Source organism: Periplaneta americana, unplaced genomic scaffold, assembly GCF_040183065.1.
Source record: "Periplaneta americana isolate PAMFEO1 unplaced genomic scaffold, P.americana_PAMFEO1_priV1 scaffold_23, whole genome shotgun sequence".
NCBI lineage: Eukaryota > Metazoa > Arthropoda > Insecta > Blattodea > Blattidae > Periplaneta > Periplaneta americana.
The window spans coordinates 1,255,243-1,327,331 of NW_027185504.1; the positions used below are offsets into that span (position 1 = coordinate 1,255,243).

The 72,089-nt window shown below is 35.7% G+C and overlaps 1 protein-coding gene across 1 annotated transcript; it reads right to left on the minus strand.

The window, feature by feature from the left end:
* Nucleotides 1-3,275: 3,275 nt before the first annotated feature.
* LOC138693844 (kinesin-like protein KIF23) lies at nucleotides 3,276-36,022 on the minus strand. The gene is made up of 8 exons (XM_069817667.1): nucleotides 35,773-36,022; nucleotides 35,009-35,207; nucleotides 31,561-31,699; nucleotides 29,400-29,599; nucleotides 20,927-21,034; nucleotides 7,550-7,617; nucleotides 6,415-6,545; nucleotides 3,276-3,355 (listed from the first exon to the last, which is right to left on the minus strand). Exons 1-8 carry the CDS (start codon nucleotides 36,000-36,002, stop codon nucleotides 3,276-3,278), a joined length of 1,155 nt encoding a protein of 384 aa, XP_069673768.1. The 5' UTR covers nucleotides 36,003-36,022.
* Between the last annotated feature and the right edge of the window lie 36,067 nt (nucleotides 36,023-72,089).

Consider the following 72,089-nt stretch of genomic DNA (forward strand, 5'->3'; position numbering starts at 1 on the left):
TGAACCTGTGACTGATGATGCGAAATATCTGTGACAAAATATCGCTACCGAAATCTGCTCCGTATTCAGTAGTCTGTGACTAAAATATCACTAGTGATCGATTCAGTACTCTTATCTCTTAGGAACAGTGAGTCTGTGACGTTCTCACAACTTTCTCCTCTCCGTCGTGGGTTTGCGCATGCGCATGATACAGTAACAGCAATCGGGCGGTGACATTTGATTATTTTTTCGTGATATTTTCTTCAATATTATTTTTTGCAAAATGATGATTTGTTGCAAAGTTATTAGCGGCATTATAATAATATAATTATCAGTCTGAAATTTTTGTTTTCATAGTTAGTCTGTAGCCTATATATGTTTTATAAATATTTTATGCATTCTCCGATATCTTTACATTTTCATATAACTGTGAATTTATATTAACTTACATGTATTTTCCACTCAATTTTTACGCAGTAGCAATATTTTTTCAGTTATATTTTTAATTACAAACAGAATAGTTAAAGGAGCCTACAACATTATCTTAATAATGTCACTGAACGTTATGCTCTTCCGAACTTTCGAAGCATTTCTCAGAAGCCGACAACAGTACCTATAGTATTAAAACCGAACGAGACAAAACTGGCTAATATGGTGGGCAACTTATTTGACTAAACTAACCTTGAGGTAGTTTTCTTCGTATTCCCCTTATACACTTCGCATATACGAATCTGTGACAGGTCAGGTTTGGTTAGTTTAAGCTTTTATTATGCCTTGACATATACGATCAACAACTAAACTAGCGTTGAGGTAGTTCTCTTCGTACTCCGTGCATACACCTTACATATACGAATCTGTGACAGATTAGGTTTGGTTAGTTTAGGCTTTGCTATGCCTTGCATATACGATCACCTGCATCTCCACAAAAAATCAAATTCAACGATTTTCATTTCCGATATCACCGAAACTACCTCAGCGCTAGTTTAACCCGATCAACTGCATCTCCACAAAAAATTCCTTATAAATGCAACGATTTTCACGTCCGAAATCGCAAAAACTACTTCAGCGCTAGTTTTACCGTCTTATTATAAATGATGTAGTGATTACACGATTTAAATAATACCATTGATTACCAGTACCACTTTATCTTTTGTAAAATCCTATCTGAACAACTGTTTTGTTTCGTAATTATTTTCCAATGTTTTTCCGAATACTTATGTTTCGTTAATTTTTATTCTATGACTGAATATTATAATGTTAATGCACGACTTCCATTATATTATATACAATAAAAATGATCAATTTTTAAAACGATTAGGATAATCACATAACCTCAATTTCTCCATATCCAACTACATTTAAAAATGATCAATTGATTCAATATTTATAATATAACCTCTTGGTACAAGAGGTTAACTTTTGACATTTATTTATTTATTAATGGTACATGTACATAATTTATTTGTTGGATTTTCTCATATAAATCACTGATGTGTGGCGCGTATAGAGAAATCGCATTCACATTTCATTGCTCTTCAATATTTCCTGCTAGTTTTTATCGGTGTGACAAAATATCGGTGTAATTCATGCATATTGTGCTTACTTATCGATATAAAATATCGGTGTGACAAAATCACAGATAAAAGTCACAGATATTTAATTGTCACAGTCACAGTTGTCACAGATACTTGAAAATATCGTTTAAGCTCATCTCTACCTCCAAACCAAGAAATCAAAGCAAGTATGCTCTTCCCGCCTAAAATACACGTGGTACTCCTGCTCACAGCCATCTACACTCAAACATACAGCCTTTCCAAGCGTTTGCATGTACAAAAAGAGAGAAAATGAAGGATGACTGGAGTATTTGGTAAAAAAGTGGGCGTGGCACAGAGCGGCCATGGCTCTTTAAATTTTTAAAGCCCATTTATAATTGGAATTCGGCCGTAAAATTTTGTGGACACATTCTCAAGACTATAAAGTTTATTTTAAATCACTTTTTAAAAAATGTGATTTTTGGTCATATCCGCCCTACATCCCCCCTTAATAATAGATTTTTACTTTTCTTGAACAGAATATTTAATGATGAGAATCCTCCACCAGAAAGTTGGCAAAGAGCAATAGTAATTCTGGCACACAAAAAAGGTGTTATAAGCAAATGTGATAACTTTAGAGGAATAAGCCTTCTCATTTCTAGCTACAAAATTTACACCAAATTACTAAAAATTAAATTGAACCAATTTTATGACACTACACTGGATGAAGCACAAAATGGATTCCGAAAAGGTAGATCATGAGAAGCTTTTGATCGAAAAACAGAGAATTTAATATTGAAACCCACCTGGCATTTATTGATATGAAGAAAGACTTCGACAGAGTAGATAGAAACAAATTATTGAATATTTTAGCACTTGATGGTACTCCAAATCAATTAATAACAGCTATTTACAATATTTATAACAATAATCATATACAGGTTAGGATTGAAAACAAATATTCAGAATGGAAACGAATAAATCAAGGAGTGAGACAAGGTTGTAATTTATCTCCTCTATTATTTATAACAGGCCTATACATGAATCACATTATTAAGGAATGGAGATTGAAGCCACATGGAAGTATACCGATAAGTCGTTTGTCCCAAATAGATACTTTATTATTTGCTGATGATATTGTGTTTATGGCAACTTCAGAAGATAATTTACAACGTTTGGTTTACAACTTTAATCAAATGGCAGAAAGTTTCAATTTGGAAATTTCAACTGACAAATCTAAAGTGATGGCTTTTTTAGGAAAGGAACCAGTCCGTAGCAAAATATGCATCAATAATAAGATCATCGAACAAGTCAAAAATTTTAGTTATCTCAGTTACCAAATTTCATATGAAGAAGAAAAGGATTTGAATGAGAAAATTATTAAATTCAACAGAGCAATGGGGATAATTAATCAGATATTCAAACCAACCTTAGTACAAAAACACACGCGCACCAGAATTTATAAAACATTGGGCAGACCTATACTCTGTTTTGGTAGTGAAGCTTGGACGATTCGTAATATTGATTCACAAAGATTAATGACGGCAGAAATGAGATATATGCGTCGTCCAGCAGGATACACGAGAATGGATCACATTAAAAATTTTGACATTATGAAAGAACTGCAGATTGAACTGATTACGGAATACCTACAGAAATACAGACAAAACTGGAAGTCACATGTCATCTGAATGCCTCGTTCTAGAATTCCACGCCAAATTTTAAATTACCATCCTGTGGGCAAGAGATCCTTGGGCAGACCATTCAAGCATTGGCAAGAGACTGAACTGGGCCACTAGGCCCAATACATGCAAGGATGATGATGATGATGATGGTGCTGATGACTAAGAAATGAATATAGTTCTAATGTAATCAAAATTAGATGTAGTTCTAATATGAATTATAATTAGCTTCAGTTCTCCAATATTAATTGTAATTAATCTAATTTGCTATGACATTAATTATAATTATTGATTTAGTTCTTTTTAATTTTTGAGGACAATGACAAAATCAATGTACACATTACTGTATCAGAAAGTGAATAATGAAGTAAGCAAACAAGTGTAGAAATAAAATTAAAGATTCCTGAAAGTAATAAACATATATATGCTGGTAGACATGCAATATAGCTACATTAGAATGGATATGAGGAATAATGTACCGGTATACCCTATACTTGGAAAGGGGTACCGGTAATCGAAATTTTCCAAATATCACGAGTCAACAATTTTAAGTATTCTCAGACAAAGTAAGACGCAAAACCTGCACTACACAAAATTAAAATCACAACTAAATATCAGCGTTGCCAACCTAGCAGCTGTTATAATCAGAAGACATTTGCTTCATAATGGTGGAGATTAAAGTAGACTTTCAAATTTTAAATTATTGATTATTTGGACATAAATTGAATGATCAAAAAATAACTAAAATTATTGAATCTTATCTTTATGATTGCATATGAATCAGTGAGTAAATACCAAATAGTAAATTTCTCGCGTCCATTGTCAGCAAATACTAATGCGTGCTTTTGTAGGGAAGTAAGGTCCCACTGACTGGATCTAAAATAAAAGATATAGTGCATTTTAGCAGCATCTTTTTGATAGTATTAAACATGTGAAAGAACATTGTAGTAAGATGTACGAGTTTGAAGATTCTTAAACAAAAACATTTCTGCTGCGAAGTGAAAATGTTTGCCTGCAACATCTGTTAATAACATTTTTGTTTTGGTTTGAACACAAAAATATGAATATCACCACTCTCCTAGCAATCTCAAAAGCCCCACTATCTGCAAGTTTGAAATGATCTACCAATCACCTGTCATAAACCTACGTAGACAAAAGTTTCCTTTACTTTATTTTGTTGGCAATTGAACGTGCTTTCTCAATAGGGATTTTTCTTAGTTAAGTGATTTGCGATTGTGAATATACTCAAATCCTCATACTCACTTACAAATGGCTTTTAAGGAACCCGGATGTTCATTGTCCCCTCACATAAGCCCATCATCGGTGCCTATCCTGAGCAAGATTAATCCAGTCCCTAACTAACATCATATTCCACCTCCCTCAAATCCATTTTAATTAGAGTTGTGGGATTTAATTGATTATCCACGAAGATTATATATTACAGTATTAGCGAACATATATTAAACAAATATTAGAACACGAGTTCAGAAGAGGTTGTTCTTGTTATGGTTGTACAGTATATTCATTATTCAACAGTCGATGGTGTCACTTGTGACCTTAACTTGTAACTATAAGGTTACAACCAGTCTTCGGACTCTCGACTAAACATACATATTTTCATGTTATTTGTGGATTCCGAAAAGGCATTTGATGAAGTATTACGTAATAAGTTGTGATCAATAATGATAAATATTGGATTTCCTAGCTACATGATAAAGCAAGCCAAAGCCTTTACCAAAATATGCTAGAATAAGTATAGACAATTTACTAACGAGGGGCAATGTGGTAGTAAACAAACCAGGAGTAAAACAAGAATGTCTCCGCTGAGTCCTGCTTCCAGAGGAACCTGTCCTAAATGACATATTATTAAAAAACTGTTCTTGTTACTGTGTTACTTACTTACAAATGGCTTTTGAAGAACCCACAGGTTCATTGCCACCCTCACATAAGCCCACCATCGGTCCCTATCCTGTGCAAGATTAATCCAGTCTCTACCATCATATCCCACCTCCCTCAAATCCATTTTAATATTATCCTCCCATCTACGTCTCGGCCTCCCCAAAGGTCTTTTTCCCTCCGGCCTCCCAACTAACACTCTATATGCATTACTGGATTCGCCTATACGTTCTACATGCCCTGCCCATCTCAAACGTCTGGATTTAATGTTCCTAATTATGTCAGGTGAAGAATACAATGCTTACAGTTCTGCATTGTGCAACTTTCTCCATTCTCCTGCAACTTCATCCCTCTTAGCCCCAAATATTTTCCTAAGATCCTTATTCTCAAACACCCTTAATCTCTGTTCCTCTGTCAAAGTGAGAGTCCAAGTTTCACAACCATACAGAACAACCGGTAATATAACTGTTTTATAAATTCTGTGTTTCTTTATAATTAAAATATGTCTTTATATTTTTTATAGGGCCTACATAAAAATATTACACTACCAGTACATTATTTTTACTACGATGTAGTTAAAAATAAAATATTTTAAAGCCTTTTATACAGCTTTTTAAAAAAAGTTTAGGGTACCAGGTATGTCATTTTATCAGTATTACTTGGGTAAAATTAAAAGTGAGATATCGAATGTTTTCACTTGCATATATTAACCAGAGACTCATTTTCATAAGCTTCAACAGCTAACACAGTACGGTATGTAAGCCTTAGAAGTTGGTAGTTTAAAGAATTTTAATGTTTCATCATATTTAATATACTGTATACAAAAATGTAAATTGATAGTTGTATTTTATAATTTTATATAAGTTAATATATTTTTCTGCTTGTTGAATGAATTCATAATAGTGTGTATTCTCAGTTTTTTAAGAAATTTAGCATAAAAATTGGCACCTTCAAGATATTTATGACATATTCCTCTAAGAATTATCGTAGTAGAGGGTCAATATGAAATAGAAGCAAGGAAAGTGACCGTTCGAAACTTTCGAACTATTAGTTACAGGAGTAATTTTAATCCCATTTATTATCCAATATGGACTTCAAGTAATGCTATAAAGAATAATTATCCAATATGGAACTCAAGTATTTCTATAAGCAAATGTAAGATACCGTACTCCATTGCAATCATCAGTTAATTTTAAGATGAACATATAATTAAGTATAAAAAACTTTAAGTTTAAAAAATGGTCACATTCAATGCAGCATTGCTTAAAATATTTTATGAAGTCAGAATTAGATAAAACGTCACAAAATAATTCAATAACCTTTACCTTTGGATTCAGAGTTGTTCTTCACCGATTGATACTGGGTTCTTCTTAATTCCAGAAAATTTAACAAATCAGGAATCAAATTATTATTTGCTGGATCTTTAATTTCTAAAGATGGGAAGACTGCATCCACACTGAAATGTACAAAAAATTAAATTACAGGACTTAATGAAACAACACATTAAGTTGTGATGATTTGAAGTGATCATAGCGGTTTTATTGTAGTCATTGCTATATACTGGGTGTTCATTTCAAAGTGTGTCATGACGTCACTGTTGTGAGTCAGCGATTTGAAGCGAGTTTCAGCTTTTATGTCAGAGAAGTTGCCTATTAATCAAGGCGTTCAATCTGAACTTGAGAACGTGTATGGTATAACTTGAACGTCGTAGCAACAGATGGCGGTCTGTAAAGTCTGTGTGCTACCATAACCTCTTTCGAACTGTGTTTTGCGCGGGCAAGTCGTATGCAAGGTATTTGTTATCATCGATTGCGTACGGCAACATTCCACAACACAAATCAAAATGCTCCATGTCCATGTTGACTGTCCAAGTTAATGTCAACAAATACGTAAGTAATCGTCTTAACCCTCTCCCCATATCCCGACAGTAAGAAAAAAAACTCACTTCAGTACGTGTTTCCAAACAGTTCACATTCCTGCCACTACCGGCATTACCGTACGTACTCTTCAGAATGAACGCCATACTCGCTAGGCAACTTCTCTCGCATTTAGGTAATACGCCTCTGCGGAAGTGTAGGAAGATTGAATTCTCTAGGCTCATCGGCTAGTCACATGACGACATACAGCGAGCCATGACACATTTTGAACTGAACACCCAGTAGTTAATTTTTGAAGTTATTGATTCCTCCTTAAGCAGATATTAATATAAGAATCGAGTCAGTTAACAATATCGTCAATAACATGTTTAAAGAAAAAGCAACTCTTTTAAGTCCTCCTTTTAGAGAAGAACAAAAATTACAGGTACAATTTGTACCCTTAAAACATTTTCTTTGCAACACCTGTAATATTCGTATCTTCTGATATGTGCTTAATACTGTACTAAGCTAGTCTTCATTAATTTTATAATCATTTATGTTAAATTTATTCCTCTATTGTAATAAACAGTATTTGACAATGTACCTGCATTCTTCATCAGTGCTCCTTTCTTGTATGTGTTGATTTGCCTTTCGCAATTCCTCCACATGCATCTGAAATATTACAAACTATTGGTATCAATCTTCTCAATGTATCCAGCTGTTTGCTGACAACATAAAGTCCACTATAGTCCACTGTAGTCTAATTCAGTTATTTTTCACGAGAAATGTGGAGTATTTTGATAGGTGTTCATTATAGATGCCTGTTGCTAGTAGCCAGAATTGGGTGTACCGGTAGTCAATATATATGCAGTGCTATCTCTTCTGCAAATGGTACCGGTACTGATGATTTTAATTTACTTCTTTTGTGGTATGGTTATAGCATAGTATAGCATAGTATAGTATAGTATAGTATTTATTAGCTGTCGTTATAGCAAAAGCTAATGACATTGTCAAATTACACGTGTGAAATTAGGCCTATATTGCAAAAATGAAAATTATTCTATTACAACACTAAACATAAAACAAAATGATCACAAATACTCCTTAGAGTTTACAATTGAGAGTCAAGATTATCAAAAATAGGCTAATATCTAGATGAAAATTGTAACACACTGATCACAAATATTATTTGATTTGCTCCGTTTATATACAATAAAACAAGAATTAACTTAACAATTTATGAGAATTTCCTAATATATTACAAAATAATAATACAATTCAGAAAAAGAAACTTAAAAAATATCTACAGCTTGATATTCTGATTCAAAATATTCTTGCACAAAATAGAATGGGTTTCTAAAAGCCACGTTTTCACTTTGACTTTGAATATGTCAAGAGACACTTCCTGTGCTTCCTGTGGTAACATGTTGAACATTCTACAGCCCAACATGTTAGGACTACTTTTAACTTTGGATAATTTGCAAAATGGTATGTCCATGGTATGTATGATTTATGTATGGACAGTATAGAAGAATGTGTTCCAGATCTTCATCATGATTATTGCATCACAGTTAAGTAGGATTATCAGAAAAGTGAAATCGGTGTAGGTACCATTGTGTGACAATGTGACCTGTTCTCGCTCTTGTTAAAAATGTTTGAACATGTCTGGGCAAGTTTTTGTACATTTCCAGGTCATTTGGTTTCTTTTGTACAGACTGTAAAATTTTTCCTTTGTCAAAAGAGAGCCAATTGTTGATCCATAGGTTTGTAAAAGAGACTTTACTGAAGCAAACGCACGGGATAGAGATATCACTTGAAGAGGTCTTGGTTGCAAATATGTTGCCTGTTTTGCAATATTATCGACTTTCTCGTTTCCAGGTATACCACAATGACTAGGTATCCATTGAAACGTTATTTCAAACTATTTGTATCAATTGCAACATTAGCAAATTTATCTGAATTTAAATAATTGATTAAATGGCAATCTTACTCGTGTTAATTATGTAAGCATGTGTAGCTTACAGCTGTTTCGGTGCTACTTGACACCATCCTCAGATCCTACTAGATCTCGGCGCCTCAAATTCGCTGCCTGTTGTGTGGGTGCGTTTGTGTGATGAAGAGTTGTGTCAAATAGTGTGTGTGTTCTGAAATTGATCTGTGTGTTGAGCTGAGATCTAGTAGGCTCTGAGGATGGTGTCAACTAGCACCGAAACAGCTGTAAGCCACACAGCGCCGAGATCTAGTAGAATCTGAGGATGGTGTCAAGTAGCACCGAAACAGCTGTAAGCCACACATGCTTACATAATTAACACGAGTAAGATTGCCATTTAATCAATTATTTATATTCAAGTATTAAAAGTAGTGTACGAAAGATTCAACATGGATTGTCTGAATTGACTCGCAAGGACGTCATCAGAGAGAAGGGACCAGCAGGGGGCAGCTGTCCTCCTAGACAACTTAATTATGAAAAGAAATGAAAGGAAAAACAAAAATGGAGAACGATTTACTGCTTTGGGATAAACATAATGACGAGAGGGTGCTGAAAGATGTATGCCGTTCACAAATAGACCAATCACTGAAAAATGCTACTTCACATTCAGAATCAAATCGTTTCTTTATATGGTACTACTATAAAGGAGAGAGCATCGTCATTAAAGTGAAAGAAACGTGTATGTACAGCTTATTAGCAGATGAAACCGCAGATATTTCGGGAAAGAAGCAGTTATCCATAGGGTTGCGATATTTTGACAAGAGGCCGATGAAATCAAAGAAGAATTTGTTGTATTTCTTGAACTGGAAGTGCTTGACGCAAAAAAAAATTTGTCACAAGCTAGGAACTGGATCCCGAGAAATGCGTGGGCTCGGGTTTTGATGGCTGTTCTACGATGTCTGGCAAAGAATATGGGGGTCCAAGCAATATGGCGGGAAAAGTATTAAAACGCACTGTTCTTTCATTGCTCTTCACACAAACTAAATCTGATCGTAAATGATCTGAACACAATACCGGAAATCTGCAATACTGTAGGAACCATAAAGGACATTATTACGTTTTCCGCGAGTCGGTATTGAGAATAAAATTGATACCAAACATCCCACACCTATGCGAGACCAGAGTGTTTGAAAAACAAGACAGTAGCAACTGGTGACCGAAATCCTCGGTGAGGCCTGTAGTAAGTAGTTTAAGCAGGCTACCTTCCGTATAAAATGTTTATTATTGATAATACTTTATTATTATTATTATTATTATTATTATTATTATTATTATTATTATTATTATTATTATTATTAAAGATTTTGATTTCGAATTTTTTTCTATGCCTTCCTTAGACATTGAGCTATTGATAAAAAAAAATTACAGCACGAATGACTATCATAGGAGCTACGTCATGATAAATGTTTAATGGAGCGAGGAATTTCATCCTCGTCTGCTGGCTGAAACTGGCAACAAAACAACCAAATGGAAATGGAAATGGAAATATAAAAATTGGAAATTTATCTTTTGAAGAGGTGGAGAAGTTCAAATATCTAGGAGCAACAGTAACAAATATAAATGATACTCGGGAGGAAATTAAACACAGAATAAATATGGGAAATGCCTGTAATTATTCGGTTGAGAAGCTTTTATCATCCAGTCTGCTGTCAAAAAATCTGAAAGTTAGAATTTATAAAACAGTTATATTACCGGTTGTTCTTTATGGTTGTGAAACTTGGACTCTCACTTTGAGGATCGTAGGTTAAGGGTGTTTGGGAATAAGCTGCTTAGGAAAATATTTGGGGCTAAGAGGGTTGAAGTTACAGGAGAATGGAGAAAGTTACACAACACAAAACTGCACGCATTGTATTCTTCACCTGATATAATTAGGAACATTAAATCCAGACGTTTGAGATGGGCAGGGCATGTAGCACGTATGGGCGAATATAGAAATGCATATAGTGTGTTAGTTGGGAGGACGGAGAGAAAAAGACTTTTAGGGAGGCCGAGACATAGATGGAAAGATAATATTAAAATGGATTTGAGGGAGGTGGGATATGATTATAGAGAATGGATTAATCTTGCTCAGGATAGGGACCAATGGCGGGCTTATGTGAGGGTGGCAATGAACCTCCGGGTTCCTTAAAAACCAAGTATCATCATCATCATCATCATCATCATCATCATCATCATCATCATCATCGAAAAATAATATGTCAATCTTCAAATAAGTGGCTATGCTGTGAGTTGATTTCAGTAGGCTTAACTATTTAATTCTTATAAAGCAACGAATATTATGCTCAACTAAAGAAGTTTGTGTTGAAATTTCCCTGGAAATATTTTTCAGATTCCTGAAGTTTCAGTACACACACTGTTCTCTCTTTTTTGTTTGCTTTTGTTTTGTTTTTTGACAGCAACAAGCACGACCAACAGAAAAGTTTATTTCCCACCACATTACTAAAGATCCATTTATGTTACTCACACCAGGCTGCAATGAAAGCTTGCGTTTTACGATTATCTTTCTGAAAAATTATCAGTGATGGCGTAGGTCTGTCTTAATTTAAAACTTTCCTTTTTTCAATATTATTTCCTATTGATAACAATACTCTAACAATGAATTTATTACAATTATCATCATTATTTCTTGTATTTCTTTCGACTTCTATTTTCCCGAAACACATAACCACAGTGAACCACACGACGATTCACCACTGTTATTCTCATCCCAATCGACACTGGAGACTGGCATTGACAAAAGACCGGGTTCTGAATGGGAGAAGTGAAGACTGATGGGTAGAGGAATACCTGCTAGGACATGAGGCCACAAGAAATGTGCCTCAGTTTCAGCTTTCCGAGTGCAACCTTAAAACCTGTGGAAACATATGAAATACAGAAGTCAGACCTGGCAGAGCGATTCTGGTCTCAGGAACAAATTTTACTGAAAGACAATTTATATACATCACAAAGTTTTCTACTTCTACAACTCTATACGCTTCATTGAAATAACTAATATAATATGTTATATATGACTAAACACCACTACAATTTTGAGTTTAAGGAAACAAAGTGACTGAGGCCCGGCCTCACTTGCCTCAGCCAATCAGCCGCCACTGGCATCAGAGTGTTTAAAAAGCACTTGGTAAAAATAATGCAGGCATTAGAAACCCTTTCCATCGAATAAAATGCCGCCATAAGAAAAAGTGCCTTTCGGTTGCATTCAGTGGCTTGTAAGTCGTTATTCATCATGGCTGTCATTTTGATCGCGAAGTACTCTGCAGTGTTAGAACCAGTAGTGAATGCTTTCCAATCCAAGACCTTGGATATCGTCAAAGCCTGCAGCACATTTGACGCATTGTAGAAATTGTTAGGCACCATAGCGAGGATCAAGAAGAAAATCGCCGATGAAGAGTTAAAAGAATGCAATCAAATCGTCGAGCAACTGGAACTTGATTCGAATATACCACGAATTGTTGGTAGGCAGTAGCACCGCAGCAACATGAATTCTATGCCCAGACATGTTCAAACATTTTTAACAAGAGCCAGAACAGGTCACATTGTCACTCAATTGTACCTACACCGATTTCACATTTCTGATAATCCTACTTGTCTGTGGTGTAATAATCATGATGAAGATCTGGAACACATTCTTCTATACTGTCCATCCATAAACCACAAAAGAAGTAAATTAAAATCATCAGTATCAGTTGCAGAAGAGATAGCCCTGCAATATATATTGACTACACCCCAACTCTGGCTACTAGCAACAGGCATCTGTAATGAACACCGATCAAAATACCCCTCATTTCTCGTGAAAAACAACTGAATATACTACAGTGGACTATAGTGGACTTTATGTTGTCAGCAAACTGCTGGATACATTAAGAAGATTGATTGATTCTTTAGAATTACGGTTTTCTACTGACAATACACCTGCCTTGTACCGACATATCTACATCCTTCATACATGTTACTCATTAAAAGACAGCTTCATTCTATAGCTTTTACCATTTGGAGGGCCTAGAAGCAGAATTGGAACTTTTGTATAAAATATGAAAGGACAAGAAATTGAGAAGTGAAGAATTAAAAGACCTTGTCATTTCCCAAGTCTTAAAAGAGACTGAACCTTTATTTCCTGCGACGAAAAAAGGTTCTGCTGATATTCTTGTTCAGCCATGCACCACCAGTACAGTGAGCGTTCTTTTAGCAGTCCGCGAAGGATCAAGACATGACTACGAAGCACTATGGGAGAGGACCAGTTAAACGGACCTAAAAATTTGTATTTGACAACTATGATTACTTTATTCAAATAGTACAGTAGTTGAAAAATTTGCCATGAACCCAAGAAAATTACTTCCTCTATAATAATAAATTATTTGCAACTCTTCCATATTGTGAATTTTTCATCATTTAATATTGTATTTGCTATTCTATTCTATTAATAAAATAAAAATTAATGAAATATTAATTATTTCCTTATCAATACAAATGATTATAGTTTATTTTGTCTGCATCTTTTCTTGTACGTACTTACTTACTTACTGGCTTTTAAGGAACCCAGAGGTTCATTGCCGCCCTCACATAAGCCCGCCATTGGTCCCTATCCTGAGCAAGATTAATCCAGTCTCTATCATCATATCCCACCTCCCTCAAATCCATTTTAATATTATCTTCCTATCTACATCTCGGCCTCCCTAAACGTCTTTTTCCCTCCGGCCTCCGAACTAACACTCTATATGCATTTCTGGATTCGCCCATAAGTGCTACATGCCCTGCCCATCTCAAACGTCTGGATTTAATGTTCCTAATTATGTCAGGTGAAGAATACAATGCGTGCAGTTCTGTGTTGTGTAACTTTCTCCATTCTCCTGTAACTTCATCCCTCTTAGCCCCAAATATTTTCCTAAGCAGCTTATTCTCAAACACCCTTAACCTACGATCCTCAAAGTGAGAGTCCAAGTTTCACAACCATAAAGAACAACCGGTAATATAACTGTTTTATAAATTCTAACTTTCAGATTTTTTGACAGCAGACTGGATGATAAAAGCTTCTGAACCGAATAATTACAGCCATTTCCCATATTTATTCTGTGTTTAATTTCCTCCCGAGTATCATTTATATTTGTTACTGTTGCTCCAAAGATATTTGAACTTCTCCACCTCTTCAAAAGATAAATTTCCAATTTTTATATTCATCTTTTCTTGTAAGCTCTTTAAAATCTTAATCTGCCCCACCCCCACCCCCACCTTGGAAGCTGGGGACATTCCTGCTGACTCGTATATTACGATGGACATCGACACACATCGTGAATGGAGATTTTCAAATTTCGGGTATCGGTAATCTTATTGATATTCCACAGAACAAAATCTCTGTGGTAATTACATATTTTTAATATCCGTATTAATGTAGAGACTTCAATAATTCTGAGAAATCACTAGTGAAAAATAGTAACGTTTCTTTTACTAAAAGAGGGGCATTATTTCCAATGCAGGGTAAGAAACCTGACATTGTTACAGCTCAAACACAAGTACATAATACTGGTACTTCAATTCTGAAGAGAAAATAATTTGAAAATAAATATTCACTTGTTCTGTTTTGTTCGCACAATGATTTACTCTTAAGAATTAAGCAGAAGAGTGGTCACTGTGTTATGTTAATTGCAAACAGAACAGTTTGTATAGGTAAAAAAATTTAAATACAATGGAAACAGGAGACAAGACAATCATGACTAGAGGGCGGATCTGTGTGCGTTGTCCCTGAAGTTGAGTATGCATGGACTGTGTTGCTACTGCTCGCATCGCGTCTAACCTGTTTCGTTTTTATATTTATTTTATTTTTGTGAAATTTGGTATAAAATTATGTTAATTATAATTGTGATAATTAATGGTAACAGTAGAAATAATAACAATAATTGTTGTTTTATTATTTTATTATTAGTAGTATTCTTTTGTTTTCTTTGAAAATACAAACTGTGCATAGTTACAGCCAGGGGCGGCTTTCGAAGAGGGGCTGCGGAGCTGCAGCACCCCCAGACATTTGTGGCTCTTGTCTCGTTTTATGTTGTGAAATACATTTATTATACAGTCTCTATTTAGCGGCTCGAATTTTTAAAAATTTCGCTCTCATTAACATGCACGCAATTGTTAGTGAAGTCACTTTCTCCCCTGGTGCTGCCAGAGCGAAGTCAGAGACAAGGACTATGGGTGAAGCCACTTCCTCCCCTGGAGCTGCCAGTCTCGTCTCGGATGCTTTGCGCGTTAGTTTTACCCCTCCCCCTGCTATCCCTGGCCGTGAATCCAGAGTTTCCAGGAGCTGCAAAATTTGCAGCAACTTGCCAGTAGCGCGCAGTTTTAAATACATTTTCTTTAATGTTGTGAGTGTAACAAGTGCAACAATGTTTAATTCTGTACAATATTTACAGTCTATTCAGTTCAGTACCTTAACAAAATTAGGAGAAATGTGAAATTAAGTGCCCATCAGTTGAATCTCATAATGGAAAGAGCCGCTAAACAAAATAGCCTACAAAGCTCGCATATTTTTTGCTAATTTATCCAGTACCCCTGTTTTCTTCTCTCAATCTCCAAACAGTCTGTATTAGATTAATGTGTTTCAAAGATAATTCCACCATCTGGGGCAACAAGATGGAGTTTTAAAATAAGAACAGTAAATGTTGTTCATGAGAAGAAGGAGCCATTGCTAGAATGTTTAAAACTATAATGGAATCTGAAACATCTAACCAGGGCCGCCGACAGGTTTTATGGGCCCCTGTGCAATATTGTGCTCGGGCTCCTTTGAAAAAAAAGTTAAAAATGACAAGTTACCAATTATTCTGACCATAACAATTATTTGCAAAATAAATAAAAGATAACTCCATACACAGATACGAATCTAAAAATATACGTACACTTTTGTTACATTGGAGACTTTTAGCAAAACTTCACATTAGCAGAATATATTATATTCATCATGCTTCTTTTTCAGTAGGGCCTACATAGTAGAAACTTTCATCTTTTCGTTGTCGTTTGTTTCGTTTCGTTTTCATAAGACACTATTCTTAAAATCTGTAATTTCTGACCGACATCAACAAACTCCTCTCCTTGACTTCACTGATGCAAAATCACCAATTATATAACATGATCGCTCTCCAGACTAAGGAGGCCAAGGTTACTCAGTCTTTCTTGACACATTGTTAATCTGAATACATTTTTATTTCCTTCATTTTGTTTGAAGTTGGTGTGAAATTGAGCATTGCTAGTGAAGGTGCAGAAAATAAACCAATCTCAAGCCCGTCTGTTCAGGTTGTCAAAAATGAAGACAGTCATATGTCTTAGAAGTGACTACTGATGGTTGTGGCTGTCTAGAAAAAAATTCTAATAACAGTAGTATTGAACCGGAACAAGCAAACAATAGTAAAAATGATGTGTTAATATGTGCAAATGAAACAAATTTACCCACACCAGTTCCTAACTCTGAGTAATGGCAAGTAACATGCGACCTTAGAAAACTAAAAAGTGGTAGACAAATTGTGTCATTGAATGTATTGTTCGAAAAACTACCGCCCAACCTGCCTAATAACCTTCCAAGTGACAAAACAAGAATCTTTCCAGTATTATTTTCAAAACTCAAGAATGGAGAATGTGCTTCCAGAGATTGGCTAGTGTGGAGTGAAACAAATCAGTCACTGTACTATTTTCCCTTATTTGTTTCACTCCACACTAGCCAGTCTCTGGGAACACATTCTCCATTCTTGAGTTTTGAAAATACTGTAATACTGCTTTTGGAAAGGCTCTTGTTTTCGGACACATTCAATGACACAATTTGTCTGCTACTTTAGTTTTCCAAAGTCGCTCAATTTCACACCGACTTCTAACAAAGTTCTACTCTCTTTCTTAATATCTTCCAATTTTTCTGTTTCTCCTTGCGATTCTCAGCTCCCGACTTATGCTTCTACTTGTCCATTGTCCATTGGTAACACTAATGAACAGAATTTACTAGAAAAAAACAACGAAAAGACGAAAGTTACGTCACAAAACATACTGTATTATGTAGGCCCTACTGAAAAGGAAACTTAATCCTTCGTCTTGGATTTTGGAGAGTCCACTAGCATATTGCGATGGGCTGGCAGGGGTTGGTAGTTAAGAGGACAAGCCAATTGAACGTGTTCGGTACAAGCTACGGAAACATATTTCAGGCAAATCCCGGAGCCCTCAAGTGTCGTGTCGATGATTGTTAATGTGGGAAACCGATATTCTATTACATAAAAGTTAAACATTTACATAATGAAGTGGTAATTTATATTAATTCTACTATTGTTGGTTAATATGTCAGATTCATGTAACAAATGTTCTTACAAAATTTTGTAGTACCGGTATGTATCTGTGAATAATTATTCATGATAATAAAAAGTAATCAGACTCACTTAATCTGACGGGCCCTTACTGCTCACGGGCCCATATGCATTTGCCCCCCCCTTCTCGGCAGCCCTGCATCTAACAACATCACAATAAATGAGGCAAGCACCCTGGTGCGTACTCTTGAAGATCCTGAATTCAATTTCTGGCTCAGATTTTTCATTTATTGATGTACCATGTAGATATATTATACAACAAACAGATATTTCTAACGTTCAAATCTGTATATAAAAAAATTAAATTATGGTTTATTTAACGACACTCGCAACTGCAGGGGTTATATCAGCATCGCCGGTGTGCCAGAATTTTGTCCTGCAGGATTATTTTAAATGCCAGTAAATCTACTGACATGAGCCTGTCTCATTTAAACACACTTAAATTCCATCGAGTTGGGCCGGGTTCGAACCTGCAACCGACTATGCTACCGAGGCCGACTCTGCATATCAAGCTTTGTTAATGCCATACAGACAATAAGGAACAGTGCACAATTGAGCAGCGAGATCTGTGAAAATGAAAACCATAAAAAGTGTCGTAAGGTCGAAGGGATTCAGACAAGAGTTGCGGCAGCCAAGGAAGTGTGTGACCTCATTATCACACAAGCTAACACCCGATTCCAGTTCATAGATCATCTGATATTATCTTCTGTGTCAAGAAAACTTTGAATGCTACAAAAGCTCATTTCCTGAAAATGACCTAAATGTATGTGTGAAGCTTTTTCTAATGTTCTATAAAGACAAACATAAAAACGGAACTCATTGTGTTGTATCAGAGACAAGAATTCAGAAATATCAGTGACGCAGTCGAGCTTTTGCAGTTTCTTCTGAGAACTTTAAGGCTCATTTTCAGAAGTTGTGAAAATACTACGCATAGCTATCACCATACCAATGACAATTTTCGAACCAGAATATTGCTTTTCGTGTTTGAAGAGAGTAAAATCCTATCTTACAAATACGATGAGGGAAGAGAGACTGACTGCATTAACTATGTTTTCCATTGTAAAGACTTTGTTAAATGACATATCGGATTTTAATAAGAAGATGATTCAAAAGTTTGCAACCTATAGAACTAATATTTAAATAAGTTAAGTTGCATGGTATATTTTTGTATGCAGCCCCCCTGAATTCAATACCCACGAGCCGCCACTGGTTACAGCACGAATGGCCATAAAGGCGCGTGCGAAGGATCTTATGTACATGCGTTTGTATAATTGTGTATCAATAAATGCACTTCATTTATTCATTCATTGATTCATACATTCTGTTTCTTTTCTAACAGCACACAGATCCGCCCTCTAATCATACCAATGCACAACAAACAACAAGAACAGTTTCATTTTAGACACTTCTCCAGGTTTTTTTCCTTTTATTCTATCTTAAATTGATTTCTAAAGCTTTCTTTCGTTAGACCACATATTAGAAATAGTGAAGCAGATCTACAGAACGTATGTCTCAGTGACATTTAAACTTTCAACTATTAAAATTTTAACTATTATCCCACTGAAATGAATAGGAAGCCAATCCAATAAGGAATCAGTCTTTTATAACTACTTATAATCAATATCCCTGTACTTCATTGGAACTGGCCCGTTTGAGTGTCATCATGCTTCCAATTGTGACTCTGTGATCTTATTTTTTTTTAATAGATACTTATCTGGGATCTTATTTTCTTTATATACGATATGTTTCAGAATTCAGCTGAAGAAATCTATCTGGTTATAGAGGGGTTGTAGACAACCAATTTGAGGTAGGAACCCAGAGTCTCCGACGAAAAATATCTGAGTTATCAAATTACCAGCTGTTAAAGTAGGTTACATATTTTAATAATCATAATCCAGTACATATTAAGATGAAATAGGAATATGGAATGGTTTCGGGATTTATATGGAATTAAATGAAGACCAACTGTTAAGAACTAACTGTGTTTTCAAAATTAAGCTTTTACAGAATATGTAAAACTGCAGGTAAATAATGGGACAGTACACCACTGCACTGCTTTTCGTTTCACCCTCATTTACTTTCGTTACTGTACCTATTTTAAAGAGAATTATCGGCGTGAAGCTGTGGTATACGGATAAAGAGTCGGATCTCAGACCAAAAGGTAGTATGTTCTAGTTCCACCGTCTTAGTATAGTTTTCTTTTAATCCCAATACCTCTTTCCAAGGGCGAAAGGAACTGGCCACCCTACCCCATTACCTCCTGGCCTAGTTGCCTTATGAGTTATGCCTTATTAGTGTTATTTATGAGGTTCAAATCTGTCTTCGGACAGTTGACTAAACAACAACCTCTTACCAGTATTTCATTGCTTATTTCTTCTAAGAAAGAAGAAAAGAAAATGTTGATTCTTTTCTCATTTATCCATTTTGTTATTTTATTTTCTATTAAACAAGTAACTCATACCGGTATGCACAATTACAAGTTAAATGATAAACATATTGAAACTTTTCTAGTGTAATAGATATGAATTTCTCCAACTACATTCTTTCTTCACTCTTCTAAACAAAATTGTCATTATTACGTACATTACAAAATAACTACCGGTATAGCTGGTGTTTTAATGTTACAATACAAGACCGACCTGTAGTTTTTTTCAATCAAGTTCCAAGTTTTTTATATTTGTATTTGTGTTGCATTTAATTATAGTTATTACTTTTATGTATATTATGTAATTAATTATTAGTTTGTAAATATGACATGTCCCATATCATGTATATGATCAGTGGATGTAATAAATGATTATGATTATGATTATGATTATGAAAGTTACATACATTAAGTAAAAAAGTACCCACTGAAGTTTGAACGTTCGACCACAGAAACAATTTACAGTATTTACCAATTGTGCCACAAAGACATAGCAATATTGTATCTGATACATTTCCAAATCTACCGCTATGCCACATGCAGGTTCAATCAGTGGTGTACTGCCCCAAAAAATATTTCATACCATTACATGCAAGTTCGAACCGGCAGACCCCAGTTTCCCATCTCAAAACATTTATATAATTGATTAAATGGCGATCTTACTCGTATTAATTACATAAGCATGTGCGGCTTACAGCTGTTTCGGTGCTACTTGACACCATCCTCAGAGCCTACTAGATCTCGACACTATCTCAACTTCGCTGTCTGTTGTGTGGGTGCGTTCGTGTGATGAGTTGTGTCAAATAGTGTGTGTATTCAACAGGCAGCGAAGTTGAGATAGCGCCGAGATCTAGTAGGCTCTGAGGATGGTGTTAAGTAGCACCGAAACAGCTGTAAGCCGCACATGCTTACGTAATTAACACAAGTAAGATCGCCATTTAATCAATTATTTATATTCAAGTGTTAAAAGTAGTGTATGAAAGTTTCAACATGGATTATCAAGACAACTCTACAAGTCAAAATATTTACCTAGGATCCCTCCACAATCCCCTAAATTTCTTAGGTAGAATTATGAAACAACTTTTATAATCTGAGGCTATTTTGATTGGTTAGTAAAGTTTACGAAAAATGTATATTTCTTAATTTTATTATAGGATAGAATAATATGCAAGCAAAACTGTATGTATGGTTGCTTTAGAGACGAACATGGTTATGAGAAATGAACAAAAAATGGCTTACTTGATTATCTTTCCTTCTGCCCACTGGCAAATTCAAGTTATGTTTTGCAGAGTCCACCTGCTGTGTAACTTGCACTTCTTTGGTCACGTCTGCAAACTTCATGACATGCTGAAACCAAGCACCAATATCTTGAAAACAATGAAAGTGTTTCCAGTAAATCAGAGTCAGTATAAAAATATAAAAAATATAATTAAAATTTATTTAAAAGTTAATTATAGAACTACAGCAATAATTTCCCAACTGCTTATGTTTATAGGCATTTTCTATTAAACCCAACACATAGGTTAAGAGATCGAGCTAGTAACTTGAATTAATATGAAATGAAAGGAAAATGTTTATTAAGTAAATCACAGGTCTACATGGTTCCGAGGAGGAGGAGGAGGAGGAGGAGGAGGAGGAAGAAGAGGAGGAGGATGAGCTGATGAACTCGCTTTATGAAGAATTCTGGTCTCATCAGACTCGTCAAAATCCTTACTTGAGTTTGGACTCAAGTCATACCGATAATGAAGAAACTAGTCTACAGGAAGGCAACCCAAAAATAAAGTCTTCTTCTAGCTTATGTGAGCTTTGGATCAGGATCCCAACCAGTAGCTGCTGCTCTTAAGATTTTTATTTGGTAGGGCTGAACTAGAAATTTCAGTCTATAAAATTATTATCAAATATCACAGAACAATTTACCTCTACTGAAATTAAAACTATAACGAATCTTTGGTGCAGTTTTTGTTGGTGCTGATACTGTTGAAGGTTATATTTATTTTTATACTATGACTAAAGTTACGAAACGCTACACCAGCATTTTTCAACCTCTTTCAACACGTGGTACACTAAAGTTGTAATTTAAAATTCTGCGGCACGCCCATAAATCTAAACATGAATGGTTCATAAAAACATGTAAAATACGATATTTTTTAAGTTGGTTCATAGTGATCTCACGGTGGAAAGGCTGCAGTTTGGGTTTTTCTCGGGGTTCTCCTATTTCCCCATATTAGGCATCTATATCATTCCGTCAACATCTCTCCATTGTCATAATTCCCCAAATGCCGGCTGGTGACGTAAGGAGGGGACTGGCCTAGGGAAGAATGGGGTTGCCTGCTCGAAACCTGGATAAGCAGCAAACCTTAGTGTGGTCAGCTGGTGGGGGTTGGAAATACACATAGCTTGAGGATCAACTCAATAGATTTAATCAGATTGCAGCAATGGATCGTAGTACCCCCTCCCTTAAATTAAAATTCAATTCAAGGTTGGTATGATATTCTAACATTATTGATCTGGCAACCCTGGCTGCACGTCAATCATTCTCATCTTTGCCGCGTGCACACCTACTCTGTGTACATTCATTCATTCATTCATTCATTTATTTTATTCCATAGATCTTACATGAGCAATGAAGCTTTAAGATGTGGAACATGTCAACATTTTACAATATTACAATTACAATTTTTACAAATTTTTATAGTTTTACAATTTAGTAATTTTCTACAATTTTTACAATTTTGTACAATTTTTTTACATTTCTTTACATTTTTTTACATTTTGGCGAGATGTAGTGAGATGAGATGAGGTCCGAGGATTCGCCAAAATATTACCCGGCATTTGCCTTTTCGGTGGGGGAAACCTCGGAAAAACCCAACCAGGTAATCAAATCAAAGGGGGTAATCAAATCAAAGGGGTTGATGTCAAGGACTCGCCATAGACCATCCGGCTTCAGTCCCATGGCTGGGGAAAACCTTCGAAGAAACCAAAGTCCAAAGGGGGGTCCAACCCAAGCCCGAACGCAGCTCCGGATCAGCAGCCCAGCGAGTCTGTCGACTGACCAACATCGATGGCTCTACTAAAAGTATACAATACATAGCCAATCAGATTATTAAATTTACAAACGCAAACGATCATTCATAAGTTGAGCTATATTATAATACAAAACAATTTAATTAAATTTAAGGCATAAACAATTCAACCAGTTGTGATATACAGAAATTGATAATACATATCATGCAAACTACTTCAAATTACAAACACAAACAATTTATCAGTAGAGCTATATAGATTACTATTCAATTTAAAGCATATACAATTCATCGGCCAAATCTATACAAATATATACAATACAAAGTAGCATACTTTCATTAAGCTATACAAATTTGTGCAATTAATATCAAGTAGATTAATTCAATTTATAATCATAAACAATTCATCAGTTGAGCTATACATATTACCATTCAATTTACAGTAGGTCTGTATACAATTCATCAGTAGAGCTACACTGACTAGTAATCATTTAAGAACATATACAATTCATCAGCCAAACTATACAAACATATACAATCAAATTAGTACAGAATGTTGACTGTGTCACGTTCACAGAAAGCTAACTCTTGTTGGCTCACTTTTACTTACTATTCTTTTCACTTTTATTTTCTAATTTTTACTATGACAACCATCACTATTTCATCCTCTGCCAGCACACCAGAGGATCATTGGTGGCACACGGTTGAAAATGGCTACACTATACAAACAATTCTGCTGCAGACATGTGTACTGAAAGCTACTTCTGCCTGTTAATGATATACACTCCTATTTTGTAAAGTTAAGACACTGCAAGTCTCCTTTCATTTTCTTCACAAGAGGAAAATTCATGTTGATGGTTGATGAAAGAAAGTGTTTCATTCTTTCCCGATCTCCCTCAAGAAATGTAGACACTAGTGGAGTTGGCATTACGATGCTGCTGCTGGTTGTCTAAAATATCCAAACGAGACATGATCTGATATTCTGTGACACAGTACATGAGGGTAGGCCACCAAATGGGAACAGAGAGATAGAACTTAAACTGAGACGGATTCAATCCGGCATTGGAGTTTGAATCCAGTGTGGCTTAGTGGACAAAGCGTCAGTAGGCCTACATAGAGCTGAAAACCCAGGTTCGAATCCCAGTGCCGGGAGAATTTTTCTCCGTTCTACCTATTCTTTACCATATGGTAATGTAAAATTCCTGCACGGAAACATCATATTTTTATGTACTTCGGTACATCACAGTAAAATTATGGAAAAATGCTAGCCAAAATTGGAAGTCCTGGTTGTCCAACACACGTAGAATCCCTGTAACTACTTGCAAAGTGGAATGACCTGCAATTTGAAGTTTTTAAAGCATTCTATGAGGCCTAAGATTTCCTTTATTTTAAAAAAATATTAATTACTCTGCTAAGGTGAATTGGACGATCCCAGAATGAGATATTTGCGTCTTTACAACGAGATAATTAACACGATAGTTAGCTAAATGGAAAACAGATTTCGTGACTTAGAAGAACTAAAATTTATCAAACTAATTGATTCGAAAAAGTTTTGAATCTTTCAAAACCAGATTTCTCGAAATTTTGTTTACGTCCCTAAAATCAGGCTACAAAAATTGGTTTCATTACGAGAATTTGCGAAGTGAGTTAGTGGCTGTTTATAGGTTGTCAGACTTTTCAGGCAGGACAGTGACTGAGATAGCAAAGTTTTTTAAAGACACCGAGTTAGCAGAAGAAGCATTTCCAGATGTTTATAAAATATGCTGCCTAAAAGCTACAATTCCAGTGAGCACCTCCACAGTGGAAAGTACTTTTTCCTGTTTAAAACGCGTAAAGAGTTATGTACGAAACACTCAGTGTGAAGACAGGCTTTTGTGACTTTCACTGTTATCAATCGAAAAGGCTCCATTGAACAAAATTCAAAGCCAAAGACATTTTTACAATGTTGTCATAGAAAAATTCTCCCCGAAAAGGAGGTGGATTCCATTGATGTACAGATGAAGGTGGTAACTGATAAGCCTTATTTTCATTGTAATACGTACTAGCTAACATATTTTTTTGTATTTCTCCTGTTTATTGTTAAACAGTGTCATGACAGTTCCATTACTGCTGGTCCCCCCTGAAAAATGTCACCATTAGCCACTACACTAAATGGACACTCTGTCTTAGGAGATAGAGCAAATGTGAAATGCATTTAAATCTATAGGAAAATTATGGAGCATTGGCAGAGCCTTGACTTACGATGACTACAGACCCAAGTACAAATCCCGGCATATGCAGAGTCGTATTTATGATAAACAAAGCCAAAATTCCTAAGTGGTTTTCTCGGGGCTCTCCCATTTCCATAACTCCACTGTCCTGTCCATTAGGCCTACTATATAATACTGTATATTGAATTTATTAACATAGAGTTATATTTACTCTGTAATTTGGCAATTATAGCTACATTTTACATTTTTGGCTATGATATCTGAAGGGTACACGGGAATAACGAACAATGTCCATTCAGAATAATTTTGAGATAAATGAAATTTAAAGTTTGAGGACTTGAAACGTATAGTTTATTGTTAACTACTGTTATTTTTTATCACACAAGAATGTACCATTATGAAGCAAATATGTGACAAAATATTGTTTTGATTTTATGAATTACAACAATGCAAAACTGCAAAAAGTCTACTTTGCTACGTTTTATAAATGGGAAGAACGAACAATGTCACAATTTAATTGAATATTTGTTGGGAATAGAATCAGGCATAATATTTTCAAACAATGTAGCGCATGTTTACTTTCGTGTAGGGTATCCTTTTTAAAGGTTATAAATATTGTTGACCCATTATAAATATTTTTATCTTTGAGTGTTCATTGTTCCAAACAATTATTGAAAAACAAATCTACAAACTAATCTAATTGCACTGAATTTTCCATTGTGAATGAATAGATTGAACTATAAAATCGTCTCATTCACTGTTATTGACTTCTTGTGACTCGTCATTGGTGGGAGAAAGACTCAAATATTCTCTAGCAGTTGGAGAACAAACGTTTTTCAAAATTTGTAATTCCTTGTACATTGCCTTGTAGCTGTTTACAGTTTACAATGATGAATGGTTTGGTTTCCTCCTAGAATTCGCAATCTCTTGCCTTCTGTCATCGGGTACTTCACACCTTGCTCTCTGATTGACAAGTCCCATGTTTTTGTCACATTCCATGTACGAGTGACCTCTAGTGGGAAATGTGATCCACTGAGCATCAAACCTCTTCTTAATATGTACTACATAATGACAAAATCTAAATACCGTAAAGTTCCTATTTTGTCCGGAACAAGAATCGTAGAAGATACGGAGTTCACCAACGCAGCTTGGTACAATGTTCATACAGTGGTGCTATAACATAGAGCAAACTTCCTCAGAGCCTTTACTTTAAATATTTTGCTCATACATGTCTTCCTGTTGACAGCGTATGTATGTTACAAGAATAAAAGGGCAGCTGTCGACGATAATAGCCCTCAATAGTTGAAAAGTTTGGAACTGATAATTCTTTTGGAAATCCATGCAGATAGCCTCTTTATACTCTGACTTCCTGGATTTTAGACGTGCAGCCTGTTTTACTTCATAGAACTTATGTCCTTTTCTCTTGTGCAATTCATTCTTTAAAATCAAATTTTGTTTCTCCTTCTCAAAATTATCTAATTTACTTGCATCTTTTTCATTGGAAATTTCTGATTTAATGTGTGAAATGTCAGCTACTGTTGTATTTAGTGACAAAAATTACTCTGTATTGCTCGTAAGACACAGGGTTCGCAAGAAAATTTTCTAAGTGTAACTTAAGCAGCTTAGAAATATTCAAGTCCTCTGGAAGATACTACCTTCGGCTATCGCGACGAGATTAGTGGACTTTCTGACCTCTAAGTGACTGAATGTGCTGACAAATTTTAGATAAAATCTCTCCTTTCATTTGGTGAGCCCTGTTTCCATGTTTAACTCTTGTTTCTGTATGGGCTTTTCCAGTAGTAGCCAATGACGTTTTCAAAGTGACTAAACGTCTGCCTGTTACTCCATGTAGAACAATTGCTTTATAAACGGGAACATCAGTATTTTGCCCATCTTTGTTTATTCGCATTTTATATATATAAGAAAAATTACGAAAATCAGCTTCGGCTTGTGTTTTTCTGGATCTTCTTCTTTGCACAGGAAGTACTGAAATTAGTCCTGAAAGGTGAGCATTTTGAGTGTCATACGATGCTAATTCATTGAAATGTTTAATAAGATCGCTTCTTTCACTTTGGCTTATTTTCTGAAAACACGGAAAACGAGAACATTTACAGTCTTCTCCCATAATATGACTCATAGCACGAATTTTTTATGCATCTGTAACACGTCCTGTAAATTTTCTCTTCCTTGAATTTACAGAACATGGAATGGCTCCGGATAATTAATTTTCTCTAACGTCAGATATTATAAAAATAAATTGCACTAACCACAAACACTACAATATGTACCATAAAAGTATAATAAAGGAAATAATCAATACCCTACCACAGACATCTGAACACTGGAATAGTACAGCTGTTTGTATTATGCTCACAAGTAGTTCTAATGAAAATTAATAGAATTTATTGTCACATGGAATAACAGCTAAACATCATACAGTCATTTAATAATATTATTATTGTATAATACAGATTGTATTGGCATATGTAAAAAAAAACTAACCAGCAATGTACTATGACTCTAAGATCAAGTTTGTAAAAGCTGTCTGCATTATTTTCTGTATTTAAAATGGACATTGTTCGTTCTTTCTTGGGATGGATGTGACATTGTTCATTCTTCCAAAGTATACAGAAACTTTAACGCAGAATACTGAGGACAATTCTCGTTCTTACATAAAACCAATGCAGCCACATGAAAGTACTCCCCTTCTACTATCAGATGGCACTATTAACTCAATTTCGATTTTTGATGGACATTGTTCGTTATTCCCGTGTACCCTTCATCTATACTTAACTATTTTTCATTTATTTTTATTTGGTATTTTTCATTTATATCTATATCTATGTCTTTTATTTAGGTAGTATCTATTTGTTTTTTTTTTTTCCATTTTTAATTTGTAATTACACCTTGTATCTGTTTTATCTCTTTTTTCATGTTATGTATATGCAATTCTATGTTTTTTAAACAAATATCTGTATTGTCTATTGTAATTGGGGCTTTGCCTTGTTATAGACATAAATAAATCTATACTAATAATAAATCTGTAGCCGAAATTTTTCTGGTAATTTTCGATTTTCCAAAAATAATTGGTCCTAACATATATAATTAACCACCCTGAAACCGAAAATCGCTTTTTTGAAATTTTTGTTTGTATGTCTGTCTGTCTGGATGTTTGTTACCTTTTCACGCGATAATGGCTGAACCGATTTATATGAAAATTGGAATATAAATTAAGCTCGTTGTATCTTAGAATTTAGGCTATATGGCATTTAAAATATTTTATCTAAAAGGGGGGTTATAAGGGGGCCTGAATTAAATAAATCGAAATATCTCGCTTATTATTGCTTTTTGTGAAAAATGTTACATAACAAAAGTTTCTTTAAAAATGATTTCCGATAAGTTTTACTCTATGAAAAATTTTGATTGGACTGATATTTAAGGATATACAAAACTTTTAAAATAACAATATAATACATTTTCACCACCGCCTCAGATTATAGTGTTGTTGTTCCTGCAGTAACTCCTATATGCAAAATATAAAATTTTTGAGTAGGAAGAAAAAACACATTTATTCATTCCATTGCAATGGTGCATAGGAGATCGTGAATTCTTACATTTTCGAAAGAAAGAAATATAATTACATATCACTATATATGCTGTATCACTAAGTTATTTGAAGAGTTCAGAACCATAGAGGGCCAAGCGCCATTTACCGAAGACGTAGAAAACAAGGGTTAAAATTAAGTTATTACCATAATTCCATTGAAACATATAGCAAGTAACATAAAGCTTACACATTAAAACTAAATGATATGTCAATCTTCATTAAACTATGGTTACATGTAATAACAAATAAGAAACATGTTCAAGGAATTGTCATTGCACCAAACGAGTGCTCTCTGCACCAAAATGACCGCATTTTAATTATTTAAATACAATTTTAATTAAGTAACATATTATCCTCCTATCAAACAGGAATGTTCCCTGGATCAAACTTCCTTTTTCAATTATGTGATTATTTTATATTTATTTCTAATGGGTGCAGCAGAGCGCACGGGTATGGCTAGTAACTAAATAAATAAATAAACAAATAAATAAATAACTAAATAAATAAATAATTAAATAAATAACTAAATAAATAAATAAATAACTAAATAAATAACTAAATAACTAAATAAATAACTAAATAACTAAATAAAAAAAATAAATAATCCTTTCAATAGCATCTAGTATTGTCGTTAGTATACAGATGCCGTCGACTGACGAGGCATAGTACTCTACTTGGGACGCTTAGAGGCACTTCACTCGACCCTGAGTCTACATGGCTAAACTTAACCCATGGCATCACATAACTGATTCACGATACCTGCAGGAAAGTGACTATTCAGACTTAAACAATCATTCTCACAAATCGGAGTGATAAACAAGCCTCAGGTCCTCCTCCATTAAAAAAATGATAAGAATATGTACAGTACTTACTATTGTCTCATCAAAATCATCAGCAGTAGGATTCACGCAAATAAGAGCATGAATTTGACTCTTTCCTTCGAAGTAGTTTTTGAGAAGATAAGTAAGTTTTGAGTCACGGTAAGGTACTAATTTCCTTGTTCCTTGTAACTGGTTTTCCCGTAGTATTTCTAGACAGGATTTCAGTGTCATTAGAGAGTTGTTGATATTTCCTGGAGGAAAAAAAGAAATTGTTACAATTACTGCTAACCACATAATTTTAAAATGCAAGCAAACAATTTAGCATTATGGTAGCTAAAAATTTATTCGTAACTCCCTTTACAACTGAAAAATAAAGTTGCTTTTCTCCCCAAATAGCTAAATAAATAGATATATCACAGAGTTACTGGTTCATTGGAGAGTATGACTCATAACTGAATGTTTAAACTTTTACTGCTTTGAAGTTATTATGATATCTACTACAAGTTCATGTATTTATCAATAGGGCCTATATGTTGTACGGAATTTGGATTATGTGGATTCATTAGTTCTGAAGTTATTAGCATTTATTACTTTTAATTACCATATGTGTTGATACAAAAATTCCCTTTGTAACAGTTTTAATAGGACTGAGCTAAAATCTTTAAGAAACAAACTAGCGCTGAGTTACTTCCGGTGATTTCAGAAATAAAATCGTTGAATTTTTAAGGAATTTTTTGTGGAGATGCAGTTGATCGTATATGCAAGGCATAACAAAAATTTCTAAACTAACCAAACCTAACTTGTTACAGATTCATATAATGCAAGGTGTATTAGCGGAGTAAGAAGAGAAATACCTCAGTCCTAGGTCAGCTAAAATATACCTTACACTTATGTAAATAAATTATTCGACTTTTAATATCTTATGTATATTTTATTGTCCACAAATTTGTAAACTTTTCTTTTTATTATTTTGATATTACATTATTTACTGTAATTCAACCTACGAAAATTTATAATAAAACTCAATGGACATGAGAATCTATAGAAAGTTTTAATACTTATATTTCTAGTAAAACATGCTTAGACATTTTCACCTGACCTGGATAATAACTGTTGTAAAGAGCATTTAAAACACATTGAAATTCTGAAACATTTCGAAATAGAGAAAATAGCGAAGGAGACAAATCTTTAAATACAATGCGCATATATTTTAAAAATGTCCGTCAAGGCACTTAAAAAAATAGGTCAGGTAAATTGATACCATTTTCTGATAGAAGAATTTTATCGTTTTTAATAGAAAAAGCTGAAAACTATTTTTTTATAGACAGTATTCAAATTTCCATAATTAACCATCATTTATGTTCATTATAAAATATAACTTGTATCGTAAACTGTCTGTTGCATTTTTAATAATTTTTTCAATGATAGCCTACCTGACTAGGGTTTCTATTGTTTTCAAAACAAAAAAGAACTCAAATGTAAATTATTCATTGAGAATTGATTAGAAGGCCTATTATAAACCCTGCTTGGGACGGCTATCAAGTTTATCTATTTTTAATAACCCTTTTAGGTAATGTGAGGTTTATAGTGCTATGACAGAATAAAAGTAGCAATGGAAGGCGAATTATTAGAAAAAAATCTTGCTTGCAATCACTTTTGTTCAGTAACAAGTCTCATGTATAGACGCTCAAGTGACAGTCCTATTGGCGAGAAACCATAAACTAACCTACCTACTTAAAAAAAAGATGAAATTAAATTTTATCACTACTTGTATTTGTTTAATCTAATTGGATTATTTCTTACAATTTGATGTACGAATAGATAGCTCTATAGTAGGTGGATTTTAATAGTAGTTGTAACAATAAATAGCAATAAGAAATGAAAAGTGAAAAATTCATTTAGTGTGCGAGATGTTACCGAGTTATGAAATGAACCTTTGCTACTAAATAAAAAAAAAAAAATATATATATATATATATCAAAGGAAAAAAATCTTATTTATAATTGATAAAGTAAAGAACAATATATTTGGATATTTGCAATAGGAAAGGTGTGAGAGAATATTTAGGAACCTAAATAGAATTTATTACTGTGAGATGATGGTAAGATAATTTAAAGTAAATATATCGGTATTCCGTACTAGTATAAACTTTGCAATATGTGAAGATAGCAGCCAACATCCAAACATTTTCACTTTTCTTACACAAAATTACCTGACTCCATTAGTCTCTGCCCACAATTCTTAGTGCGGTTAGATCTCTCACTGCCTGCCAAGTCAACCAAGCAAAGCTGACTTACGTGAATAATTTGTTTATCTTGAATCGGAAACTCTCCATATCGATCCAATGGGGCCTGCAATTGAATATGTTTAATTTAATTGGATTATTTCGTACAATTTGATATATTTAGTAGGTGAATTTTAATGGTTACTGTAATCTCTGTTATCAATTTTTTGTATAATTTCATTCCACGAGTAATTTCTTGTTTACAATCTTTGTTGTTACCAGTTTTTTTTTTTTGTATAATTTCAATCTAGCTATACTTCACTCACACTGTAATCTCTTATTTCCAATTAGTTATATAATTTCAATCTATACAGAGTGTTTCCGAGTTTGTGTTACAAACTTTCAGGGATGATGGCGAAGGGCACATGTATCAATTTGAGATAAGGAACCCTGGTCTGGAAATGACAGAGTCTAAAGTTACAAGCAAAAATAGTTCTGTGGAAATGAAATAATTTTATTCCTCTGTACATCTTGTTTATGTGTATTTTTCTGTACATCTTGCATATACTGTATTCATTTGACGTTGTTTACGTTGTCTACCTACAGTATTCCATTCAGTGCGCTGTCTGACGGATGGGGACAGGAAACTACACTAAAGCAATGCAGATAGTGTAATGTGTAACAGACATGGTCGGTCCTGATATGCACGTCTGTAGACAGCAGTGTATGTGTACAAGTTGCAGTGTCCAGTCGATCAGTCCTTGTGAAATGGAGGAGTACATGAGAGCTGAATAAGCAGACCTGATTTTCGAATCCGGATGAGCCAATGGGAACAGTAGACAAGCTCACAGATTATATTAGGCTAAGTACCCACGTAGGAGACATCCGGCCCGTACCATTTTCCCACGACTGTTCCAAAAGTTAAGGGAAGAAGGGCACGTGGTGCCAAATTACAATTCCATTTCCACACAACTATTTTTGCATATAACTTTCGACTCAGTCATTTCTGGATCATGGTTCCATGTGCCCTTCGCCATCATCCCTGAAAGTTTGTAACACCTCAGAAACATCCTGTATATAACTTACCCATATTTATGTCCAACTTTTTATTCGTTTATCACAAGTAATTGAATTAACATAACAGGATCAAAGTAGCATGAACTAATAATAGTCCAGTCATTAGGATTGCTTAAAATTTCACCAATATTAAAATTCGATGTAAGCATCAGCATTTGCTGCACATTTTTCCAGACATGGCTCAATGTTCTGTACTGCTCTCAAGCATTTCATTTGGCATCCGGTCACACTCCTTTCACCTGACCATAGAATGTGTCGCAAAAGGTTAGGTTACTCTTGAATCCATGCTAGTAGAGACTCCACAAACTCCATTCTGATGTCACAGTCCTCATATGACAGAGCTTGCATAAACCATGGCCAATTCATTTCCTTTCGGACCCATGGGATACACCAGATTCCCGCTGATACTGTCGAATGGATTTCTTAGGACTTCTCTGAAAGGTCTTAGTAGCGGCTGCTTTGACCCCATCTGTGATCACTGTTTTTGGTCGTCCAGCACCCTTCTATTGCGTAATTGAGCCAGTGCGAATCAAGTTGGCGTGAAGTCTCTTGATGGTCTTGTAGTCCAGTGTCGCATTTCTTCTTTTCACCATTCTCCACCATCTCTGCACCATAATTGGGGACTGCCACACCTCCATTCGAGCAGCAATTCCTATTCGATCGTACACAGTCTTATGGCCATGGTTAATATTTTAACATTTACACTACTTTTTCTGATTACATTAAACGTTTTGGATCATACCAAGAACACAATAAAGTAAAATCAAATGACAGCTTCTTTTGTGCTTTTAATGGTATGGAACACGGTACATTTAAGCGGTGGAATGAGTCACTTAACCTGATCGGTTTCGCTACTACAGTGTAATAAAAAGTTGGTCATCCTGTACATAGTTCATTATAATTGTTATTCTTACTTATAATAGCATGTTGTGCTATTATGTTTCGAAAACTTTGTTTCTTTCAGGAGGCTTTATTTATTAAAACAATTATTTTAAATGTTTCAGAAGCTGCACACCTAATAATACATCATTTTAATATCTACACAATTAATAGTACGGTAATTTCAAATACAAGACACACATTGTATTTGAAAATACATTTTATACAATCCTAGCATTAAAAACCGCTTGTTATGACAATATAAATCGTGCAAAATTGGCCCAATTCTGGCACTGGTGCCAGAAAAGGTTAGGTATCTAGCAATTGACGTCATCACCGCCTTCACAACACAATTTTATACAGGGTGTCCATAAAATAAGGAACTATTTTCATGAAAACGATATAGTTCATGATATTTATATTCATAAGACGATTGTACACTACAAAGACGACAGGGATAGACGAAACTCCAAAATATTCAGGAGTCAGCAAATTTTACCAACGCATGCAATGAGAATATATTCGACCTAAAATAAATAATATATAAAGGGATTAGAGACAGGGACAGACGAAACTCCAAAATATTCAGGAGTCAGCATATTTTACCCACACATGCAATGAGAAAATATTTGACCTAAGATAAATATAAAAAGGGATAAGAATGAGATAGTCCAAAGCCCCAATTTCAACAAAAATGGTTTTTTGTGAGAGTTAATTTCTTACACATATGGGAAACTATTAATAAAATATTATAAAAATTACTCAATGACGTAAGTATACGCCAAAGAAATTAATAATACTGCACCTAATAGCATTGGACTCTAAGGGTGCTATTCATAGACATTTCGCAGCACGCGCTACGAGCGTACTAAGCTAGCCCCGGCTATCGACTGGTTACTTGTACAGAATTCAAATCACATCCTATCGCTAACACTGGTTTATGAATACGAAAAACGCTGATCATCCACCGGAAACCCGCGCTAAAAATGTCTATGAATACGACCCCACACCTTTAATATGCTCTCCTGTGAAATTTTGTCTGTGTGGTTTAGGACTTTATCATTCTATTTACTGAAATACTGTATATTAAACAATATTAAATATATTGTTATGTAATGCAAACCACGCTCTCAGAGACACTCTGTGCTCTTCACTGAAGCTATATAGTGACAATTATCTTGAGATGCGCAAGAAAATATAACAACTTATTAATCTAAAAAGCACACTCGAACTTCTTCCTGCGATCACTTTTGTAAACATATGACATCAGTCGCAGCAGCATAAAAGGAATCGAAGTCTTAAAGACTTAAACAATTCTGACTCTGTAAAAAACTTAGGCGCCATGGCAACCTGGCGGCCAGGATTTGTCCATCCCTTTGCACATATATCTTTAAAAAATCTACAAGTATAAAGATAAGTCAACAAACTTAATTTACACTTAAAAAAAGTAATTTTAAGGGGAATGAAATTCCTCACCAACCTGAACGAGACGAATGGTAAAGACTGCATGTCCGCGACTGGAGTCAGAATTGAGCAAGGTAACTGCAACGCGCTTCCTGCGCATGCCACTGCATAACACCTCACATGCTTCCTTACTAGACTTCACCTCAACCTCCACCACTCCGTGGACGTACATGTTGTGAGCGCTATCCTCCCGAACTATTTTTGCCTGTAGGTTTCTGTAAGCAAAAATTACTTATGTACCAATTAAAAAAGGGGATTTTTTTTCCAATTTCTAATGTTCTTTAACTACACTGTATCAGCTGCGTAGTTGTTTGGAGTTGATATCAAAATTATATTTTGCGAGATGATTGAAGAAATCACCATGGGATTACCTGAAATTTGTCTTACAATTGGGAAAAACCTCGGAAAATATCCAATAAGGTAATCAGTCCAAGCGGGATTCGAACCCATGTCAATGTGCAGTGCCACGTTAGTGAGAAAACACACTACCGCATGAGCTATATCAGTCGCTCATTAGGCTATACAATAATGTATTTGTTTTGTAATATTATAAAATGAATTACTGGTACTGCATTCAAGGGCACCGTTGAAAAGTTAAAAGAAAAATAATGACATTTGATCAACACCTGTTCCCTACACATCGCCAACAAACCATGGATTAATTTCATACAAAAATAGTTTTGTGCAATCTTCGTCCAGTTCATAACTGAACTTCATTATTAGAGTACAGGGAGAAATGTTACAGGCTACTGTCCTACGATGTAAATATTGCTCCCTCACCTAGATCTGCCTGCATCATCTATGTTACTATCCAACAAGTCATAGACGGTATTCTTGTAAATTTCTATGTAACTGACAAAAACTGCGTAACTGGTGTCTTCATCCACATCTTCGAGCTGTATGTATTCTGGAATATTCTTGAATTCATCTATATCATCCTTCCTGAAACAAAAACAATATGCGTACGCGCGCACACACACACACACACACACACACACACACACACACATACACACATATACACAAACACACACATACACAAACACACACATACACACACACACACACACACACACAAAACCTGTGTGCGCGCGCACAGTGGTGAGATTTACTAAAACAGATGGAAAAATGTATTCTGTCCTATAATTTTTTTATTACCCAAACTGAAAATTTAACAAGAAACTAATATGATCTTCTAATACTCACTTCTTCGGAGTTTTTTGTGGTCTGGCAGATTTCAAATATGTTTGTAACTCACGGTGACGGTCCTTCGAGGCGTCTCTATCACTCTGTATCTCAAATCCATTCATTTTGTCAGGCTTGAAAACATATTTATCTGCCTGGAATCCCCTGTCATAGTGTAGGTCTTCCCACTTCCAGTAATTCCGTATGCAAACAGAAGACCATTCCTACCGCTGAAGAGATTCTTGATGAGAGGTAGAGCCTCTTGTTTGAAAACAGTCTGCTGGCTGTCATCTCCTTTGAACACTTGTTGAAAAGTACAGTGTAATTCCTTGGGTCCTGCTCGGGAACTAGCAGCATTATGTGATGTAAGAGAAACTTCTTTGTCAGATAAAATTCTTAGACAAGAAGTGTAATTTTCATCTTGTGGTGATCTAATTCGACAAAACACTTTCACCACATCTTTCTCTTCTGCTTGTCGGAGATGTTCAACATTTTTCATGTCAGGAATAAATTGAAATGTGTATTAGGTTTGTTCTATTGCTTGCATGAAGCATTTTTTTTCCTAACCTTTAATTCATTCATTCATTTATTTTATTCCATAGATCTTACATGAGCAATGAAGCTTTAAGATGTGGAACAAGTCAACATTTTACAATATTACAATTACAATTTTTACCAATTTTTATAGTTTTGCAATTTAGTAATTTTCTACAATTTTTACAATTTTGTACAATTTTTTTACATTTTTTTACATTTTGGCGAGATGTAGTGAGATGAGATGAGGTCCGAGGATTCGCCAAAATATTACCCGGCATTTGCCTTTTCGGTGGGGGAAACCTCGGAAAAACCCAACCAGGTAATCAAATCAAAGGGGTTGATGCCAAGGACTCGCCATAGACCATCCGGCTTCAGTCCCATGGCTGGGGAAAACCTCCGAAGAAACCAAAGTCCAAAGGGGGATCCAACCCAAGCCCGAACGCAGCTCCGGATCAGCAGCCCAGCGAGTCTGTCGACTGATCTACATCGATGGCTCTACTGAAAGTATACAATACATAGCCAATCAGATTATTAAATTTACAAACGCAAACGATCATTCATAAGTTGAGCTATATTATAATACAAAACAATTTAATTAAATTTAAGGCATAAACAATTCAACCAGTTGTGATATACAGAAATTGATAATACATATCATGCAAACTACTTCAAATTACAAACACAAACAATTTATCAGTAGAGCTATATAGATTACTATTCAATTTAAAGCATATACAATTCATCGGCCAAAATTATACAAATATATACAATACAAAGTAGCATACTTTCATTAAGCTATACAAATTTGTGCAATTAATATCAAGTAGATTAATTCAATTTATAATCATAAACAATTCATCAGTTGAGCTATACATATTACCATTCAATTTACAGTAGGTCTATATACAATTCATCAGTAGAGCTACACAGACTAGTAATCATTTTAAGAACATATACAATTCATCAGCCAAACTATACAAACATATACAATCAAATTAGTTCAATTTACAAACTTATTTTCGTTAAGCTATACAATTCATATGAAGTAGATTAATTCAATTTACAAGCTTAAACAATTCATCAGTTGACCTATACAGTATACTATTCAATTTACAGTACATACAATTCATCAGTTATGCTAAACAAAAAATACAATACATAGTAAACAGATTAAGTCAATATAAAAACATATTTTAGTTGAGCTATATAAAATTGTACATGTCATTTAAGTAGAATAATTCAATTCACAAGCATAAATAATTCATCAATTGTGTAGAAGGTATGAGTATGTAGAAATTTGGTTAATTCTTTTCTGAACCTTTTCTCGTGGTTCTTCAAATCTTTAAGATAATTAGGCAGTGCATTGAAGACTGTTACACATGAATAGCGAACTCCTTTTTTAAAACAGCTTAGACTAACAGAGGGTAGATGAAGATCTGATTTATGTCTTGTATTAAAATGATGTTTGTCTATGATCATGTGTATTGTACTGCTAACACATAGTTCATAATCTACAATTCATTATATTCTGTTTTATTGCATGCAGGCATGAAATAAGGTTGCTCTAAGTTAGAAGCTAGAGCTTAGAATATTGCTTAAGCAAAAGTATTTGTGATGGATATTGTATATTCCCATGAGTAATACCGAGTAATGCAGTACCCTAACTTGATCATTAGGCTTCGTATGCCAGCTACCTAAAGACTGAAGTTGAAGACACATTGGGTATATAGTACGCCGAACACAGATGATCCAACGGATGATATAAAAAAAAAAACTCGTCGCTGCGTGTTCGTGAGGTACAGTCAACTCCCGACATTCTGAAGCTATACTAGTAAATACATGCTTGAGCTGTGATGTTCATTTTCGTCGTGATCTTTACAGTGAATAGGCCTAATAACGTGCATTCGTAAGTTACGGAACTTGAACATATGCGGATGTTACTTGAAATAATTTTGTATCGCAAGAAATTCTTTCAATAGCACCTGACGTTATTGGTGCATGATGTAGTACAAGATATTCCTATTGTATGATATTTTTCCGTGTTTCATTAGGATATTGCATCTCGCTCATCGCTGAATTTTCTATGTACTTTTCTAGAAATTCCCTAAAATGGAGATTATTTAATTTATTAATTGAGATGTTTTCATTGAACATCGTGGTAGGCTACACAAATCCATGCTAAACGTCGAGTTAATATCTTCATAATTTTTTAGATTTTTATGGTGCTGGTTCTTTTTTATTACGTTCAACACACTTTCTAACACTTCTGGTATTTCAGTGTCTTTCAATGCACTGTTTTTTGTCACTTTTACGTTTATTTTACACAATTATTCCCCATTATTTATTTTTATTTTATTGGGTTATTTACGACGCTGTATCAACATCTAGGTTATTTAGCGTCTGAATGATATGAAGGTGATAATGCCGGTGAAATGAGTCCGGGGCCCAGTACCGAAAGTTACCCAGCATTTGCTCGTATTTGGTTGAGGGAAAACCCCGGAAAAAACCTTGACCGGGTAACTTTCCCCGACCGGATTCGAACCCGGGCCATCTGGTTTCGCAGCCAGACGCGCTGACCGTTACTCCACAGGTGTGGACAATTAAGGCCTCCCCAAACAGACGCGATACGGAATGCGTTACGATAGCGTTACGATTTTGCGATAAATGTTTTCATTGCGTTCAATGTTTGTGTTCACACACGCGCGATTATCGCAATATGCGTTATTATCGCAGCAAGTAGAACGCGACGATTTTGCGATCTATTCTCCCGGGGATATAGATCGCGCGAACGCCACGCGTTTATTTTGATGCTGGGTTGAAGTGTGTCTGTCATGGATTCATCTTCAGGGGAGGAGGAGCTTCTGCTTCTAGTCGCGCTAGCTGAGGATGAGGAAGAAAATCGTCGCAGACGCAGGTAAGTCCATGGTAGTCATGTATGGTTAAAATAAACGATATAAAAAGTATAAAGTGATTTGAGCTTTTTTTTTTGCCAAGAACTTGAAAAAAATTAGTCCATTATAAACTTTTTTTTTAATTTGCTCATTTCATTGCAGGAGGTTGTGAATTCACAACATAAATACCACAAGGGAAGAACAAGGCGAATTTTATACCTTAGTACCACAATTAATTAGAGATGAAAAACGTTTTTATATATACTTTCGGATGACAATTCAGTGCTTTGACGAGATTCTGGGTAAAGTAAGGGGAGACATAACGAAGCAGCATACCGATAATCATAAAGGCACGGATTTTCCTTTATGAAATCAATCAGAAGTTCCACGTTCATTTTCAAGCAAAAGAAATCAATCTGTAAGCACAAGTGATGTACGCCTGCTAAAGATAACTGTTCTCTGCGGCTGTGGTTGGAAAACAACAATCCGCGGATGTGTCACCCTCTATGGCAATCTGATTGGCTGGGGACGTTGCGATATCGTATATTGCGGACGCGCCAGTTTGGGTACCTCTTCGCGATAGTGCGATATTGCGTTATAACGAAATCGTAACGCATTCCATATCGCGTCTGTTTGGGGGAGCCTTTATTCTCTATATTGACAGTAAAAATATTAGTTCAAATATCCTCAACTATGCCCCGCAATATTACACGCTCTGCAATGAACCTTCAATCAGCCACAAAGGTGTAGTTACTTAAATAGCCCTAATACGATTAGTAAGGGCAGTGATCGATAAGACTACTCACTATAACTGCGTCCCGATTTCGACTTTCTAGAGGAAAAGGGCAGAGGATGCGTAACTATTTTGTATACGAACGTACTTGTATCTGCGCTGTGACGTCACATATACTTTGAATCAGGCAACTTCATTCCAGTTTATACGTAGCTGGAATACGGAGCCTATTGATCATATTAAGTATTTTGTTCGTACAGTACATACAGTGTGTCTGACTCAAGCCGTTCATAAATAATGTTTTAGGCATCATGCACAACACGACTAGAGTTGGGCACTATACTTTTCGTCATTGAAATTCTGTAACTCGCAGCGCTTGTATTTAAGTTTAAGTAACGATTGAGAATAGGTAAAATAATAAACAGACATAGGTTCGGTGGGCTAATACATTAATTCATACGATGTGTCTGAGTAAAGAAACAAAGATTTATAATACGCGGATCTCTCGAGGGTAGTTGATGGCCCTTAGCTAGAGTGATATGTTCGTATGAATGTTTCTTCTGCTTGAGAGGGTTCGATATCCGGTTCTTCCTTTTGTACTTTTTAATTTCGAACTTCGATTCCAAGTGGTTCTATAATATTCTAATTAATACTACTTCAAAATGGAAATATGCAATCCATCGAAATATTATATGAACCAGAATGTTCAACAGCAGTAGCTATAAAAGCTCGAATTCTACCGTCGGTAATCATTCACGGTTTGAATATCTAAAGCTCGTAACAGCAAAAGTGAAAGGAGCGAAAAAATAATTAAAAATTATAAGATGTTCCAGCAAGCAAATTACGTCGACAACGTCCATCTAAATGCGGTTGTTATCGATCTCGTATGTCTTAGACCATTGGCCTTTCACAATCTGAAACTTTTTCCCGCAGGTTTTTTACCCAGGTTTCGACGTTCTCATGGTAGTGCCACTAGCCGTGACATTCAATATATATTCAAATAAATTAATAAATCATGTTAAAATTCTGCGCTGCTATTCATTAAAGATACGTTGCTTATTCCGAATGAAACAAAAATTAATTTGAAGGATTGGATATAACTAGAGTATAAGAAAATAATGATATAGGAACCATAGGAGAGCAAATGACTCGATAAAACATTATCCAAGACAGGAATAAACGTTGGAAAGGAAAAAGAAAATTAACATAACAGATTGATAGCACGTGTTTAACATAAAATTATCATACAAAGACTAATATTCGTAACATTCACGTGGTGATGTCGGTAAACGTTATACCCACCCCTGATTCCGCCCACGAAATCATTAAATACCTCCCACATGTCTCGACTGTGATTTGGGATGCCCAAGCAAAAATGAACGGCTTAAGTAGAACACCCTGTGCATTTCGTAACAGACTTTTGAAAAGTTTTTATAGTAAACTAAAAAGTTTAAACAGTTACATTCATAACTGTTGGTGCTGAAAACCAATTTAAGGTCAGATTTATACAATAGAACTTTTACCAGGAAATAGGTTTCCTTTCTGGTAAATTCCATCGGTCTTTTACCGTTATACTGCTGAAGAAATATCGGTAATTTGTACATTTCTCCTGCATCGAGCATAGAAAGTGTTGCGCAGTGTGGAAATAAGCTGAAGGAACGTCAAGCTTAGAGCATTAGTATACAGCTGATTTCCATTCAGTACAGTTCCAGTTTTTAATTCTGACTTACATTTGTAATACAATAAAATATTGATAAATTTCGATTTATTTAATTCAGACCCGTTAGGTTAGGTTAGGTTAGGTTAGGTTAGATTAGGTAACGGTGGCTAGGGGCGCGTTAGGGACGACCCTTTACACGTCCGCCATACTGAGGCCTATTAAAAATTAAATTATGGTTTATTTAACGACGTTCGCAACTGCCGAGGCTATATCACCGTCGCCGGTGTGCCGGAATGTGCACCCCGAATTTATTGACTGAATGAGGATGAGTTGTACCAGCAAATCGGCCGCATGTGACCCCTCACCCAATGAGGGCCCCCTACCTTCCTCCCGTACTGTGTTCATACCGCCAAAGTGACCAAACAGCACAGGAATCCATTCCAACGGCCCTTCCAAGGTGTCGAAGCGCTCTTGGAAGTGCTCTTGAGGAATCAATCCTGGCAGAGATATTGCTGAAGGCTAGGAACCCAGGGACGGTTGCGGACGGTACGCCCTCCCCGTAAGCAGACGAAGACATGCGTCTTGACCTGAATATGTCTATGGAATGAGATGAAGAGACGAATGATATGAAATCTAAATTCTTTTCCTAAACGGGAGGGGAAGGGAAATGGACCATGACAATGAAAATTCCAACCCGGCATTTGCCTAAGCAACTGTCAAAACCACGAAAAAATCACAATCAAATTGGTCGGTCTGGGAATCGAACCACGAACTTGCCGAATGCGAGTCCCATTCGGAACGTATGAACCATCTCGCTCGATTCAGGCCCCCTTATAACCTCCCTTTAAAGTAAGTATTTTAAATGCCATATAGCCTAAATTCTAAGTGGGACCTAACTTAATTTACATACCAATTTCACAGAAATCTGTTCAGCCATTATCGCGTGAAAAGGTAATAAACATAGACAGACAAACAAACAAAGATTTCAACAATTATTTTCGGTCTCAGGATAGTCAATATATTATACATGTTAACATCAATTACTTTTAAAAGAGCGAAAATTATCAGAAAAATTTTGGTTACAGTTTTATTATTGGTAGGCCTATTCCGTAGATACAGATTTAAAGATAATGTAGGCTAATAGATTATAAACACAATTTAGATTCTAAACTCACACATCTTCGAAAAATTGTTGAACAATTACGGCTGCATGTTAAACATAATCAGGAAAAGACAAAGATCAACTGATCAGGAAACCCAATGTTAATTTCATAACAGCATTGCCGATAATGAAATTTATTGAAACAACCACTGCCACGCGTCAGACCAGACACTGTAGAAATAAGTTATTTTTTCTTATGTCTGTGAAACACAATCTGAACCGAATGAAAGAACATCTGATACCATTGTTGGATTATGGGTACTTCGACAGATTCCATTCAACTGCAATGCAATAAATATTGTCACTAAATGGAACAATAACTAACATAGAAGTAAACACATGAGGAAAACCCCCGTTTAACGAGCTGGCTTTATTCGCAATATCAATGCTCATTCTATCATGGACTAACAGGAAAGTTGAAAAGTTAACCTATTTAGCCATAAATGAACGTAGTGAGGAATAAAACATTTTAAAAATAATGTACTGTACACTAGACTAATTTTGAATTAAAGTTTTTCCTGAATGACATTTTGTGTAAAAGTCTTGAAACCTGTAGGGTCCTGTTATTTAACATACCTTGTGGCTTCTTGATTACACAACTTTTAACACTGTATGACTTCGGAATATGTGTGATAAGACTTTCTTGTGTTAAATTCTAACGTACATTGTTTACATGTTTCGACGTATTTATGGATCATCTTCAGAACTGGTCGTTGTTGATCTTGGCGCTTCTTGTTCTGTATCCTGTGAAATGAAATGTAGAGACACACGAAAACACATTCAACGAAATTCTCAACACACAACTCAATTTCAAAACACACACACTCTTTGAATCTACACTATACCACACGAACGCACCCTCACAGAGGGAACAAGAGGCGCCAAGACGAACAACGACCAGTTCTGAAGATGACCCATAAATAGATCGAAACATGTAAACAAGGTACGTTAGAATTAACACAAGAAACTCTTATCATACATCTATTCCAAAATATCTTGTGAATATATTAATATTCTTAAAATTATTTATATGAAGGAATTGATTCGACGTTGATCCAGATTGGAGACAAACTGAACTGAATACGACGAAAGTGATTGTTCGGGACAAAAATAGATATTATAATTTCTCCCTTCACATTTAGATGGAGTGAGTGCTGGACAAGCCACATTTTGTTAGTTTGTAATAGAAGTTAATAAAATTAAATTTGTCTCTTTGTAACTGAATCATTTACATTTTACCTTCTTTTCACTTAAGAACTACCCCACATTTTCTTTAAAAATGTGCTCAGGTAAATAGCTACGAAATTGTTACACATTTTTACTGAAGTCCAACGCATCGATTTTATATTTTTAACAGAGTTGTTAGCTTGGGAACTAGTGACCTAAATAATCGACTTTGACGGTGGATCAAAACATTAGAATATTTATCTAAAATGTCAAACAGTTATTTCTAAATAACTCAAATCATTGATTCTGACGTACGGTTTTGTTTCACATTTTGAGAGCTATTTTTGGAAATTCGGTAGAAAACGTTGGTTAATATGGCGGCATTGGCGGAGAGAGAACCGTTTCCTTGGGGAGGGGGGGGGGCAAAGCAAATCTATAGAATCCCGATATAACGAGATTATGTGGGACATCATTTATCTTCTCCCCCCGTTATAGCTTGACCTTGGTACAGTATATCGGAATATGATCATTTAATAAAGATATTGTAAAATAAAGTAAAATTGTAACAAAATATACCTAGACCATTTTACTTCCCCCCCCCCTCTTGAAGGCTTGCACGGAGGCTTATTGTGCTTACCACTGCTATTCAGTGAATGATTGGCTAGCCGAACGGCCGTGCTCTTGTACAAGTACAGTACGCCGCATCGTGAACTTAACCCAGGCTTTTGTATGGATGTGAATTAATGATGGCGAAATGAGGTCCAACACCGAAAATTACCCAGCAATCCTGCTGCAATTGGTTGAGGAAAAACCCCAACCAAGTAACTTGTCAAAACCACGGTTATTTGAACATGGGCCCACTCTTTTCATGACCAGACGTGCTAACCAATACTCCACAGCGGTGGGCCAATAAGTTATTTATTTATTTATTTATTTATTTATTTATTTATTTATTTATTTATTTATTTATTTATTTATTTATTTATTAGCAAGATTTCCTACGAAATGTAAATTCTAATTATTTTATTTAATCTCGTCTTTAAGTTTACACATTATACCGGGATTGCTTTTCTTTTTTCTGCATTGTTGTGGAGTATGTTATTCATATTCTCCAAGAGACGGCCTGAACACCTGTAGAGTTCTAACACATCAGTACAGGCTGTTACAAAAGAAACATTATAGTGATTCCATTCCTCAGATGAGGTATAGAAATTCTTATACTTTCAGAAATTTAAAATAAATATTATAGTCCAGGCATATGATCATCAATTTGAGCACAGAAACTTAATCATAAACAAAAGCAAGAAAAATCTTTTGAATTCAATATTTTGTAACGTTAATAGAAAAAAAAAAAAAGAGAGAGTTCGGCCACGTTTGGGGAGGCAGTGCCCCCATGCCCCCCATAACTCCGCATATATGTATGGCGGACATCAAGAATCCGTGATATGTTAGATTTGGTTTGTTCAGGTTTTTGGCACGCCTACCAAAAAACGTAATAGGCATAATATGCAATGCAAACAAAAAAAAAAAACCTCAACAAACCAACCTAACCTGACCTAACCTGTCACTGATCCTCGATGCCATTGATGTCATATTGACTAAGTTTGGTCAATGTAGAGTATCCACCGCCCACTGAACGAATATTTCACACTTTTATCACTGCCAATGTTGCGCTATAAACCAATTTTCGCAAATCTAATGTAAAAGACTGCCTGCACAAGCAACAAGTTATAACTTACTAAATTTTTAGGATTAGTGTAAAACTGGCCTATGTATCCTATAGTGGGCGGGACATAAGTAACATTCACCCTAAGTTTTCTACCGAATTACCCTATTTTTTAAAACTGAACACAGTCTTACTTCATTTTAAAAAATTACACCTACCACATAGGACACGTGCACGCAATATTCTCACATACATGCCTTCGCTTTTCAACCCAGGGTTTCATAAATTGTTGTAGTAAGTACCGTGGCGTCGCGGTCTAAGGCATCCCGCCTAGGACTCGCGTTAGGCCTACGGAATGCGCGCTGGTTCGAGTCCTCATGGGGGAAGAAGTTTTTTCATGAAATTTCGGCCAGTGTATGGGACCGGTGCCCACCCAGCATCGTGATGCACTTGGGGAGCTACGATAGGTAGCGAAATCCGGTTGCGAATACCAGCTATAACGGCTGGGGGGGGGGGATCATCGTGCTAACATCACGATACCTCCATTCTGGTTAGATGATCGTCCACCTATGCTTCGGCATGTGGGCGTGAGGCCAGCAGCCGGCTGGTCGGTCTAGGCCCTTCACGGGCTGTAGCGCCACGGATTATTAAGTACCTTGGCACAAATGACTCATTGTGCGCATCGTAAACTATAATAGACTCAGGAGAGCACGGTGGTTGACCAACTTAATTTGATTGATTTACTCGGTGTTCTTATTCTTGCGTCGCTTTACTACTGTTGCATTAGTAGGCTTACACGCGCTACTGAATGTACGTACAATACCGGAAAACGAGATAATGTTGGGAAAAGACCCAATGAAGATCCTTCTACCAGCAGTGATGTGTATTTGATAATCCAAACTACTACTGATCCCAATTAGTTCAGATTAACGAGGTTCTACTGTACATTTAAACTATTTTATTGACAAAATTTGAAGTTTGGTTTGGTTCTTTCCCTGTTGTTTTGATTTTCCCCTATTGTTTAGATTTTCCCTTATTCTGATTTTTCCGTATTGTTTTAAGTTTTTCTAACTGTTCAACCTAGGCCTATATGTTCGCAAACTGGCGCTAATACTTACGTCCGTACGAAATAACGACGATGAAAAGATTTCAAGTTTAATATTTTTATAGCAATCAAGCACTGTAGTTAGGCAAATTAAACAGTAACAAACTGGATTGGATATTGAATATCACTACATCATAACACAAATGTCATACCACTGCAATGAAAGGTAACACTGTTCTGCTCTCCGAAGTTTTTGACAAGGTTAGAGTGGATTTAAATAGAGTTAGCGGTAATTGTGAATTACAAGAACGCCACTTCTTACCTTTTCAAAATCACTGAAATAAACTATAAAACGAAAGTATTCAAACAAAAAAATCGTGTTAGAAGATTGAATTTGTGTATTTTTGGTCCAGGGAGCATCCGCTTTTTGGTGCAAAGATAATTCATTGGGCGTGTTTCTTAATTGAAATTATGAAATGGCGTTCCTGTGCTTCACATTTAATCACTTTACCGTATTGAAATCTTCATGAAAACGGAGATTCAGTTCGATCTGAGTCTCAAGGTAGAGACACCTAAAAAGTGGGATCGGATCGTATTCAATACGCTAAGCGCGTGATCGATCGTCATTTGTTTGATGTGTCAGCTGTTTAACCAACAGCGAGGGACATTATGTATGTTGAAAAAGAGTGTTGTAAAACATAATATTTCGTGTTTTCCTAAAAGTCAATATTATCATTATTCATCAACAGCCAGATTATGAAGTTTTCATGCGCCTCATTTGGAAAACACAACATTGTTTATAGCTAATGTCTACAGGGTGACCAACACGCTAATATGTCGATACGTTAACCAACATAACTGCTTTCGAAACTTCAGCTTCCGTATTCATATCGTTTTTAATACGTATCGAAAATTGCATGAAAACAGGGATCGTATTCAGATCGAACTGAATACTGCATGAAAACGTAGTAAATCTTAATGTCTAAAAATCCGGACGCATGTGAGTAAATGTAGGCCTAGCCTACTCTTAAAAATTCTGCGAGCAGATGCAGGATATCAAAGAAGATGAGAGAAAATTAAACATAGTACATTTATAAAATTAGCATTGCGAAACTTTCCACAACAGACCTATTGATGTATATAACACACATTAAATACAATAAATACTTATTCAAAACGAAACTAAGCCACTTTTAAAACGTCTATTTTATTATAGACTTGCTTCAGTTTCTTTCAATCCAATGCATGCGTTCGAGGTTTTTTTTTAATAATGTTCGTATTACTATTGTTTTATTGCAATGTTTATTAAATAAGAATTTGTTAAATTTATTTGAATCATTTTATAAATGTATTGAAAAAATAAGCTTACTAATAACACATCAATAGGATGGTTATTACTTTATTAGGATTTTGAAATTCACTATGGACAAGTAGGCCTACTAATGTAAACATTTAGACGTAAAAGTTTTACTCTTTATTTAATAACCTTCCGAAACTCAGGAAGATGTTCAGAATTAGCCAACAGAAATTATGTCCATAAGATTTATATCTGAAAACTGTACAGTCAAAATAATATGTTGCACCATTGTTCTTACTTGCATCATTGCTGTCATTACTGGCTTATTACCCGATGTATGCCACACAACGACTGAGAAGCAGAATAATTCCCGCTATCGCCATTGCGCATCTAAAGTATCCGTTTCAAAATGGACTAAGAAGTATTCAATAATTAAGCTCTCCTAACATCCAATAGGGGGCCGAATTTGTTGTCGGCAGAGCAGCTTAAAGCAGACCAGGAGTGAGAGAGTTTTTTACATTGTAGCAAAATCAGGCTTGCCACACGTACATGATCGTATGAGGTTCGACCGAACTCCACGCAATTTTATACAACTATTTACTGAAAGAAATCCATTTATAATTAAATACAGAAAAAGTAATTAAAATTATAAAAAAAACGCAATAAACTCGCCACATAAAGTATAATAAAATAAACGAAATGAATAACAAATAGTTAAACCAGTAGAAAAAAATATAACAAGAGTTCTTCAATAATAATTGAATGCAATCACATTCAATTATTATTGACATACCACGCAATAGATTGCCTAGATTACTTAAACACTACACCCCATCAGGCACAAAGATACCAAGGAAGACCATTGAAGAGACTCCTCGACATCTGATTTGAGATCGGATCAGATCAACAGTGGTCCGAAGGGGCCCGAAGGCTTACACTGTAGCCTGAGGCTTATTGTGTTTACCACTCCTATTCTGTGAATTATTGGGTAGCCGAACGGACGCGCCACAAAAAAAATGTCCTTATATATTTTACAGAAAATAACATCGTATGATTTTTCATGTAATATCCATGGAAATTGCTTAACCCAAGATAACTAGTTGAAAACTACGACACTTTTTCCCTTTCACTTTTATCCTTCGTTGATCCTTGCAGCGATGATGAACATGAGCTGCCTGATCATTAGGGCAATGAAAAGGTTACAGTTAAAGCTAATGATGATACCGAGTATAGCTGCGGCGGGTGACCCCATTCCACCAGCCGCAACTATACTCGGTACCATCACTAGCTTTAACTGCTCCCTTTTCATATCCCTACTGATCATACTGTGTGTGCGTGTGTGTGTGTGCAGACCTTTTGGTGTCACTTATGAGGTTCAAACCTGTCTTCAGACAGTTGACTAAACAACAATAATAATTTGTTATTACAGTCAAATAATTTGTTAATATTATTGAACTATAGTTGTTTAGTGAACTGTCCGAAGACAGGTCTGAATCTCACAAGTGATACCAAGAAGACACCACTTATGAGGCAACTAGGCCAGGAGATAATGGGGTAGGGTGGTCAGTTTCGTTCCCCTTCATTGCATACATCGCCGACTAGCTACATATTACACTAATCAGACTTCAGATGTATACAAACAACTATTGTTCTTCCTCTGACACATATCGTCAAGTGATAACTAAGGTTCGTTTCGCCATACGAAACAACAGATGTAACTGGGAGATTCGTAGGTCATGTTACCGCGGAACATTGCCATATAATATTATAAGGATGTAGACATACCTGATATTTCACATTTTCAGTTTGTACTAGCTAATTTTTGAGGTTAATAGGAGTTTTTCTATATACAAGCATTTTCTAATGAAGGGGAGAAATGTTTAATTGGAAACACTACAACATGATCATCAAATGTATATTACATAAAAACCAAAATATAAAGGTCCACTGTAATTCCATAGAATTTTGTGTTTGTTTTAAATTCTGTTTTTAAGTTTTTGTTGTCATATAATTTTTGGAGCTCTTTTGTTACAATAATACTCTGTTGTATAGGCCTAGACTAAATTATGTAGAATTATTTCGTATGTCAAACATTTACTGAAAGAATTGTTTGCAGTTGTACACAATTTTATTTATTGTACCTCCATATAAGATACACCAGAGAAACGGAAGTACCTAGCACTTCTTTCCGTAGTCTTGAGCGTAGGTATAGTCACTGCATACCTAAGTTTTGTTTAATGTGACCAAATATTGGGCTTTACTAATGAGGCAACTAAACCAGGAGATAATGAAGTATGGTGGCCAGTTCCTTTCCTTTCCATTGCATACATCGCTGACTAGTAACATTATTCCAGTAATCAGACTTCAGATGTGTACAAACAATTATTGTTCTTCATCTAACACATAGCCTATCGTCAAGTGAGATGTATTGCCTGATAGTAGGTAGGCCTACATATCAGCCAGAACCTCAATCAGAGGTACGCAATAGTTGATAAACTTTAATTGAACTGAAAAAGTGATAATCATAGAAAAAGAAATGACGGCACCATTGCATCGTGTGGGGATTCGCTTATCCAAATGCAATCGACCTGGTTGGCGAGTTGGTATAGCGCTGGCCTTCTATGCCCAAGGTTGCGGGTTCGATCCCGGGCTAGGTCGACGGTATTTAAATGTGCTTAAATGCGACAGGCTCATGTCAGTAGATTTACTGGCATGTAAAATAACTCCTGAGGGACAAAATTCCGATACATCCTGCGACGCTGATATAACCTCTGCAGTTGCGAGCGTCGTTAAATAAAACATAGCATTTAGCATTTAGCTTATCCAAATGCAAGAAGAAAGAAAGGAAGGAGCAATGTGAGTTTCGTCACTAACATGTTCACAGCGATGGCTGGCCCTCTCTATGGATTTTAAATAACCATTTTTGGCTTATGTATTAGTTTATCTTTCAAACAAGTTAATTATTTTTTAAATGAAGAATCTCTCTCTTCCAATTATTATTTTGAGGGGCGAGACCCCACTATTAATGTCAATGGGGGCAACGCCCCTGGTTTTATGAAAGTTGAGGGGACAGAAAGTGCCTTGTCCTCTCAAATCAGCGCCTATGGAAGATATTATTTTGGAACTTATAATGTTGGTCACCGAGCGGGCTAGCGGTGTGGTAGAGGGCTGGCCTTGCATTCGGGAGGTCCGGAGTTCGATCCCAGTGGCCGATAATCCTGAGGTTTTTCATGGTTTCCTCAGTTATTTCCAGACAAATGCCGGGATTGTACCTCTTGAAAGTCCGGCCATGGACGCCGATCCTTCCCTTAATCCTTTCATATGTATGAGTGAATGATGTGTTATGTGTTAAATGTTTGTGTTGTATCGGAGGTGGCCCTGGCATTGAACTGATCCCTCATCCAGGGAGGCCCTCCATGTCCTTGTGTGGTCAAAAAAGTATGTATGTGATCCAATAGATTAATTCCTCTCCCGGTAGGTCGCGGCCCTGTAAGGCCCGTGTGGCGTGGGTCATGTAAATGAACCTATAGTCCCGTCGCTCTAATTTCCGGCAGCCAATCGCGTTGCAGGTCGGCTACATTTAAACGTGTGCGTCTTGTGATTCGCTTATGAAGACGTTATTCATTTCTTAACCCCTTTACTCCCACTGTTCCCAAATGGGAACATGCATTATTTACGGCGTAAATGATTTGAGAGGACCAATAATCATCTTATTTTGTTTCTTATGTGTCAATAAGTAGGAATATATAAGAAACACCAACATTTTTAATAAAAAATAATTTGGGCATAAATAATTTGGGCAATTCTGAAATATTTATATTCCAATCATTGAAAGTGTCATGGGATCAAATGGGTTAAGGCTCGATAAATACTTAATATAATCGCCCGCCATTTTGGCTCTTTCGTTGGCGTTCGCAGAAAGCACACGAAGACGTTATTTGCCGCCCAATTTATTTGCTCAATTACAGTGCATTTGATTTATTATCATAGGAGCTACGACATGATAATGTTTAACGGTGTGGCAAATAGATTCGTCGTATGGTAGCTCAGCAACGAAAGAACAAAAATGGCGAACGATACTACCTACCTAGACTTTATAGAGCCTTCACTTCCTAAGACGTAAGCAAAGAGGAGGAGTCACGCCGGGAATAACAGCGTCGCGACTATAAAAGGGAGAGGTTAAACTAAGGGAAAGGAAGAAAGAATAATGTTGGTCTACAATTAAAATAAAATTAACGGTTAATTCGTTCCATTTAGGCTAGGTTTATTTTTCGTTCAGCATGTCGTTGGCTTACAATATGAAAGAAACATATTTTTAAAGGGGAAAAAGATGCTTTGAAAATCTATATCGTGAGTACACTTACCATGTAAGTCATAAGTTATCATCTTGAGCTATAGGTTTTATGTACACCGCGGTTACATCAAAGTATGTTCAACAATGGAAGTCTTTTACAACGCGCCGACATTATAGCGGTGTCGAGTTTGAGTCGACTGCATGAGGATTAATTTGATATAATTATCGTCTGTTGCATTTATTGATATGAAATATCTGCTGTCGCGCCGGTCAAGAACAACATTTATACTGACTTTAATATTTAGAACCTGACATAGATATTATGTTTGCAAAAAGAAAGAATAGTTTATATTTTTTTCGCTATACAAAGAGGAGAATGGCTACTCGTATTAATGAATTTCATAAAGAATATCATTTTTATACAGCGTGTTCATTAAGTATGGAATATCACTCATAACTTCTTAAATTTTATTTGTGTTATACAAAAGCTGTTGAAGATAAACCATACAATATGATACTAGTGTTCGAGAAAAGTTATTCAGGCATATAGAATGTGACAGTAAACTTTACTTTTTTAAATGGTATTCTATTTTAAGATTTACATATTACGAATCTCCATTAAATTTTATGTATGAATATGTATAAATTTTACTCATTTACTTGTTTCATGGTCATCAAACTTGAGACAAATTTAAGTATGCAAAATCATGTCGAGTAGATCATAAAAACAAAACACTATCATTAACCAAACTTTGCAAGAGATACTGAAAATGAGAATCATTCACAGCCAAACAATGTCTATCACGAAAACAGTCCGTTGTCTTCCTCACAGTTAAATGACTGACCTGTTCCATCTCTTATTATAATTATTCCTTTAGGTCTTCAGTATTTTTCGGTTTATCCCATAGGCCAGTGGTCGTCAGCACTCGCTGGAATGTGCAATGGGTACGCGGTGCCGTCCTGTGTGCAACGGGAGAGATAGAGAGCATACCCGCTAGCAGCTACGAGAGCACTATAGTGCACTGCGTTTTCCGCGGGTAAGAGAGGCTAGCCCCAGCGTGCTCTGTGCTGACGACCCCTGCCATAGGCGAAGAGAGAATAGTTTCCTTGGGGGGAGGGGAGAACCAAAACCATAGAATCCCGATATAACAAGGTTATGGGGGACATTATTTACCTTCTCCCCCCGTTATAGCTTGGCCGTGGTAGAATATATCGGAATATAATAATTTAATAAAGGTATGTATGCTCGATCATGCCGAAATGTAGTAATTATACACCTGGAAGTAGCCCTTTAATGCACCTTATTAAAGTACACCTATTCATTATAGTTCAGTTGTTCAGCCAATGAGAAATCATCATTGTAGCATTATAAAACAGCAAGTATCGATTATTCTCGGATATGCAATCGAAAGACAACTAGCGAAACGTCACGGAGGCTGGAAATCCAATACTGTCGCAGAAGGTTATGTTCTGTTACTATAATAATTAGCGTTAATTGTAAATAATATTCAAATAAATTTAATTTGTCATCTCGTTTTTCAATTCTAAATCAATTTCCAGGTTATATCAAGATTAATGTTCATGTTATTCTCTAGTTTATATCAAGGTCAATGACATTCGTTCCTCGGAAAAAATCAATACTTTCGCGTCTGCGAACATCTCACAATTTAGAAGGTCAGTTACGCTCCTCACTTCGATAACCATAACATGAATACTTATGAATAATTTCAAGTTAGAAATATGGTCGAGCATAAAATGTCGTATGAAACTTGCCTATAATGATAATTAAGACGCTCGTATAAAAATTATGAAACTCGCTTGCGCTCGTTTCATAAACAAACATACTCGCGTCTTAATTACTACCATTATAGCTTCGTTGCATAATGTACTATTTCGAGGGGCATATCTCTTACAGTGTTACATCCATATCCGCGATGTTTTGGACCGAGTTGTATAGGGCTTGAACTGTAGATCTACTACAAATTTTAATAGAGTATCATTTAAAACAATCTCCCTATTTTTCTCTCTCATTCACAAACACATGTATAGCTACATCAATAACACTACGTAACGGTGCTAACAGAAACTTTTTTATCTGAAGCTTATTGTAATCTCTAATTATTTTACTTAATCTCTCGTTTTTAAGTTTACACATTATACCAGGATTACTTTTCTTTTTTCTGCATTGTTCTGCAGTATGTCATTCATATTTCTCCAAGTGGCGGCCTGAACATCTGCAGACTTCTAACATTTGATTATAGGCTGTTACAAAAAAATTGCAATGCTTCCATTTCTCAAATGAGTATAGAAATTCTTACACATTCAGAAATTTAAACTAAATACAGTAGGCCTATTACAGTCCAGACACATGATCTGAAAACAACAGAAACATAATTATAAAGAAAAGCAAGAAAAATCTTTTGCATTCAATATTTTATAGAAAACAAAAGAGTTCAGACAAGTTTTGGGCGGCAGTGCCCCCCTATGCCCCCCATAACTCCGCCTATGGTTTATCCTGATACACTCTGGACTTTAAATAACTTCAAAGAAAGAAATTGTATTGTGGTGTGACCAGATTTCTCGAATGTCAAGTACATAAAACGTTTCACGTTAAAAGATGACAAAAAAGACTTTAGTGTTGTTGAACTGAAATATAAATAAAAAAAATGAGTTGCACTTATAACCAAGAGGTTTTAAAAATGGGGGGCGGGGGGACATCCAATAAGTCTGGGAGCGACTCGGCTATTGTGTACGCTCCCAGCATATAGTGGTTTGCACCGAGGGACTCGTTTTATGGGGAAAAAAGTATAATCGCCGGTTAATAGTCGGGACAATACAGCAATACGACGACGTACAGTGTATTTAGATAGTCTAGCTGGCCAAAAGTCATTTCTCGAAAACTAATTGCTCAATTTTCATAAAATTTGGTATGCAGCTTCAATTAATGACAGTGAGTAAAGTTTTTAAACAAAATAACAATTAATTCTATAAAAAATAGCAATTATTGTAAAAGAATATTTTTTTTTCGATTTGAATGAAAAAGTAAATTAATATTCATAATGTGATATGCACCTAAAATTGAAAGAGTAAGAGGAAGGAATCTTCCTATGTAGGCTACCATACTCGTTCAGAAGTAACATGCGTCGCCATCACAATCTGAATCCTCGCTGTCAGTTTCTCGTTCGACAACACCGGGTAATGTAGGCTCGGAGAGTGTTGCTCCTCTTGAAATCGACCGCGATTTTCTCCCCTTAATTTCCATAAGTGTGATATAAGGGTCCGAAGAAATAAGTAGCCTATGGAAAATATCGGTATTTGTGTCTTTCTTGATGTTTGCTCGTGAAGACTTCTCTGAAACGTGTATTATTATTCTTTCTCGTCTTCTGGGCTTCCTCAGATAATATGTAGTTGACCAATAGGTATAATAGAGTGTCCTATGATCTTCTCTCCATAAGGCAAGAGTTTGTGAAGGGTTGCATGAATATGATAGCATTTGTACAGGGACATCATTTTATTTTTACTTCAATTTTTATTGTACTTGAGTTTTTTAATGTACAGGGACATCACTTTATGTTTACCAACATTTTTAACATTAACCTGGCTATACTCGGAAACACTGTTACCCCCTTCCATTACAGGAGTTTGATGTTACTAGTGCAATATGTAAACAAATCATTTTACTAGGTATAGGAGGAGAGAAAAGTAGTGTATCCATTTATGTTGTAGGGAAATACGATATTACGATTTTCAGTTTGATCATCACTTTTACGGAATTTATCAAAATACAGTAGAGTAGTAACATTTTTTTTTCAAAAACTCAACTTTTCAGGCGGCTATGTTCGTTGTGTAATATCTACTTTATTTAGCATATTAATTATTGATGTTATCATACAATATAGAGAGTGCATTTAAATTGAGGGGGTCATAAGTAAAGGGCTGTAAGTGCACTTAAGTTACTTTTGAGAAAATGGGGTTTAAATATTTAAGCTTTCGTATAATCGGTGAAATTTTTTATTTAAATTTTAATGTGTGATGCGATTAAAATATCCCTTTGCCAATAAAATTTTAGATACTTTAGCTTACACTGGATGCACTTAACTCATGTTATTACAAATGTCACTAGCATTCCTTTGCTTCTAGCCACCTCAATTCAAAAAAGGCTAATCTGAATTTTTAAACAAGTTGCTGAAAATGGTTGCCGTTCATTACAATGCAGGCTTCAATTCAGTACGCATATTATTAAAAACATTTTGAAGCATATTCTCTGAAATTGAATTTATCGTTTCTTGAATATAATTTTTTAGTACGATATTATTAATATAGGTTCTTTCTTCTATAGAAAACGCAACCATATTTCTGAAACACACTATACACTGCAGTGTTTACTCCACTGCTTGAAGACTTCGACTGCAACAGCGGCCGTAAGTTTGTGTGTCTGACGGGAGCAAGGACATTAGTGAAGGGGTGAGAGTGAAGTACATTCAGAAATGCAGGTACAATAAAAATGCAAGTAAAAATAAAATGATGTCCCTGTACTTCACTCCCACCCCTTCTACTAAAGAAGTTTAACCGTCCTCCACACAGATCCAAGACCGCATAAACAGTCATAGTAGCCTTACGGTCATAGTAAACAGTACGTTCCAAAAATATATTCGCGTTTTCCTGTGACGAAAGAGCTTTCAATATTGCATCACTCTCCATTTGCCTACGTCGCATCCCGGTTTCCCCCACCTGCTTCTATTCGCCTCTCTGTAAATGATAGTGGCTGGGCTGTCTTAGCTCTTTACTGAGAACATTAATTTCTGTTAGGAATTGGACGTCTACGTAATATTATATCCATACAATTGTTTAAAATAACTTACATAAAAGGGCCTCGTTAAGTAATTAACTGTCACGTGATTTCCTCCCTTTCTACGATGCTGCGACGTAACCACTTGGACGGACAGTAGATAGTATGTCTGAGTAATTTTATCTTTTCGGATCGAGCAGAAGTGAAGATTGAATTTACAGTACGTAAGGTACTCTTTTATAGAGTAGCTACAGAATTATTTCAACATGAGTTACTGATACGAAGTACGAACCTGGTAATTGGAATTACGTACAATAGTCTATAGCGCGATAATATGCACATTAGAACTAAAGTCTGTATCGAAATGAAGGGCTACCATTTTCAAAATTGTGTTTAAATATCCATATTATGATTATTTTTCAATTTAACTTCATTCTCTATAGTGTACGCTAATGTGCTGTAGACAGTATAATATACACTGCATAATGAATACGTCCACATGAAAAGCTCAGTTCGTGAGTAAAAACACATTGTTAATACTGCACTGTATTTTGATTAAACAAAACCTAATAAAAATTATCAAACTCAAAATCGCGATATTTCCTAGTTTACGTAAATGGATGAACTACTTTGTTTGTATATTACGCCAGTATCATCGAACTCCAGTCGTGGAAGGGGGTAGCAAACGGTGTTTCCGGTTCTTAATCGTTGATCCAAAGGTATAGCCAGGTTAATATTAGAAATGTTAGTAAAAATAAAATGATGTCCCTGTACAAGTGTAGACATATGTTTACATTTGATATAGGACCCTCACAAGAGAACGAAGGTTGCATTTCTCCGAAAAAGTAATTTACCACTTCGATATTATGTTTTGTAGAGTGTTATAAACACGCCTATCCAAGAACTGAGCATTAAAGACAGGATTGTGAAATATGATTTTGCCCGGCTAGCTGCTTGGACTGTTCGACAGCGTGCAACGTTCATTGTTAATCTCCCTCCCAAACCACTAACAAAAGTGGTAGAGTAGAGTTGTCTGGAGAAAAAGTAGGCTAGTGTAATCTACCACTTACTATCATAATGTGAACCGGCCTAGGCTGCGTACCAGCTTCGCAATGACGTAGCGAGGCTTATGATATGGAATGAAATTTTCGAGAGGGGGGCACTATGATCCAGCACTGCTACCTTTCACGATCTATTGTGCTAACCCTCACGCTTTGGTGCACTCTCAAACCCATACCGGCTGACTACACTAAGGTTCGCTGCGTATCCAGATTTCGAGCAGGTCATTCCAGATCTGACGGGGACTCGAACCCGGACCGCCTGCGTAACAGGCTGAAGATCTGACTACTCATCCACCGCAGTGGGAGAAGAGGCTTATGGGTTCTCACGCTGCGAATTCGTGTGCATCAGTAGCTGAACGCATGTTGTGACCAATGGATCTCGCCGTCTGTTTGCTACTTTTGGAAGAGGAAGCTAATGATGAAGAAGAAATTAGACAAAATTGGAGAATGCTATGTTTGCAGTGAAAGGCCTGCTCTTAGACAGAAAATAATGAATGTGTGGTTACTGTTTTACTGCTAGATGCAAGGTTATTTACGACCAGTAGACCGTCTTTGCTACTCCACGTATTTAAATTCTGTTTTTTTATTATCCTGAATACTTTATTATTTTCTTCATAATCTGTTCTTGTGAACCCTTATATTGACCTCCAATACTTTGCGTATATTATATTCCGTTCTCCGCAATCTATCGTTGAACAGTCAAGTAGAATAGCTGTTTGTAACGACCCCAACGAGTAGGCTGTACTTCTCACCCCGTCTTTTTCTCACCTGAAGACGGAGATAGAACCAAATCTTCGAAACGTTGTGAATTCATTTAAAATGGAACAATGGAAAAAAAGTCTAATCTACACCTCTTCTTTACAATGCATCATTGTTTCTTTATCTTTGAGATAAAAAACTATTTAAAGAAGCCTCGCACAAATCTGTCAGGACGAATCGGTCCGAGGCGACGCTGCAAGGTCTCTGGTAGGTTACACAGAGAGTGTACGTCGCAGCTGTAGAAATCACTCGCTGTAGGCTAGCGGTGACCAAAGCGGGTGTACTTTAGATCTTTTCCCTAGAAGGATAAAATTATTAAGTTTTATATCAATTTTAATCTTCTTAATCTTTAGATGAGGGTAACTATTTATTAGTTGTTCATTTAATAATAATATTGTAGAAAAACTGATTCAATATTATGTGCCAACGAACTGTTAAACGCCAGGAATTGACATGTCTTAAATCATAGCCAGGAAGAGAAAGATGATATAAATAAATGTGAGGAAATCAGCTACCTAACGGGGTTTGAAATATCTCGTGCACTAAAGGCTTTTAATAGAACAGAATTTCTCAAAAGAATAATGATTACAATAGCTTAAATGACCTGACCATAGGAAGCTTTTAATTTTGAAAAACTACGAATTTCTCGACCAAGTATCGAGAGAAGAATTTAGAAAATTCCTGATTATATTCAAGAGGAAGATTAAAAAAAGGAGCAAGAAAAATCGTATATTATTCACTGGCTCTTGATGACAGCAGTGACATTACTGATACAGCAAAGCTTGAGATTTTTATCCGCGGGATTGATCAAGATGTTAGTAAAGGAACCACCACTGATTGTAGTTTTCATGCCAAGTACCTTAGCTTCGTCTCCTTACTTAATAGGTTGTCTGTCGCATGTAATCACTGCAGCTCGAGTTTTGGTCACCGCTGCCATAGGCGGAGATGGAACGATTTCCTTGGAGGGGGCACAATAGGACGATAAAATAAGCTAATTCATAGTTATTACTAGGGACTGTACTTTTTTCCACAGAGCTACAAGATTAAGTATTACTGAAGTACACCCACAAAACGCAAAAAATGGTGAAAAATTAGAATTTTCAAAATATAACTATTTTGATAGAGAATTTTCTTCTCTTTAATTTGATATAAGAATTTTCGATTTATGCCTTATGGTGTTTCATATAAGTCCCATTTTCAAAAATTCTGCGTCATCAGCCACGGTCACTTACACGAAGATCACTCCAAAAGTAATGTACAACATTTTTTTAAATTTATTTTTTATTCTAAACCTTTGCAATTTATGGAGGTCATAGATACATCCTTCCCCCTTGTATTCAAATTTAAGTCGTTCCCTCGTGCACGCTACTAAAGAGTGGCTCAGATGTGTTGGTCCAGACTTTTATCGTGCAGGTATACAGGACCTCATTCCAAGGTGGCGTAAGGCAGATGAGTGGTGCCGGGATTATGTGGAAAAGTGACGTATTCTTCCTGAAGGATGTATCCACATTCTATGAAAATAGCAAATCTATAGGATAAAAATGTAATTTTTAAATAAATATTGTGGATTACTTTTGGAGTGATCCTCGTAGCTGTCAATCCCCTCGTCCAGCATTGCTTGTAAAATAAACTTCTTTCTAGTCCCAAAATAGATGCATAGATATCAGGGCATGATCATTAGATTGAAAACACGTTTTTACATAATGAAGTAATTTATAATCTTTCACTGTTAGTCACAAAACTGTAAATGTGTGTGTCAGTGATGTTGTACGTCATTTTAATAAGAGTCCAAAAGTAGAAATTAAAATTCTGAGGAGGATGGACATAAACCCTGGGACAAGCACCATCGCAGGATTTGTTGTATCAATGAAAAATAAGGACAAAAATGCCAAAAAAAAAACATTTATCACCTGAAGGTAAAACAAGGAAGAAGTATTTGAGAGGCAGAAAGAAGCTGAAACTGGACCGACATGAAGCTGCTTAAGGGGTGACATATGATAATGGAGTCTTCTAGGCTCTGAAAGTTTGTGGCTCATTTCCTGTAAATAGTAATTTTAGAATATTTAATTCTTTTAAACATGATATCTCAGCCAAATATGGTGATACCAAGAAGATATTGGTGTCATTTTGAAGCTTGAACTGTTTCCTAGTGCCTGACAATGAGTAAAATAACGTTAATATTAGTTAATAATTATCTATGAATTTTTTACATGATTTATGCAACATAAAATAATATATTAGTATAAGTTACATATATGGTAATATTTAATTAATGTAAATGAAAATAAAAAATAGCTCTATGTCAGGCACTAAAGAATAGTTTTAGCTATAAAACAGTGAAAAAATGTCTCTATCTTAAAAACTGCATGAGCTATCATGTTTCAAGTTGCATGTAAAAATTATTAACAAAATAATTTTTATAAACAATTTAGATACAATTTCAAGGGATCTGTTCACTTCATTCTCTTTCTGGTACCATTCTCAATTGCATAAAAATTTTACAGAGCAAAATTATGCAAAACAAAATTGTTTGTATGTGAAGGTGTGCAGATACCTTAAGTCGACGACGAGAGTGCATCTCGCAAGCGAAGTGTTTGACTGATTGCTTATCGCATTTCTGTTTGGTGAAGTTGGGCAGAACAAAACGTGGACCATTTTAATAGTTACACTAATATTTACACTATGTACACTAAAATTCGCTATTTTTACTATTTATACTGTAATGAAGATTGTAGATCGACATTGATCAACATGATTTACAGTATTAAGCTCATGTGCAGTGTTGCGTATTTTAATGCAAGGTATTTTATTTCATAATACTATAGCCTACTTATTTTGTAAATAGTATATAATAATGTAAATATATTCAATTGATGTAAGCCTACATTCTTTATGATAATGTAAATATAAAAATAGCTTATTCTAGTTTACAAAGTGTAAAGAAGCCGTCAGACCTGACTACATTAAAAGCTGATTGTCAAAAAGAGTGCTTTCGTTTCTAGAATATGATCTGTCTTCAAATATTACTTTTATAGAATATGATTTTTATTTTTAATATAGCCTAACAATTTTTCTTCATTATGTTAATCATTCCTTTGGTCCAAATTGTCTTATTTAACTCTAAATTGTAACTGTTTAACTCTTAGAATTACTTGTAACAAAACACATCTTCATTTTGTTCTTATTGTCATCATCGTTATTATTATTATTATTATTATTATTATTATTATTATTATTATTATTATTATTACTTACTTACTTACTTACAAATGGCTTTTAAGGAACCCGAAGGTTCATTGCCGCCCTCACATAAGCCCGCCAGCGGTCCCTATCCTGTGCAAGATTAATCCAGTCTCTATCATCATACCCCACCTCCCTCAAATCCATTTTAATATTATCCTCCCATCTACGTCTCGGCCTCCCTAAAGGTCTTTTTCCCTCCGGTCTCCCAACTAACACTCTATATGCATTTCTGGATTCGCCCATACGTGCTACATGCCCTGCCCATCTCAAACGTCTGGATTTAATGTTCCTAATTATGTCAGGTGAAGAATACAATGCGTGCAGTTCTGCGTTGTGTAACTTTCTCCATTCTCCTGTAACTTCATCCCGCTTAGCCCCAAATATTTTCCTTAGCACCTTATTCTCAAACACCCTGAACCTATGTTCCTCTCTCAGAGTGAGAGTCCAAGTTTCACAACCATACAGAACAACCGGTAATATAACTGTTTTATAAATTCTAACTTTCAGATTTTTGGACAGCAGACTGGATGATAAGAGCTTCTCAAACGAATAATAACACGCATTTCCCATATTTATTCTGCGTTTAATTTGCTCCCGAGTGTCATTTATATTTGTTACTGTTGCTCCAAGATATTTGAATTTTTCCACCTCTTCGAAGGATAAATCTCCAATTTTTATATTTCCATTTCGTACAATATTCTGGTCACGAGACATAATCATATACTTTGTCTTTTCGGGATTTACTTCCAAACCGATCTCTCTACTTGCTTCAAGTAAAATTTCCGTGTTTTCCCTAATCGTTTGTGTATTTTCTCCTAACATATTCACGTCATCCGCATAGACAAGAAGCTGATGTAACCCGTTCAATTCCAAACCCTGCCTGTTATCCTGAACTTTCCTAATGGCATATTCTAGAGCGAAGTTAAAAAGTAAAGGTGATAGTGCATCTCCCTGCTTTAGCCCGCAGTGAATTGGAAAAGCATCAGATAGAAACTGACCTATACGGACTCTGCTGTATGTTTCACTGAGAGGAGACGGCCTCCAGATATGGAGGGTAGCTGCGAATATATTGAATAAGCAGTCGTGGACAGCCGATAAGGGGTGGTCCTCCAGCTTGGGGGTTGGGCGAAGGGCTAACAACCCATCACCGTAAAAAACAGCTTGTTACGTATCCCTATAATAAGCCTCGGATTATTATTATTATTATTATTATTATTATTATTATTATTATTATTATTATTATTATTATTTCATTGTTTTCCATATTGTTGTTATTCATATTTGCTATGTATTTTTATATTAAATCCAGACTTTGAGATGGGCAGGGCATGTAGCACGTATGGGCGAATCGAGAAATGGATATAGAGTGTTAGTTGGGAGGCAGGAGGGAAAAAGACCTTTGGGGAGACCGAGACGTAGATGGGAGGATAATATTAAAATGGATTTGAGGGAGGTGGGGTATGATGATAGAGACTGGATTAATCTTGCACAGGATAGGGGCTGATAGCGGGCTTATGTGAGGGCGGCAATGAACCTTCGGGTTCCTTAAAAGCCATTTGTAAATAAGTAAGTAAACCCAACCATGGAGTGGGCCATTTTAGTCCCACTCTATGCCGGTCCCAAGGCAGAAAATGGGGAGGGTGAATGGCTGGTCATTGAGTCTCGATGGAGGTCCCTATGCCGAGCAAGGGCCTCTACTAAATATCGAGAAATGTTCAAGTTGGCAGGTTTCACCTGCCTACACGACTAGCAAATCCTAGCCCCGTAAGGGGAGGGGTGAGAGCGAGTATCTGGCGCTTTAAAAAGAGACTTACTCGGCTAAGGAAAGGTAACCCTAACAGAAGGTTCCCTGGCCCTCCAGGATGGGGGTGACCGAGGGGCTAGCGACCCCTCGTCGTAAAAAGAACCATGCTACGAAACCTCAAGATTCTTGAGGAGGCCGGGTCTCAGCCATGAGATGTAACGCCATGGAAGAAGAAGAAGAAGAAGAAGAAGAAGAAGAAGAAAGTATATATTTTTATATTGGTTGATTGGAAGAAAAGATCTTATGGCCTTAACTCTACCAGTAAAAATAAATCAATTGAATAGATTAATAAATAATTTAAATTGTAGGAAAAGTCATGTAGTATCAGTCTTTATCAACAGTAAAAACCACCGGCGTGGCTCAGTCGGTTAAGGCGTTTGCCTGCCGGTCTGAAGTTGCGCTCGGGCGCGGGTTCGATCCCCGCTTGGGCTGATTACCTGGTTGGGTTTTTTCCGAGGTTTTCCCCAACCGTAAGGTGAATGCCAGGTAACTATGGCGAATCCTCGGCCTCATCTCGCTATCACCAATCTTATCGACGCTAAATAACCTCGTAGTTGATACAGCGTCGTTAAATAATCAACTAAAATAAAATCAACAATTATCTGACTAGAGAAAAATCAAAACTCGAGTGGGATTTAATTGACTATTACACGATTAGAAGAAATAAACTACTCTACTTACTTACTTACTGGCTTTTAAAGAACCCGCAGGTTCATTGCCGCCCTCACATAAGCCCGCCATTGGTCCCTATCCTAAGCAAGATTAATTCATTCTCTATCATCATATCCCACCTCCCTCAAATCCATTTTAATATTATCATCCCACCTACGTCTCGGCCTCCCTAAAGGTCTTTTTCCCTCCGGTCTCTAATACAATACAAAATATTGACTTACTAAAATTCTATTTCACCAATGTTAGCTTCAAAACGTTTGAGCGAAACCGCCATTTTCAGTTCACTATCTATGCGGTAAACAAATGACGAAAGCAAAGCATGTTTTATAATACCGTAAAGAATTTGTAGTTTGAAATGTTGGCAAACAAAGAAACATATGGTAGGAAGGTGATAAAACAGAAGAAAGTATATGAAGATTAGAAGAAATAAAGAACTCTAATAGGAATAGCACCAGGAATCAAATTATTTGTCTCGTAGGAGTTTTCGTAACGATGGTACGTTTATCTGATCAGAGGAGTCAATATTTGCCAATCCAAGTTTATCCAGACTTGCTTGTATTTCATTGGTCAAATCACGTGTATTTGAAACATATATGTTGTTTGTCTTTGGAGGCAATTTGAAACCGTTGATAAACTCTAGAAAAGCTTCCCAGCTTGCTTTATAAAGACGAAGTCCTTTGTATTTCTTAGGCGAGTAAAGCATATTGTCTGGCGTGTCGGATGGAAGATTTAAAATTTCTTTTACTGTAGTTCTGATCGGAATCCAGTCATGCGGACAGAGGCAATACGGTCAAGTGAGCGATGCTCCATTTAAAATAATGAAAAGAATAAAAATCCGAAAGCGGCGTACGGATCAATTCCGGTAAGTTGGTGCATACCTTTAAAAATACGTTTTAAATATAAAAAGTACAATATTTAAATCCCCTTGCTGCCGGTTGACTACATATAACATCGAAAGTTCTCAACCAGAGCCTCTCAACCCAAGTACTACAATTTTTTTCTTACCTACATCAGCGAATATACTCTATGCTGCCTACATCTTCTACTCACTGATGCTAGTTCCATTTTTTCAATCTCTATGGAATTGCGTTCATCGCTCTACATAGCAACCGATAACAACGCCGTCTTCAACAATGAAAATTACGTATTGGATCGCCATTATGATATATGATTTCGTTTAAATCAAGCAAAGATAGCGGTTTATGGAGAATATGTGTGTTCAGGAGCTCGGTTCGATTCCCATGGGACAACCAGGATGGACCTCTTCCCACTGAGGTAAGTTTTCTAAGTTAAATTAAGATTCCTGATTGAAAACTGCAACAGTAAGTAGGGAATGAAAACATTTACGTTTTGTAGTGTCAATCGCGATTCTAGGAATAAATGTGTATATTAAGGGCTGATAAGTAAGCCTCGACTGGACAGGTATATTTAAAAACACTACCGAACACGCGCGATGCAATTTAAAAATTACTGATGACAATGAGGTTTTTGGTTTTAATACATTAGTACATTGTTTTATGACTATCTTATCAATAAATGCAAACCAAATAAATCGTATAATGCAGCGTTTCTGAAAGTTTGGAATTCTGTGAATCGTAAATTGTATTTAAATAGTATTTTAAATTTGGAGAATAGTGGAAAATGTATGCAAAGCCACAAAAATACGAATCAATAAAGACATTAAACATCACCAATAATCCAAAAATATTTATATTCAATCTTATAACTTATTTTAATGTAAATAAAATAGGCCTAATTATAATTTAAAAGGTAATACAAGTGACATACGCATTTGATTAACAATGTTCATATATATATTTATTTTAACGTAATATGATATCGTTACTTAACTTAATTTCGATTAAATATGCATTTTTGAAATTTTGATTTTAATTGGTACACTTAAGTGTTTTTAAATGTATTTTTTTATTGACATCAACAATCTATACTTCAATATTATGTAAAAATCTTCACTACAATTTTAATGCAATGTATTTTTCAAAAGAAATATCAGTGTCTGAAGATGCCATACTGAATGGCGAAAACGTTAACAATTTTAAAATATAATGTAAATTTATAATTGAAGAGTCCACTGCAAGAATGATGGATGTCATTTGGAGTACATTTTTCAGGAGAAGCAATTGAAAGTTTGAAATGCTTAGCGCTCAAAGCTTAACTGTGATTTTCCGATCATTACTGGACAACGACTATCAGTGTTAATGCCATATAACTCTCTATGTACATTCTATATGTCTTAAGCTATGCAATGACAGTCTTGGTTCATTTCCGACAAGAAAGTGACATCCATCATTCTTACAGTGAACTCTTCAATTGTATAATTTACATTAAAATAAGTCATATGATTGAATACCATTCGTTTTGAATTCATACTGCACTTATTGGAATTTTAAAAAATGAACTCAAAATCACCAATAATAATTATTATTATTACATAATAGTAATTATTATAAAATAGGCCTAAGATATTAACTATTACTATATTTATTTATTATTAATATCATTAATATTATTAAAGATTTAAAAATGAATATAATATTTATCAGTTTCATATCTGGATTCTATACGTATTTATTCTGAAAACAAATTACCGAAATAGGCTAAATGCATACGCAGAAATGACGCTACAGGTTTCCGCCCTAAAACCAAATGATTATACAACATTTTGTAGCCATGTATAAATGGAACATATTCATCACACCGAACAGAACAATTAAGTACTAGATTGTATATCATTATGCGTGCTAACTATTAGATACTATTAAAATATATTAACATTTGCATCGTAAGGATTATTTTGTTTTCTTTATTATTTTAAAGATTTTATAAAAGTTCATAGTAGGCTTACTGAGGCGTGTCTCAAAGCTCAAGTCTATACTACATGTTAGTGACTAGCAACTAGCTGACTTGTAAACTATACACAGGGTTTCCAGATTTTAAATCTACCAAGGAGGGACACCTTTTTCATCATATAGGCCAGTGGTGGGCAAAATGAACGCAACCCACAAGACAGGATTTAAATGGCAACTACATACTGTGGGAGGGGTTGCACTCTACAGTGCTGTGACGGATTTACAGACAGTTGCGCCACTATCTACCATATGTAATTAGAAGAGTTCATTCACGTGATATTTAGTCATTTTTCAAAGCAATTTCCTCGAAATTGGGATTTATATCTGTGTATGCTATTTTCAGTTGCGCAAGGAGATGAGCATCGCTTAAGCGGGATCTGTGGCTGGACTTCATAAACTTCATTTTAGAAAACAGCTGTTCGCACTGGTAAGTTGATAAATACATACCGGCATTTTCCATAACTATGGTCCTGGAACACAACTATGGTTCACGATACAACCATTCAAAGATCATTGTAGAAGTAACATACAGTATATAGTTCGTAGATATTTGCAGTGACTTGAATTCAAACTACAGTGCAGCAAAAATATAGATAAACGAGGTACTACGCTATGGAGTACAAAATTTGAATAGTTGCATCGTGGACAATAGTTATGTTCCAGGACAATAGTTATTGGAAATGACGGTACTCATTATTTTTGAAGCAAACTGTCTAACTAGTAGATATGTAGTACTGGACATCTTTTAAAAAATTTTAACCCCCAGCAGACCTTCATATTCTGCTTTCAAGAGGCTATCATTCTGCAAAATCAGTACCTCTAACTGCAATTCTGGGATAAGATTTTCAATTTAAACATGAAAAGGAGTGGCAAAAATATTGAAATCTTTCCCCATCCCATGAAAATCACTGAATCTGTGTTCATTGAACTCGCATAACAGGTGATCTATTTTAAGAATTACATATTTAAGTTCGCGTCCTGAATATTTGTAACTGATCCTAAACATGAGAAATGAAAGAACCGCCTTTCTTGTAAATGTGATATCCTCTCGATTCATATGATTCTGCGAAAGACATTGTGTCACTAATGAAGCTCCGAGTTCATATTCATATTCTTTATTTGCCTGTAAGTACAAGAATACAAGAGGCCTCGTCAATTTAATAATATGAAAAACAATATGTCAATATTTAAAATATTAAAAGAGTAAAAATAATAAAATTTATAACTAAAATACATCGTTTTCCAAAAATTCATTCATACTATAAAAGGGATTATTTTGTAGCCATCTCTTAAGCTGAAGTTTAAATTGTGTTTCATTAAGTGCCTTTATATTTGTTGGTATCTTACTATATACTTTTATTGCAGTAATTATATAGCTTGATTGTGTTTTTTGCAACCTGACATGTGGTACGTTTAATTGATTATTATTTCTGGTTTCATAGCGATGCAGATCAGCTATACTTGTATAATTAGTAATATTCTTGTTTACATACATTAAAAGTTAAAAAATATATAGATTGTAGATTGTCATAATCTTTTCATTTTTGAAAAGAGATCTACATGGTAGTCTGGGTGGTGACATTTTTAAAATACGAACTGTCTTTTTCTGCAGTAACAAAATGCAGCAATCCAGTATAATCCGCCACGTACACGCGCATATTTTCATGGGGTGGGAGAAGGGGAAGGTAGGGGGTAAGTTTGATGCTTCGCTGAGGTCTGACATCACTGCGGCAATGCCCGCCATTGATATAGGCTTATGTTTTGTCTTAAAGAAAGAATGATATGAATAGGGTAAACTAGGGTCTGTTGGACAGTCGGGCATGTTGGACACTCTGTACTTTAACGTGTTACCTCGTCACTTGTGGGCACCACATTCTGCTAACAGTCAATGACGGAAGTAGCCACGAGTGGGGCTGTTAAAGTACAGAGTGTCCAACAGACCCTAGTTTACCCTATGGGCAGAATAGACATTTTCATGTTTGTATATAAGTAAAACAAAATAAAATAAAAAATTATCCCGCCGCTGAAGAAAGTAATATGAATCTCAAAAATGCAATTGAAATAAAATACTTATTGTGGATAAATTACAGTTTTCCAAGTACAAAACATCTGGCCGTAAGTTACATCATGTTTGTCTGGCGTCTTTCTGAAGGGCTTGTGGCAATAATGTTATGCCAAATTAACTTAAGGACTGTCATCACATGTGACAAAATATTCCAATTTTAATGTTTATTAATTGATAACATTGACATAAAATTTATTGATACCTAAATTCATATTTAGTTTGTGTCTTAGCATATTGCTGTCCCGCACCGTGGCGTCGCGATCTAAGGCATCCCGCCTAGGACTCGCGTTACGGAATGCGCGCTGGTTCGAGTCCTCATGGGGGAAGAAATTTTCTCATGAAATTTCGGTCTGTGTATGGGACCAGTGTCCACCCAGCATCGTGATGCACTTGGGGAGCTACGATAGGTAGCGAAAATCCGGTTTAACAAACCAGCTACAACGGCTGGGAGGATCATCGTGCTAACCACACGATACCTCCATTCTGGTTAGATGATCGTCCACCTCTGCTCCGGTATGTGGGCCTGAGGCCAGCAGCCGGCTGGTCGGACCGGGCTCTTCAGGGCTGTAGCGCCATGGATTTAGCATATTGCTGCTCCAAACCCATCATTTAACATAAAGTATACATTTTTAGAGCTTCTCATATATTTGTCACTGGACTTCAGTATTTTCAAGAAGCTTTTTCAATTCTCTGTGCCATGCATTTCTGATTAATGTCTCTTTTTAAACGTTTAAAAATATCATATTTACCACTGAATTCGTTGTTACAAACCTTACACTTGCCAAAATATTCATTTTTTCAATTTGCGAACCTACATTATTAAGAAACTTAATTTAAATTTAATGTAATTATTTGGGCCTAGAAGAAAACGTCGAATCGAAGCGGGACTCGGGACTTTTACATTAAAAATCGGGACATGTCCCGCCAAATCGGGACATCTGGCAACCCTGAGTCTATACACTAGAGAGATTTGAATATATATGCTGGAATCATGGCTTTCTTCATAGACTATTCACAGTACAGTAAAACCTCTCCTTACGGACACCCCCAAGATACGGACACTCCTCATATACGGACAGATTTTTATGTCCCAACTAAAATAATATAGAAATAATGATAAATTTAACTCTCGTTTACGCACACTCTCAGACACGGACACGGACAGCTGTTTCACAGTCCTAAAGCTTGTTTTACCTCCTGACTGCGGACAGAACTTGGATTTCAAGATCTAATGTGTTACAAAAATGGAAAATTAGTACAGAAATTCCTTAACATGAAAGAAGACAATAAGGGTCTCGTAGGCTACCACTAGCCCAGCCGGCTACCAGGGGCGAAGCTGAAGGGGAATCTGTGAGCCTTAGAATACCCATTGGATTTTCAAGAAATAAGCGCATTTACATTTTCCTGTTTTCATTGGTATAGGTAAATGAAATCTCTCTAATATTACGCTCTCTAGTTACGGAAGGATTGACGCCAGCTCCTCGGCGCGGAACAGGCGCATAACGACATTGTGGCTACTCACTGTGAGTGAATGAAACCGTTTCACATCAGGCTCTCTGCAGCAGATAGAGAAAGCATATGCGCATGCGCCAACCGGAGTGTTGCATACGTCACTAATGCTAGACAGCTCTGTGAAGAGCCTAGACTCTGAACATTTTGCCGACCTGGAAGGCTCAAGCGGGAGAGGCACTGCATGTCTCTATCGCTTGGTCCGAAAGGTTGTGGATTCGAGTCCCGCCTTGGGCATGGGTGTTGAGTACGTACTAGTTTAAGAAAGCTGAAAAACATAAAAAGGTAATAGAAAGGGTCACGAAAAAAAAAAGTGTCATTCAGCGTTACCAACCTCAATACTAGCGAGTCTGCTACAAACGTCCCGAAATTTAACTACAAATACCAAAATGAAGCCACACACATTCAGAAACAGAATCCATGACCTATGCTATAGTTACATTGTTGGAAAGCGGATGTGTTGGATATGTCATTCATTAATTTAGGGCCAATCCATTTTTGTTGCATAGTCGACTCCCAATAAAGACACTGTCAGGTGTCGGCGAATTCACGAATCCAGGAATTGACCGTTAAACAATGGGCACTATTCACATAACAGGAAAAGAAAACTGAAAATACCGAAGCTTTCCTTGCCATAAATAATGGCCGCAGTGTCCGGAATTCAGTTCTACCTTAAATTTTCTATTAT

Coding starts and splice junctions, on each gene's coding strand:
- LOC138693844 (XM_069817667.1), bottom strand. CDS start 36,002: ATGTGTGTGTGTGTGTGTGTGTGTGTGTGTGTGTGTGTGCGCGCGTAC. Junction 31,700..35,008: donor TTACCATTCGTCTCGTTCAG/GTTGGTGAGGAA, acceptor ATTCAATTGCAG/GCCCCATTGGATCGATATGG. Junction 21,035..29,399: donor ATGATTTTGATGAGACAATA/GTAAGTACTGTA, acceptor GCTTGGTTTCAG/CATGTCATGAAGTTTGCAGA.